At 40.5% G+C, this 72089-nt stretch overlaps 1 protein-coding gene across 1 annotated transcript; it reads right to left on the reverse strand.

The window, feature by feature from the left end:
• Positions 1-27048: 27048 nt before the first annotated feature.
• Positions 27049-59953, reverse strand: gdf6a (growth differentiation factor 6a). Its single transcript, XM_039737327.1, has 2 exons — positions 59182-59953; positions 27049-29611 (listed from the first exon to the last, which is right to left on the reverse strand). Exons 1-2 carry the CDS (start codon positions 59531-59533, stop codon positions 28728-28730), a joined length of 1236 nt encoding a protein of 411 aa, XP_039593261.1. The 5' UTR covers positions 59534-59953; the 3' UTR covers positions 27049-28727.
• Positions 59954-72089: the final 12136 nt, after the last annotated feature.

A 72089-nucleotide genomic window follows, 5' to 3' on the forward strand; every position in this document is an offset into this window, starting at 1 on the left:
GGGAAATATTCAATATTATCTTAAATAATGAAAATTCTTACCATTGTAAAGATAAAGACTAATTAATTATAGCGTGTCATATTCTACATAATTTGGAATCATCTCTTTATTTTAAAGTACCCTTTCTGAGAAGGACCTGGGTGTCATAGTGGATTCTGAAAGTGCCCTGGAGGAAGGACAGGCATCCCTGCCATTGCCCAGCCAGTAGGCCATACTGGATGGACCAAGCAGACATGGGTGCTAATAGCAGATTGTTCTTCCACATGGCAGGTGGCAGTGTTCCTCAGGGCTGAACCAGTCAAGACATCTGCAGGGCATGATGGGAATTGGAATCTGGGGTACTTGGTTGCTGCCAGGGGGCACTGTCTGGGGAAGACTGCCCTGGATTCCGTACGACCCAGAATTGCTTCAGATGACTTATGCTAGATACCAAAACAGTTCTCAGGGTGTAATTAAAAAGAAGCCCACAGCCTTACATTGGGGAGTCAGAGTCAGGAGGAATTTGGTGACACACACTTAAGAGAAAGGAAGGGGAGTGTTAATCTTGGGTGGCATAGTGGCACAGTGGTAGTGCTGCTGTCTCGTTGTAAAGAGACCGTGTTGTTCCTGTGTTTGTGTTCACCCTGCGATGGACTGGCGCCTTGTCCAGGGTTTGTGCCTGCCTTGCGCCCTTGACTCCAGCAACCCAAAGCCTTGGATTAAGCAGGTTTGAAAATGACATGTTTAAATCTAAGTTTCACTCTGAGTCTCTAACCGAGTTTAATGCCAAATTGGCCCAAGTATGTGGGGTGGTGTGCGTTTGAGCCCTAGGCCAGCAGTAATTGGCTCCATGTAAGGCAGGTCTGGATTAATCAGATTAGAAAATGACATGACAAAATATCATAATATATTGCAATATACTAAAATGTATTGTAACATATGTAAATGATTGCCATTTTTGTATGCTGGAATATATATTCCAAAATATAAAAATATATGTCTTATTATACACGGAATATTATAGTGTACGATACATATTAGAAAACTAATACACCATACTGTATTTTACATGTACTGTAAGTAAGAGTTATAATATACTTTACAATATATTTTAGAGTTAATATTTCAACATATATGTCATATTTTATATTCCATTTTGTGTAAAACTATATTCATATATGTTTATATATATATTATTTTTAGTCTTATTATTAACTAGTACAAGGAAGTAATACAGTGGTGTGAAAAACTATTTGCCCCCTTCCTGATTTCTTATTCTTTTGCATGTTTGTCACACAAAATGTTTCTGATCATCAAACACATTTAACCATTAGTCAAATATAACACAAGTAAACACAAAATGCAGTTTTAAATGATGGTTTTATTATTTAGGGAGAAAAAATCCAAACCTACATGGCCCTGTGTGAAAAAGTAATTGCCCCTTGTTAAAAAAGAACCTAACTGTGGTGTATCACACCTGAGTTCAATTTCCATAGCCACCCCCAGGCCTGATTACTGCCACACCTGTTTCAATCAAGAAATCACTTAAATAGGAGCTGCCTGACACAGAGAAGTAGACCAAAAGCACCTCAAAAGCTAGACATCATGCCAAGATCCAAAGAAATTCAGGAACAAATGAGAACAGAAGTAATTGAGATCTATCAGTCTGGTAAAGGTTATAAAGCCATTTCTAAAGCTTTGGGACTCCAGCGAACCACAGTGAGAGCCATTATCCACAAATGGCAAAAACATGGAACAGTGGTGAACCTTCCCAGGAGTGGCCGGCCGACCAAAATTACCCCAAGAGTGCAGAGACGACTCATCCGAGAGGTCACAAAAGACCCCAGGACAACGTCTAAAGAACTGCAGGCCTCACTTGCCTCAATTAAGGTCAGTGTTCACGACTCCACCATAAGAAAGAGACTGGGCAAAACGGCCTGCATGGCAGATTTCAAGACGCAAACCACTGTTAAGCAAAAGAACATTAGGGCTCATCTCAATTTTGCTAAGAAACATCTCAATGATTGCCAAGACTTTTGGGAAAATACCTTGTGGACTGATGAGACAAAAGTTGAACTTTTGGAAGGCAAATGTCCCGTTACATCTGGCGTAAAAGGAACACAGCATTTCAGAAAAGAACATCATACCAACAGTAAAATATGGTGGTGGTAGTGTGATGGTCTGGGGTTGTTTTGCTGCTTCAGGACCTGGAAGGCTTGCTGTGATAGATGGAACCATGAATTCTACTGTCTACAAAAATCCTGAAGGAGAATGTCCGGCCATCTGTTGTCAACTCAAGCTGAAGCGATCTTGGGTGCTGCAACAGGACAATGACCCAAAACACACCAGCAAATCCACCTCTGAATGGCTGAAGAAAAACAAAATGAAGACTTTGGAGTGGCCTAGTCAAAGTCCTGACCTGAATCCAATTGAGATGCTATGGCATGACCTTAAAAAGGCGGTTCATGCTAGAAAACCCTCAAATAAAGCTGAATTACAACAATTCTGCAAAGATGAGTGGGCCAAAATTTCACCAGAGCGCTGTAAAAGACTCATTGCAAGTTATCGCAAACGCTTGATTGCAGTTATTGCTGCTAAGGGTGGCCCAACCAGTTATTAGGTTCAGGGGCAATTACTTTTCACACAGGGCCATGTAGGTTTGGATTTTTTCTCCTAAATAATAAAAACCATCATTTAAAAACTGCATTTTGTGTTTACTTGTGTTATATTTGACTAATGGTTAAATGTGTTTGATGATCAGAAACATTTTGTGTGACAAACATGCAAAAGAATAAGAAATCAGGGGGCAAATAGTTTTTCACACCACTGTATATATATATATATATACATATACTGTATATAGGCTCCAGCAGACGTTAGGATATAGCAGGTTGGATAATGGGTGGATGGATAATCGATAGATATATATATATATATATATACAGTACATTGTGAAGAAAGAATTAGAGACAACACACATGTTAGCCCCGTATAGTGTAAAGTCCAAAGCAGCATTTCTTGACTGATACATTCAACACAGAATCGAACAGAGGACCACATTTCAGTAGGTGAATGGATTTTTATAGTGAAGCTAGCAGGAAATTAGAATCAGAGAGAATGCTAGGAAAAGGGTTGGTTGGAAATGACGTGGAACGTTGAAGCCGGAAGTGAAGTCATCAGGTGGGGTCGGAAGTAACAGCTTTGCTGTTGTGTGCGTGGAATCGTCTGCCAGTCTTCAAAATGGTGCGTTTATTCTTCTGTTTTTCTTTTGAATGAGAGAGAGAGAGAGATATTATTGCCCTGTACCAAACCCACTTTCTTTGTCTTATCACGCGTCGTTGACTCCATTGGCTGCTCCCCAAGTGCACATGTTTGAAACTATATATATATATTGTGGTGAGCGGCTGGGACACCCTGAATGTGGAAGAGTTTTCAGGACAGTTTCTCCCCCAGGCCGACAGAAGGCAGCCCCATTGGTTTCCAAGGGGGCCACAGGTCATGAGCATGGGAGCTCAACCCTGTTTGAGACATTTCCAGGGCCTTATTTGCCCACACTTCCGCAAAACCCAGAAATGTGGCCGGAAGAAGCTCGTTGGGCACCTGGACCCTCAAGGGCCAGAGTTGGGAGGAAGAGGAGGAGTGGAGGCAGATGGACTGGCAGCAGAGAAGTGACTGTGTTGTGTTGGTGTACCATGTACAAAACTGTAAATAAACGGGGTGTTGTGTGTTCAACCTGGGTTCTGCCTGCCTGTGTCCGGGTGGGCTTCACAATATATATTTACATATAAAATATATGTGTTCTGTTTTAGCCAAGTTTCCTCCCTTTCTTGTTTGTTTTTCATATTTTTGTTTATGTTGTTCATGTTTATTATTTGTATAATTATTAATTCTTTGTTCATATGGTTGATGTGCTGCAAGAGAAACAGACAACAATGACAAAGAGTTGGGGTACCCGCCCAGTCACCCATATAATTGTTTTTTGGAAAATAAACAAAATAAATGTAATTACTGCGGAGTCATCTTTGCAGATGCAAGTTCAGAAAAAAAAAAACTGTCAAAGATGGTGGAGCTTCCAGTTTTGGGTCATACCACCTGGAAGAGGTGGGTCCAGGTGGATGAACACCGGAAGTGACATCATAGGTGTTAAAGCTGTCAATCATCTGCCCTGTAGAGGAAATGGTATTAGGATACAGTGCCAATGTTTGTAAGGGTGGCAGAATTACAGTCACTAGAGCCCTTCACCTGTTCCTTATGTGCAGGCATCAACTGCCAGGATCATTTGTCAAGATGCCAAGAAAAACCCACAAGTCACTTCAAGTGAAATACAGCTTCTCTGCAAACAGATGGTGTGGCTGTTTTATGATGCACAATAAAGAGATACTTGAACAAAAATGGGCTGCATGGTCAAGTTGCAAGAAAAAAGTCCTTACTGTGCCAACACCACTAAACAGCCCACTAACAATATGCCAACCAGCATCTAGAGAAGCCTCAAAACTTCAGGAACAAAGTTGTGGTGTAGCAGGTCCACAGCTCAGATCATAAAGGCCAGTTTTTTTAAATAAATAATCGCGGTGGGGGCATGGTAGTGTGGCCTGAGCGGTTCCCGGTCATATCCGTGATTAAAGCTGGGAGCTGCTAATCGCCACACCTGATTCACGTCCCCATAATAAATAGGAGAAGTGCGAGGCGGAAAGGAGAAGAGACCCGTAAAAGACTGGAGAGCGAGAAAGCAGCACTGGGGTAGTACAAGAGAGTGGACAATCCAGCCGGCTAAGTAAAAGGAAGGTCAGCATGGTCGGGGGTCCCAGATAGAGCGTGCGATTGGCGCTCAACGGACGGATCGTGCCCACTGACTATGTGGAGGAGTGGGTACGATCGAGAAGGAGTCCGCCCTAGGGATCTAAGGCTCGACCACGTGTGCAAGAAGGAAGACGGGAGGACAACCGACCCCAAGTGGTCAGGCAGACGCCGGCAGAGGCAGCTAAGATGGGGGTCGGTAGAGAGAGGACCGCGGGGGCTGAAGTCTCGTTGGCTGAGCAAAGCTTGAATGAGTTCAAGAGGCTGGGAAGGAGCTGTAGCCCCAATCTCTGTTGCAGGTTTTAATTCCCATGTTTTAATCTTTTGGGATTTCACTGTTTTTATGAATTATTTATTTATAGAACTGTGGAGTAGTGCACTATTTATTTGGACACTGTGTTGATTTTGCTGATTTTAATAAAAATTTTGCACTTTTTTGCACCATCTCCTTGCTTCGTTGTGTCTTACTGATCAGCTCTTCCGGTGACATTACTGACGGTGTCGGGTTCAAGAGCTCCCAAAATGGAGAACCCACATCATCACAAAAGTCATTTGGAGTGATGAGACCAAAACTGAACTTTATGGCCACAATCATAAACACTTTGTTTGTAGAGGACGCATTAAGGCCCATGACGGAAAGTATACCATGATGTTGCGCGTGCTATGGCTTGGGCATGTAAGGCTGCCACTGGTACTGGCACACTTTTCTTCATTGATGATGGAACTTCTGACAGTAGTTGCACAATGAATTGTGAGGTGTAGAAACATTCAATCTGCTTAAGTTCCACTAAATGATTCCAAACTCATTGAATGGCACATCCTACGACAAAGATAATGGCCAACAAACATACTGCTAAGTCATCAAAGGAGTTTGTCGAAGCTAAATAAATGGAAAATTATTGAATGGCCAAGCCAGTCACCCAATTGAAAATCCAATCGAGGAGGCCTTCCATATGCTGAAGAGAACCCTGAAGGGGGACAAGACCCCCAAAAAAAGCTGGAGCTGAAGATGGCCGCATTAGAGCATCACCAGAGAAGACCCTCGCCTCCTGGTAATGTCTGTGAGTCGCAGACTTCAAGCAGTCATTGCATGCTAGAGATATGCGACGAAGAACTAAATATGACAGCTGCCATTGCTGGGTCACAAACATTATGCTAAACTGAAATGGGGGGACCGGGTAGAAAAAGTTTTGTGTGACCGAAATGTGTGCACAGAGCCTTAAAGTAAAGTCTGCAATGTGCACTTTAATTCCAATGTCTGAATTGTCTGATTTGTAAATTTAAACTGTGGCGCAGAGGGCTAATTCAAGGACAAATCAAACATCATGGAGGACACTGTACTGTATATCGAGTGAAAACCGCCAAAGAGCGTTCAGAAATTTCATATTAAAATGTGATCCAGTGGCATTTCCCAAGCAGACAAAAATACCTCGAGACCCAGACTCTCAAACCAGGGGTCAAAGTACAGAGACATAGTGATATGTTAATGGAAGGAAGAGATCTGTCTACTAAAAGCTCTGTTTGGTCTGCCTGAGGACACCAAGGAGAGGAGAAAAATAAACACCTTTCAACTGATCTTGTGTCTTATTTCAAAATCTGCCAGAAAATAGACTGGGAGCTTTCACAAGAGCCTCTGCCTAAGCAGAGTGAAAAGATCCCAATGCGGAAAAAATGTCAGAATGTGAGGAATGGGAAACAGTAGCGTCCATTGGCATTGTTCAGTGAAAGTGGACCTGGAGAATGTCGAGGACCTCCAGCATCTGCTTGCTGTCTCTGAGAGCCGCCAGCACACAGAAAAGATTTTCAGTGTCTTTGAAAGCATTTTTGTGGGAAGGGATGGGTACACAGCTGCATCGTGGGACCTCTTAACCTCCTGGACTTGTTTAAGTTCCTTGTGAAAAAAATGTAAAAAATTGGAAAGGCGGGAAAGTGAATCAAATTATGCAGGATCTTCAGAAATAAGTAGCAGCAGTCACACACTTGTGCAGGAGCTCCTTAAAGGTTGTGTGTACAATTTAAATATTGTAAGAAATGTAATAACATGATTGGCTGAACCGTACCTAATGACCCGGTCCACTGTAGATATTCTCTTCATTCAAATCCATTTCATTTCCATTCCACAGAGCCGAGGAGACAAAGCCTAACCAATCAGCACTATGATTGGTGGAATCCAACCCCGGGATGGATGCTAGCCCTTTATTGACTACACAATGTAACAAAACTGTGTTTTATAAATAATAAGGAATGTGAATTCTTCATCACTGCTGTTGGAACACTTAATAATCTAACTCTGTTACTATGTCAGGCATGCTAAGGAGGAGGACTGGAAATGAGCGAATGACTAATGGAGAAAAAAGCGAGAACTAAAATGTGTTTATCCAGTCATTGAAATGCTGAATGAAGCTGAAGATGGAGAAGATGTAGTGAAAGAGGTACTTTGAAAAGCTGTTGAATGAAGAAAATCCAAGGATTATTTTCCTTCGGGATAGAGTCCCAGATGATGGGTTGGTTCCAAGAATAAGGAGGGAGGAAATAAAGGAGGCAATGAAAAGAATGAAGAATAGAAAGTAAATAAGACCTCAGATGAGATGTATGGAAGAGGTTAGGAGAAGAGGGATTAGATGTGTTGAGGGATCTAATGAGAAGATCTATGAACAGGAGAAAACACCAGAGGAGTGGAGGAATCGTCAGACTGTACCCATTTACAAGAAGAAGGGTGATATTAAGGATTGAGAAAACTACAGAGGGACACAGATGGTGTCGATAACAATGGAAATTTGGGAAAAGGGTTATATAGAGAAGGCTTAGGGAAGCAACCAACAGAGGGGAAGATCAGTTTGGATCAATTGAATGCAGTGTTTGCATTGAGACAACTCATAGAGAAGCATCGAGAAAAACAGACAGGTTTGCAAATGGTAGTCATTGATTTGGAGAAGGCTTAGGATAGAGTGCCACGTCAAGAGGTCTGGAGATGGATGAGAGAAAATGGAGTTCCAGAGAACTATTGTGCAGTTTAAGTATAAGGGAGTGAGGACTCAGGTTAAAAGCAGTGTTGGTGTAACAGACAAGATCCCAGTTAGAGGAGGTCTGCACCAGGGACCTTCTTTTAGGCCGTACCTCTTTGATCTGGTTATAGATGTGTTGGGTCGTGGGATAAAAACAATCTTCCTGGTGCAGGCTTTCTGTATTGCGAAGAAAAGAAAAGCAGAAGTGGAGAGGAAGTTGGAAGAGTGGATAAGGGTTTTGGAAGATGGAAGGTTGAAGATAAATAGGAAGAAGAATGAATGATGATCAGAATTCATAAGTTAGCCTGCAGGGAAAGTTGTTGAAAAGAGTGGAGAAGTTTAAATATCTAGGATAAGTGGAGGACCAAGATGGAAAACTAGATGAACAGTGTGGATGGAACAATTGGAGGAAATTATCAGGGATATTGTGTGATCAAAGAATTAAGGCGACGGTTAAAAGTGAGATTTTAAAGACAGTGATGAGACCAGCAATGATGTATGGAGCTGAGACATGGCCAATAAAGGGAGCACAGCAGGAGTAGTTGGATGTTCAGAAATGAGAATGTTGAGGTTGATGTGTCGAAATACAAAAAAAGGACAGAATAAGGAATGAGACAATCAAAGGTACAACCAAAGGCAAAGAGACATCAAAGAAAGTACAAGATAGGAGGCTGAAGTGGTAAGGACATGTGATGAGGAGAGACAATGAACATGTGGGAAAAAGAAAGATGGGAATGGAAGTACAGAGAAAGACAAAATGAGGGAGGCCCAATCGCATCACCAAAGCTTAACTGAGCAATCAGATTGCTCTGAGAGACTGGACAAATATACCTTAGTGTTTTATTATATAGTTGATTACTACATTTTAGTATGAAGGAACGTTTGCGTTTATCTCCATCGATTGGCAAACTTACATATATTTTTTATATTTACAGATATTTTTACTTTCTCATATATGAAGTATAGGGAAAGTATTAGAATCCTCCAAAAATTCCATTTCAGTATTTTAAATAATCTCGATGTTTTACACCAAAAATACCATTTTTAGAAATATGTTTGTATGTCTGTCTGTGTGTGTGTGTCTGTGTGTGTATGTAAACACAAAAACTACGTTTTTACTTAGGTCAACCAAATTTTGCATACAATTATTAGGTACAAAATGTAGTTTCCTATCAACCTTTGGACTTTCCATTAACCCGAAGTGGTACTTTATCTTTTATTCTTGCAGCTGCAGAGTCTGATTTATCTAACTTTACTTTTATAATAATTGTTCAATACATTATTAATTTGATTTGATTTGTTGTTGATGGTTCTTTAATGTACATAATATAAAAAATCTAATCATAGTCTTGTGGTTTACTCCTCAAATATCCATCCCAATGTCTGAATAAATGAGAAAGTCGTTTTTTTATATTTATTATTATGGACAGATTTACTGTATACATAGCCAAGCTTAACATCAGCAAAACCAAGGAACTGGTTATTGACTTTCATTATGCCAAAGAACATTTACGTCTGGTCACTTTTTTAGGAGTGGATGTAGAGGTGATCTGTGTTAAGCAATTTAACTTTAAGCTTTCTTCTCAAGGTTGCTCACAACCAAACAACCGATAGATAGATAGATAGATAGATAGTTTTTAATTTTAATATAGTAGGCAGGATAGATAGATAGATAGATAGATAGATAGATAGATAGATAGATAGATAGATAGATAGATTTTATTTGTCCCCAGTTGGAAATTTGGCATGATACTAAAACTGGAGGCAAAGCAAACAATAAGCAGGCAGCAAAATTAATTCAAAAAGTTTTAGATATATTTCAAAAATTAGGAAGCAGCTGAAAAACTCAGTTTACCTTGGAAAATAGTAAAATGCTACACATGGGTAAAGACGTCAGTCATATATACAACACGGTAGACACCGTCCTACAAGTAGGAACCTTTTAGAAATATTTAGGGCTTTATGTTGACCAACATTTTCATCATCTAAGCTATGCACAGAAGATATTAAAAAGAGAATTAGCATTTAAGTAGTAAAACCTGTTGAACATAAATCAAGGTGCTTTATGCTCAGACTATTTAATGCACTATTGGGACATCATCTGGAGTATTGTACGCTACAAGAAAGACAGAGCAGCGCTTAAAGCTGTGCTGAGGAGAGCGACCAAGAGTTATGTTCTACTGTGCCAGACTCAGAGAGCTAAACCTGTTTAGTTTCAAGCCGAGGAGATTTCAAGGTATTTCAAATCCTCAAAGCCACTGACAAAGAAGTTCCAGCAAAATTCTTTCATTTTAATGGTGAATCACATCCTCAAAGACACCAGTGGATATGAAGGGGAAGTTCATTTAAGGCTGAAGTAGGGAAGCACTTCCTTATGCAAAGTGTTATGGGAATCTGGAGCAAACTACCTAGAGATGGAGATGAAGCAAAAACCATGACATGCTTTAAAAAGAATCAGGATGAAGTATTGGGACAGCTAAGCTATTAGCTAAACGAACAAGCCTGATGGACTGAATGGTCTCCTCTTCTTTGTCAAATTTCGAATACTATGGGCATTCGATAATTTATCTAGCACAGTGAGAAAGAAAAGAGTTTTCAAAAGAAATGTGTTTTATTTTTCAATATAGGCCCTTCACTTCATCCACTTTTCCTGCAATGACTTTAACCCCTTTGAAAAAAATCTTTTGTTTGACCTTCAAACCAGGACATCACAGCTGCATTGATGTCTTCATCACTGCTGTCCATAAAGACATTTCTTCAAAGCTCGGAAACAGGAAATAATCTGAGGGAGCCAGGTCAGGACTGTAGGGTGGATGGTTCGGCCGCTGGAATCCACATTCTCAGATGCTAGCCTGTGATTGGTGTCACATGTGAACCGGCGCCTTATGGTGAAGAAGCTTACTTGATTTGCATGAGGACTCTCCTGTCCCCTGGAAGGTTAGACTCGCACTGAGCCACAACTGTGCATGAGTAACCTTGAGACCTGTCACTACAAACACAGAGTTGTTTCATCATGCTTGCTACTTTCTTTCATACTCAGGTAGATGAATTATTGAACACCCTCATATTCTTATCTTCCACGTATGACATCGAGTCATGGAAATACTCCTGCACTGAACCAGCAAGAAGACACCCATTGTCATTCTGTGACATAGTGAGTAGCCATAGCTAGAAATTAATTTTAGGTTATGATGAGAAGGTACATAAATTATAACTCTATCTAAGACCAATCAGTTGGAAATGTCATAAAATGTATTTTGTTCAAGGGTTCCAACTGAAAATTCCCCCCACATCCTCCCAGCTAGACCTATTGATACAGAGCTTGAGCACACCTCGGACAAAAATAAAATGATCTTTTGCATTCCAACAAAGTGCCTTGTGCACTTCCACTTTGGTGACAAGACCAGAGGACAAGTAAAATAAGAAGCAAGACTGGAAGCCCCTCTTTGCTTATTACAGGGGAGATGTAAAATACAGTGGTAGAGATGGCATAGATGTTGAATGGGCTGAGTTATGAGTGCATAATGAAAGGCCAGCAGAAGGGAGGGAGATAAGTAGGGGCTGATGGATTGGATGATTAGAGAACAACAGCAAGCTGGGACAGAAGGTGGGACGGGGGAAGTGGGCTTACAGGTGTAGTCTGCTTTTGATAAAGAGCAGGAGTGAGCAGGGCCCATTGCCTCATTTGTGTGTTTAGCTTTTCTTGGTCAATTGTTATGGACAGGGCTTTTAATCAATAAAATGAATTGACGACAAAGAGAAAGAGTCTAAATTAAGGAAGAGGAAAGGTCAATTGTGCTGCCTTTTCTTTAATTACACAGACGGCAGTAAAATCATTTAGTCTAAAAACTCTTTCAAGAAACAGGCCTCTTCACTACTGAATGATGAATTCCTAAGACGTTAATGAGGATTGGGTGGCTTGGTCAGTCCAGCTCAGGGGTAAACCTCTGGAACATAAAAATGATGATGATGATGACGATAGTAAGCTAATTTGAATAAGATCAGAGATCTCCCAGCAAACTTTCAGTTAACTTGTATATTGTATGGCTTTGTGAGCAGCATCATTAAAACATTAGGCCATTCAGCCCACCAAAACTCACCAGTCCTATCCACTTAATTCCTTCAAAATAGCATCAAATCGAGTTTTGAAAGGTCCCTAAAGTCCAACTGTCTACTACACTACTTGGTAGCTTATTCCATGTGTCTGTGGTTCTCTTTGTTAGGAAAACTCCCTAACATTTGTGTGAAATTGACCCTTAACAAGTTTCCAACGGTGTCCCCGTGTTCTTGATGAACTCATTTTAAAGTCACAGCCTCGACCCACTGGACTAATTCCCTTCATGATGTTAAACATTTCAATTAGGTCACCTCTTAATCTTCTTTTGCTTAAACTGTATAGGCTCAGCTCTTTTAATTTTTCTTCACAACTTATCCCCCGTAGCCCTGGAATCAGTCTAGTCACTCTTCTCTAGACCTTTTCTAGTGCAGTTATGTCCTTTTTGAATCCTGGAGTCCCAAACTGCACACAGAACTCCAGATGAGGCCTCACCAGTGTGTTATAAATCTCGAGCAGAACCTCCTGTGACTTGTACTCCACACATCAAGGCGCTATATAACCTGACATTCTGTTAGCCTTCTGGAAGTTGATGGTGATGAGTCCACTGCAACTCCTAAGTCCTTCTCATAAGAAGGTGTACTTTGAATTTTCATACCTCACATTTTGCATTCAGAAACAGCGTTTTTGCTTTCCATGTGTAATACTTTACATTTATATACTTATTTTTATACCAGTAACGGCGCACTGCCTGATAATGTGCAGTGAATACACTTGACTTGAGCATTCCTAGTTTTCATCCTCTTTCTCTGTACGTTTACCATTACGTTTGCTCAGAGGTTGATGTTCTTGCTGCTTCCTGATGAGCTCTTCTTTTCTCCACCCTAGCAGCCCACTAATTCTCTTCTTTTGTCGGCATCTTTTCGAGTTAAAACTGATTAAGTACGTGTTTGTGTTGCAATTACTTAGTATGTTTTCCTTAATTTTTCACTTCAGGTGGCACATAAGTCTTCAATCTGCTTCAAAAATGATTTAAGATATGAAGAGGTGAAGGTGGTAGGGATGAGAATGGCGCCCGTATGCATGCACCACATGGCCGCCCTACTGACCGCTGCCGAGAGTTGATTCTGCAATACAATAAAAAGTAGGAATAACCTTGGCGGTCAATCATCATCCCGAAAGCGGACAGTAGACGTCACGTAGTATATGCGTACCAAATTTAAGGTCAATAGGTTTGTGTGCTAAAGGTGATTTAAAATCCTGGACAGACAAACGGACAGCGTATTATATATAAAGATATTGTAGCTCTTTCTGGGTCACACTTTCTCTTGTTCTTTTAGCATTTGCTAACGTGGTCAGGTCTGAAATGAGACTCCACCTTCTGGGAGCGTCTCCCTTTTATACCGAACAGACCAGAAGGGCTTCCTTGTCTTCATTGCCCTCAAAGTGGTGACTCCTTAAGTCTGTAAGGGGAAAAGGAGACAAAAGAGTGTTAATGACAGAGTCCCCTCTCTTCCTAGGGTTGTACCATATACCTTAAATGAGCCTGGAAGGTGACTCTCTGGCACTCATGTATGACAATACTGTATATATTTTATATATTATATATATATATATATATATATATATATATATATATATATATAGAAACGTCCTCTGACTTTCAACTGTTTTTACTTTCAGTAAACTTAATGTGTAAATATTTGTATGAACACTAAAAGAGTCAACACCATAAGACATAAACTAAAAATGTTTCACAATGTGTCCCTGAATGAAGGGAGGCTCAAAATCAAAAGTACCAGTCAGTATCTGGTGTGGCCACCAGCTGCTTGAAGTACTGCAGTGCATCTCCTCCTCATGGACTGGACCAGATTTGTCAGTTCTTGCTGTGAGATGTTACCCCACTCTTCCACCAAGGCACCTGCAAGTTCCTGGACATTTCTGGGGGGAATGGCCCTAGCCCTCACCCTGCGATCCAACAGGTCCCAGACGTGCTCAATTCCTTCGACGATAAACACGAATCCGTCCATCACCCCTGGTGAGACAAAACCGTGACTCATCAGTGAAGAGCACTTTTTGCCACTCCTGTCTGGTCCAGCGAAGGTGGGTTTGTGCCCATAGGCGGCGTTGTTGCTGGTGATGTCTGGTAAGGAGCTGCCTTACAACAGGCCTACAAGCCCTCAGTCCAGCCTCTCTCAGCCTATTGCGGACAGTCTGAGCACTGATGGAGGGATTGTGTGTTCCTGGTGTGACTCGGGCAGTTGTTGTGGCCATCCTGTACCTGTCACGCAGGTGTGATATTCGGATGTACCGATCCTGTGCAGGTGTTGTTACACGTGGTCTTCCACTGCGAGGATGATCAGCTGTCCTTCCTGTCTCCCTGTAGCGCTGTCTTAGGCGTCTCACAGTGCGGACATGGCAATTTATTGCCCTAGCCACATCAGCAGTCCTCATGCCTCCCTGCAGCATGCCTAATGCACGTTCACGCAGACGAGCAGGGACCCTGGGCATCTTTCACAGTCGGTAGACAAGTCTCTTTAGTGTCCTGCGTTTTTAGAACTGTGACCTTAAATGCCTACTTTCTGTAAGCTGTTAAGGTCTTAACGACCATTCCACAGGTGCATGTTAATTAATTGATTATGGTTAATTGAACATGCATGGAAAACATTGTTTAAACCCTTTACAATGAAGATCTGGAAAGTTATTTGGATTTTTAAAACATTATTGTTGAAATACACAGTCCTGAAAAAGGGACGTTTCTTTTTTTGCTGAGTATATACATATATATATATATATATACTTTTAAAAATCTAAACTGTGATTCATGTTTTACAATTACAGTTTTCATCAAACAGTTATGCAGTTGTTTTACATTGTGTAGAGTTCCTGGATGTCTACATCCTAGCAAAATGAGAACATTTCAGAACAACCATTTTGACACTCTGACCAATACACCAATGATAACATTTGAAAATGTTGACCTATCTTTTTCAAGCCAGGGGCATTGTGTTTGCCTTGTTGTAGGCTCTGGGCCTAGATTTGTGTTCTTGGAAAGGCCAGACGCTCCACAATTTCTGCGGTACATACACAGAGGGGTGCCATTTATGATTGCTGAATGGGCGTACGCTAAGGGCACCAAGGAGGACGACAGTCATGTGAGTCTAATAGTACCGTCCGCCCGATATGGACACTGAGAGGCACTGTCCACACCATTCATGACTCCAACTGGGCTTTAGCCAGCCCAGTATATATAAATATAGGTGAATGTACTTGACTGTATATTATTGTACAGTCAAATTATTGCATTGTATTGTAAAATCTTCAGTTATGTGATTTCCGTCAGTCTCACAAAAGTGTATGAAAGTGCTGTATGGAGCATTCCATGATGATTCTTCAATTTGACAAGCTCTCTGACTGGACATCGTATTGAGTTCTGTTGTGTGATTCCTGCCTAAGGTATACAAATGAATGACAGATTTGACTCACAGCTTCCACAAACAATACATTTCAACTGGGTACATCAGGTGGTCCAGTGCATCATCTTAAATAAAGATTCCTTACTTTATAATGTGACCCGACATTTGTGCGATAGACATATGCGCGCCGACAAAATAGCACTGATTAAAACTCGCCGTCAAAATCGCGCCGACAAAATCGTGAAAGTTTAATTAAATATGAATTACTAGTTAAAAGCATATATAACAATATTTATTTTAGAAGTTAATATTATGAGACGCGGCATGCCATCAGCACGGCACGCAGATAGTCCTTAAGATCACGCCCTGCATATGTAGGAAGAACTGCAGCAAGGGTGTCCCACTCTCTTCGCCTCTCTTGCAATTTTGTCGGCGCGCATTTGTTGAAAACCAGTTAGCGGGTTTGTCGGCGCTCATTTGTCAGTTGCGGTTTTGTCGGTGTGCAAATGTCTATCACGCTTTTGTCGGTGAACCCTTTATAATGTTGTAAAAATACTTGTGTTTCTGATACAGATGTGAGCAACACTGGGGCACCACAATGAAAGTCCTGTCTCCTTTTCTCTTCACTTGCACACCTCTGACCACAAATATAACACCAGGTGATGTCACTTATAGAAATACTCAGATAATTCTGCACTTATGGGGTGTATTGATAAGGGGGGAATCAGACAGAGGAGAGGAGTCAGGTGGGGAACTTTGTGAGAATTGTCTACAACGTAACATCAGCAAAACCAAGGAAATGCTTATTGACTTTCACCACACCATAGAGCCTCTATGTCTGGTCCCTACTCAGGGAGTGGATGTCGAGGTGCTCCACTCCAACAAGTACCTGGAGGTCCTCATTAATGACAGGTTGGACTGATCTCGGAAAACAGAGGAACTATAGAAGAAAGGACAGAGCAGGCTCTTCTTCCTTAGGAGATTGAGTTCCTTTAATGTGGGAAGTGACATCCTTCACATCTTCTACAGCTCTGTGATGGTCGGCGTGGTGTGCTGGGCTGGTAACATCACTTCAGGAGAGGCCCAACAAATCCACAAGTTGATTAAAAGGACAGACTCCGTTATAGGACACACTGTTGTCCCCTTGGAGTTTGTAGTGGAGGACAGAATTAAAACAGAACTGAGTGCCATTATGAACAATGCTGCACATCTTCTCTCTGACGCACTGACACTGAGGACTTTCAGCCAATGAACCGTTCAGTAGAAGTGCGTCAAGAAATGTTAAGGGGGCTCCATTATATCAATAGGAAAACACCTGCATAATGCCTTACTGGGACTCGTAAAGCCAATTTTAATTTTATTCTTTGTTTAGATCAAAGTGTGTGTGAGTATGTGTGTGAGTGCGTGTGTCTGTCTGTTTATTTATTTATTTATTTATTTTCTTTCTTACTTATTTACCTATCTATGAATTTATTTATTTAATGAGCTTCCATTAAAAGCCAAATTTCTCCTTGGGGACACACAAGTTCTACCCACCTAATCTAATCTAATCACAAAACAAGCAGTATGGTGGCACTGCAGGTGACTTTGTCTCAAATAAGCTCTCGGACCCCATGTTCCGTTTTGTCTTAACTTTGCCTTTCTTTCCTCTAAAAGTCCAAAGACCTATTGTCAGGTTGGCTTCAATATGAGCGGCCTTGCCTATGTCTGCGTTTCACATCCTAGTATCCCATCTAGGGAACCTGTAGCAGCCTGTGACTCAAAACTGGATAAACTGGATTACAAAAAAAGTGATTCATGTTTTGAAAGGAGGCCAGTTTTTAGTTAAATAAAGCCAAAAATGTAACTTTACTTTTACTTAACCAGTGACTTTTGTGAGTGTTTTGTAAGTCAGGCATCAACTTCACAAAAGTTTAGCAACTGCACTTAAGGCAGCAATTTGTCCCGCGCAGTATAAAGATTACATAGCTAAATTATGATTACCAATAAAACTATTAGTAACTGGCAAGGAGACAAGAATGTCCTAATGACAGACTGGTATCTGTCCAGGAATGTAAAACGTTTTCACTAAGTAAACAGTGCAGTTTAAAGCGTTCAACTTCTGTTTCTATGTGAAACCCAACAAAGCTGTAATGCCATTTACATTGCTGAGCTTGGTTGGTAAGGAAGGTTTTATTGATGGGTTCAAGACACGCTACCACAAGTTTTGGGCCATAACTATAAATATTCTAGGCTTATCTTGGTTTAACAAAAACAGAAGAGCAAAGCCAAATTGGAGGAGATTTAACAAAAAAAAAAAAAGAAAGAAAGAAAAACCCAAAGCAGAAAAAGCTACCTGTTGTGAAATGGCAGAGACCTCTCTATTTATGTTCATAGTTTAGTCTGAAGTTACAGTGGCATGCAGAATTATTCAGTCCACTTGAAAGACATTATAATTTTCTGCCTGACAAAAGATGTGTACCCGTATTTATCCATTCAGTATTTTAAAGTGAACTCCTATGCTGTAACAATTGCATCAGCAGTATATTTGGATTATTATCTTGTTGTAGGAATTGAACTGTCCAATGAGTTTGGAGGCATTTGCTGGAACTCGAGCAGATCAAATGTTTCTATCCATTGTGACAGCCATACATGCCCATATAAAGAGGACGACAGGGCAGATCCAAACAACTATAGGCCAGTAAGCTTAACATGCATCACAGAAACATTAATGGAAGGACTTATTAAGGGTAAGATTGAGCAACACCTGGCAAGGACAGGAGTTATTCTGAACAGTCAGCATGGGTTAGGAAGAGGGAGGTCGTGTTTTACTAACATGCTGGAATGCTATGAGAAGGCAACTAAAGGATACGATCAAAGTGGAGCTTATGATATTATTTAACATGGCCTTTTTATAACTTCACTTTAACTTAATCCTGATACTCTGTGTGTTCAATTCATCATAATAACTATTCATAGTGGCTCTAAAATCCATACTGACCCCTACTCTCTCTTCTGTTTCTTTTTCCGGTTTCTTTGTGGTGGCGGCCTGTGCCACCACCACCTACTCAAAGCATCATGATGCACCAACATTGATGGACTGAAAGCCAGAAGTCTACGTGACCATCATCATCAGGTCCTTCCATGAGAACCCTAAATACAAAGAGGACTGTTTGACTTATGTTAGGTAGATTGCCCAGAGGGGACTGGGTGGTCTCTTGGTCTGGAACCCCTACAGATTTTATTTTTTTCTCCAGCCTTTGGAGTTTTTTTTTGTTTTTTCTGTCCACCCTGGCCATCGGACCTTATTCTTATTCTATGTTAATTAATGTTGACTTATGTTTATCTTTTATTGTGTCTTCTATTTCTCTATTCATTTTGTAAAGCACTTTGAGCTACATTTTTTTGTATGAATATGTGCTATATAAATAAATGTTGATTGATTGATTGATTATCTGGACTTTCAGAAAGCATTTGATGAGGTGCCACATGAGAAGATGGGTATCAAATTAAAAGAAGTGGCAGTTCTGTGTGTGGTGTGTAGAAGGGTGCAGAATTGGCTCAGACACAGGAAGCAGAGGGTGATGGTGCGAGGAACCTCATCAGACCTGGCTGATGTTAAGAGTGGTGACCAGCAGGGGTCAGTGCTAGGGTCGCTGCTATTTTAATATATATAAATGATTTAGATAGGAATATAAGTAACAAGCTGGTTAAGTTTGCAAATAATACCAAGATAGGTGGAATCCATTAAATCAGTACAGAAGGACTTGGACAGCATACAGGTTTGGGCAGATTTGTGGCAGATGAAATTTAATGTCAGTAAATGTAAAATATTACACATAGGAAGTAAAATTGTGAGGTTTGAATGCACAATGGGCGGTCGGAAAATCGAGAGTACACCTCATGAGAAGGATTTAGGAGTCATAGTGGACTGTAAGCTATCGACTTCCCGACAGTGTTCAGAAGCCATTAAGAAACACAGAATGTCAGTGTGCGGTTACTGGTATAAATATAAATATATAAATGTGAAGTAGATAGATAGATAGATAGATAGATAGATAGATAGATAGATAGATAGATAGATAGATAGATAGATAGATAGATAGATACTTTATTAATCCCAAGGGGAAAAAAGTATTACACATGGAAAGCAAAAATGTTCTTTTTGAATACAAAATGTGAGGTATGAAAATTCAAAGTACATCATCTTATGAGAAGGACTTAGGAGTTGCAGTGGACTCATCACCATCAACTTCCAGAAGGCTAATAGAATGTCAGGTCATATAGCGCCTTGATGTGTGGAGTACAAGTCACAGGAGGTTCTGCTCGAGATTTATAACACACTGGTGAGGCCTCATCTGGAGTACTGGGTGCAGTTTGGGACTCCAGGATTCAAAAAGGACAAAGCAGCACTAGAGAAGGTCCAGAGAAGAGCAACTAGGCTGATTCAAGGGCTACAGGGGTTGAATTATGAGGAAAGATTAAAAGTTTAAGAAAAAGAAGATTAAGAGGTGACCTAATTGAAGTGTTTAAAATAATGAAGGGATTTAGTCCAGTGGATCAAGACTGTTATTTTAAAATGAGTTCATCAAGAACACAGGGACACAGTTGGAAACTTGTTAAGGGGAAATTTTGCACAAACATTAGGAAGTTTTTCTTTACACAAAGAACGATAGACACTTGGAATAAGCGACCAAGTAGTGAGGTAGACAGTAAGACTTTAGGGACTTTCAAAACTCGACTTGATGTTTTTTTGGAACAAATAAGTGGATAGGACTGGCGAGCTTGGCTGGGCTGAATGGCCTGTTCTCGTCTAGAGTGTTCTAAAGTCATAACACCCCACCACCATGTGTAACAGATGAGGTGGTCTGCTTTAGATCTTGGGCAGTTCCTTTTCTTCTCCATGCTTTGCTCTCGCCATCACTCTGTCGAGGTTCATCAAGTCCTTTTCAACAAACTATAATCTGGCCATCCTCTTTTTGTGGCTATCATTTTGCAATGTGGCCTCTGTATTTCTGTTTGTGAAGTGTCATGAAGTCACATCCTCATCGGCCCCCAGAAGACTGTGTCTGATCTGTCAGACAGGCATTTGGGGGCTTTTCTTTACTATACTGAAGATTCTTCTGTCTTTAGCAGTGAGGTCTTCCTTGGCGTACCAGTCCCTTTGTGATTACTGAGTGCGTTCTTTCTTCTTCATGATATTCCTGGCAGTTGATGGAGGTCATCTCCTAAGGCTTTACTGATGTCCTGGTGTGCTAGATCTGTAATTTTCTGAAATAATAAATGCTGATATTTTCATTATACTTTGCTTCTACAAACTAGTTTGAACCTAAATGACAGTACCAGTAATGTATCATATTCTTTTTTTGCCTCTTAATAGAATTCCAGCATGTTCATGGCAATAACACCTGGGAAAATTGGAAATTAAGGTCAAAGCTGTCTTATTTTCAGTTAAAAAATGACAACAAAAGTTCTGGACTGGACAGTTAACTTCGTGAGCAGGAATGTTAAAGGCCTGAATCATGAATTAAAGAGAAAGAAAGTATTCTCTCACTTAACAGGTCTAAACGCTAAAATAGTATTTTTACAGGAGACCCGCTTATTAAGCAAGGATTAGTTTCGGTTGCACAAAAACTGGACTGGCCAAAAGCTCCATTCCAGCTATACAAATTAAACAAGAGGTGTGGGAATTCTTATACATGGAACAGTCTCATGTGTAGTATCAGATGTAGTTTCTGACCCTGAAGAGAGATATGTGATTATCATAGGTAATTTATTTAACTGTAAAGTGATTTTGATCAATATTTATGCACCCAATGCCGATGATAGGGAATTCATGCAAAATGTGGTGTGCTGGGGTGGCAGCATAAAGATGAAAGACGCCTCACGCCTGGACAAACTTGTTAAGAAGGCAGGCTCTATTGTAGGATTAAAGTTGGACAGTTTAACATCTGTGGCAGAGCGACGGGCATTAAGCAAACTCCTGTCAATCATGAAGAATCCACTGCATCCACTGAACAGTGTCATCTCCAGACAGAGGAGTAGCTTCAGTGACAGACTTTTGTCACCGTCCTGCTCCACTGACAGACTGAGGAGATCGTTCCTCCCCCACACTATGTGACTCTTCAATTCCACCCGGGGGAGTAAATGCTAACATTAATTTTATTTTAATTCTTTTCATTTTTATTACTATTTAATTTAATATTGTTTCTTTGTATCAGTATACTGCTGCTGGTTTATGTGAATTTCCCCTTGGGATTAATAAAGTATCTATCTATCTATCTATCTATCTATCTATCTATCTATCTATCTATCTATCTATCTATCTATCTATCTATCTATGTGAACACTCATAAAATTATTATGGCTAGGGACTTTAATTGTGTTTTAAATCCAGACTTAGATAGGTCTCCTGCCACAGGGGCGATGACATCTAACGCTGCAAAGACAATTACACAGTTTGTAACTGATCACAACTTATCAGACCCCTGGAGATTTCTAAACCCAGACTCAAGAGCGTATTCCTTCTATTCACCAGTGCATCATTGCTACTCAAGAATTGATCATTTCTTTGTAGATAACAACTTCTTGCCTATGATTAAATCTTGTAAGTACAATGCTATTGTTATTTCTGACTATGCCCCCTTGATTTTAGAACTAAAATCACTATGCCCCACATACTCATCTCACAGATGGCATCTTAATTCACTTTTATTAGCAGACAAGAACTGTACAGAATTTATATCTAAGCAAATCAATGCTTTTTTAGAGACAAATGCATCCTCAGAGGTTTCTGCAGGAATACTCTGGGAAACCCCGACGGCCTTCTTAATAGGACAGATTATCTCATATTCTTTCCCACAGGAATAAATTGGAAACCAAGAAGGTATCAGAGCTAATCAACAAAATTACTAGAATAGATCAAGAACATGCGAGGTGTCCAAGTGAGACACTTCATAGGTAAAGGCAGGCTCTGCACTCAGAACTCAACCTCTTAACAACTAAAGAAACTGAACAACTCATACTTAAATCAAGACATCATTATTATGAACATGGAGAGAAAGCTAATAAGATTTTAGCTCAACAAATCCACAAGCAAGAACTTCACAAAAGAATTCCAGCACGTTAGTAAAACATGACCTCCCTCTTCTGAATATTGGAGCATTACTTCTTATTTCTCCAAGTGAATGCCTATCAAACCCTATCTATATCTATATATATATAATTCACTAAGGGCACGCAAGACACTGAGCGCAAGCAAGACAGAGCCCTCTGCCCACCAACTCTAAGACCATGGGATACGCTCAACAGTGCTCCGCCCGCCAACTCTAACCCTCCTACCGTGTCATGGGATAAGCATGACAGAGCCATGCACGCCAACTGTAACCGTCCTCCCGAGTCCAGCGTCACTCTTGAGGCACGCAACAACTCACCAAACCCAGACTCAGTGCAAAAGTCCAAATGCAACCTCTGAGCCACGTTGACTTTACACCGCACGCAAGACAGAGAGCCACGATAGCCAACTCACAGAGCACTGCCCACCAACTCTAACTAAGGGCAAGCAAGACAGAGAGCACACGCAAGACAGAGAGCCACGCCCACCAACTCACAGAGCCCCGCCCACCAACTCTAACTAAGGGCAAGCAAAAACAGAGAGCAAGCAGACAAGAGCCACGAGCCAACTCACAGAGCCCACCAACTCTAACTAAGGGCAAGCAAGACAGAGAGCACACGCAAGACAGAGAGCCACGCCCACCAACTCACCAACTCACAGAGCCCCGCCCACCAACTCTAACTAAGGGCAAGCAAGACAGAGAGTACACGCAAGACAGAGAGCCACGCCCACCAACTCTAAGACCATGGGATACGCACGCAGGTATAAATGGATATAAATAATTGCATGTAAACAATTCACCAAAATCTGTTGTATGTAAGCGATACTGTTTAAAACGTTATTGTTTTTTCATCAGAAAGCCCGGTTTCCACGTCTACCTGTATCAGTTTAAATGGCACTTTTACCACTCGCAATGGGGCGGATGCGCTGACTTATCGTGTCGACTGGGCAACACAGTGAATGCGGCGTCTATCTATATATGTCTATGTTTTCCGTAGCCTGCTACAAGAAGGTACTCTCTCGACCACTGGCATTGGTTTCGCTCCTTGCTATTTTCGTTATACTGTGACGGTGGTTTCCTAAGCCTTTGTTATACTGAATTCCTTTCTCACCGTTTTCCATTCCTATTCTTACACCGCCGTATGCTACGGCGGGCTTTGGCTAGTATTGTATGAAAAGGAATTTAAATGGACAAATAACATACATTTGTCACACTTTATTTATTTATTTATTTTCCAAAAAGGCTAAGCAATGTCTAATGCGTTGTATGAAAAAGACTGTGCCACTGCAGAAGCAAAATGTGGGCATGTCAGCAATACACACAACCAGACATTTCCTGCAGTCATTTGTCAGTTTCTCACAGCGGTTTGAATGAAATTTGACCCTCTCCTCCATACAGGACTGTAGCGGCTCAGTGAGCCTGGATGGATTTTGTAGCAGTTCAGGTCCTGCCACTTCTAAATGAGGTCTCATTATGGATTGGTTTATGAACCATAATGAGGTACACTGACTCATGGGTTTCAGGTCATTGGCTTGCATGGCTCAGGTGGGCTTTCTCTTCTTCTTCAGCCTATGGATGGATGATAAGACTGAGCTGGTCAAGGGTGCTCATATTTACAGTGTGTATAGAAAAGAATCACCCCAACCTCAAAATACTCACATTTTGTTGCTTTGCCGTCTCAAACGAAGACACACTCTCCAGCTGTTTGTACTCAATGCAACTTATAATGTCCAAGTGAAAAATATAATAGCAACAGTACAGAAGAAAAATAAAAATCAGAATCACTAAGATGGTTAAAGGACCACCCCACACACTCACTAAAATTCCTTGTAAACTCAATCAGGTGTAACTAATCACCTTCTCCGTTGCATACCAAGCTAATTGGCTTCCACCTGTGATCAGCTGTCATCATTCTGATTGGTTCAGCTATTCCTGAAAAACATTCCAGGGCTTGGAAGTACAACTGAAAGCAAACAGTCAACTATGGGTGGCAAGGCATTGTGAAAAGATCTCAGGGAGAAAGTTCTGGACAGGCACAAGTCAAGAGATGGATACAAAAAATCTTTATCAGTCTCTAGGAGCACACAGTAAAGTCCATAATCAAGATGTGGAAAGTGTTTCATACCATTAGGACCCTACCCGGATCAGGACGTCACTCCAAACTGGACGGAAGAGTGATGAGGAAACTTGTCAGAGAAGCCACCAAGAGGCCTGTTCAGGAAGAGTGGCTGTCGTGTGCATGTGACAACAATATCGCAAATGCTCCACCAAATGTGACTTGTATGGGGAGGGTTGCAAGAAAAAAAGCCACTACTCAAAAAGGCCACATCAAGTGTCGACTGAGCTTTGCCAAAACGCACCTCCAGGATTCTGAGGCCAAATGGAAAAAGGTATTATGGTCAGATGAGACCAGAATTAAACTATTTGACCTCAACGCCAAACAGTATATCTGGTGGAAAGTCAATACAGCTTATCATCCAAAGAACACACCAGACCTACAGTAAAGCATGAAGGTGGTAGCGTCCTGATCTGGGGGTGTTTCTCTGCAGCAGGGACTGGGGCACTTGTCGAGATGAAAGGAAAATCGGATGGGTCAAAATATTGTCAAATACTTGAGGAAAACCTGCTGCCCCTCTGCCAGAAAGTTGTCAGCATGACAGGGACTCAAAGCACACAGCTAAGTTGACCACACAGTGGCTGAAGGAGAACAAGGTGAACGTCCTTGTGTGGTCTCGTCAGAGCCCAGAGTTAAACCTTATTAAAAATCTGTGGAATGATTTGAAGATTGCAGTCCACCAACAGTTGGATGAGTCCAGATGTGCAAAGCTGGTAGAAAAGAATCCTAACAGACTCATGGCAGTAATCAAAGTAAGCGGTGGTTCCACAAAGCTCTGACACAGTGTAGGGATCCTTTAACCATCTTAGTGATTCTGTTTTCTTATTTTTTATTTGCTTTCCTGAACTGTTGCTATTATATCTTTCACTGTGCTGTTATAAGTTGCACTGAGTAAATTAAGCAGGAGGAAATATTTTTTGTGTGTGTCTTCATTTCTACTGTAGATAGATAATTTATTAATCCCAAGGGGAAATTACCCTAACCCTAATCCTAATCCTAATTTCTGGCTACAGAGCAACAAAATGTAAATATTTTGAAGGGGGCTGACTCTTTTCTATACACACTGCAAACTGATCAGTGTCCTAAATTCATACTGATCGCACGTCACAATCACAATTTTGCTTCCTGAGCACTTTTGAGTGTTTCTTATGAATTGCGACCTGCTGATCACAAAAAAATTCTTATCACATACCATTTTCTTGCTGTCGCCTATTTTGGTGATTTCTTCTCATATTATAGTATCTATTGTCAAAAAACGAGAACTTAGGGTGACAAAAAGGGTAATACCACCAAACAAAAGGGGGTGCTATCAGTAACAACCGCCCCTGTTTTACCTCCAGGACTGATCCCACCCAAGAGCACTGAGGTCACTTCCTTCCCATGCCTCTTAGAAGTCCCGCCTCTTCCTCCCAGGACAAAATATAAAGAATCTCATCATCGGACGTCGGCATTCAGTAGCGGAACCTGAATCTGATGTCGTATTTATGTGCTTTCTGATTATTCAGAGCATCGACTTGTGATGTTTCACCTTCTTTTCCCAGTGCGTTTATGTGGGTTTCCTGTCAGACTTTTCAGCAAGATGTGAGGTCATTGTTGATTTGTTACTTGCCAAGAAAAAGTTGAAGCTGCATATTTATTTAAATGGTTTCTGTAAAAAGCCAAACAAAATTCTATCTATCTATCTATCTATCTGTCTATCTATCTATCTATCTATTATATTGTGCCTTCATTATCTATCTATCTATCTATCTATCACTATTTTATAGTGCCTTTCATATCTGTCTATACCAACTATCTATCATTATGTAATAGTGCCTTTCATATCTACTATCTATCTATTTTTATAAAGAGATTTGCCATTTTTTGGCAAAATAAAGAGTAAAATCAACATATTAAATCTGTGTCACTTCACTCCAAATATAATTTGACTGAAAATGGCATTTTGGGCTGTCTAGGTTTTATGTTTTATTTTAAACAATTGACTAAGGTGAAAGGTCAGTAGTATGTCATAACTCGGGCGACTCCGGTAGCTTTGTTTTAGCTTTTTTGATCGATTCTGTACACTCACTGGTTGTAGATCGTGATTCATTGTATTCCGCTCTAACAGTTCACCTTCCTATATGTAATAGCGTACATGTTCATACTGTAAAACTCTGTAAATCTGCCCAAGCTGCATGCTGTCCATGTCGCTCTGCTACAGTTTACCTGATTCTACATCCTCCACCTTTCCTCCAAGTTTGGTATCATCTGCAGAAGTCATCACCTTATTGATGATATTCTTGCACACTGATCCCAGCACCCCATTAACCACCTTGATCGCTTTCTGTACACTGTCTAGACGTCCATCCAGGTTTAGGTCCTGCTTTGCACCACACTCTATTTGGCCAGGTCATGGCTCCCTGCATCTGTGTGACAGAATGAATCTATGAATGAGACTTTGCTCGGGGATGAAGCCTGCAAGTCACGTCAGTGATCAGAGCAGGTTTCGGTTTTATTCCAATGCTCACCCATTGATTGATTTGCCTTTGTTCCAACAAAGTGGTTATAATTTAAACAATATATTTTATTTGAATTAGTCAACAGGTGAATCATTTTGTGTGTTTTATTAATACAGAAATAATGTGAAAAATATATGCTGTAGAATAACATTGCCATCTACATGACTGTACCTCAAAGTTCTATAGAAACTAAACAGGGATATGAGGTAGACAATGAAAACATGTTTCACCCTCAGTACATAAATGAATGCATATCATCAACAATTTAAAATATCTTACTGAAGTATGAAATATAGGATTGACGTTAAACCCTGTACAACTCAAATAAAGTTTTAAAATAGAAATACCATTCTGAGTGCATATAAAGATCTATACATTACAAAGAAAGACATGCAGTTGCTCGTCTCTCCATTTTCTTGCAAGTCTGTTTAAATATACAAATATTTACAGCTTAAATTATTAACAACAGTGCATTTAAGGCTAATGTGCATTTTAAAGTATCTGCCCAGAGGCTCTTTATCATTTTTTTTATTTTTTATACTTTACAGGTCCTTTTTCATCTTTGTTGCTTTCTTCTTCTCCATAACTTTCATTATTGCCGAGGGTTGGCCGCTATACACAAGTGCACTTCTCGCTTTGGGCAGATTGTGGGACGTGAACACTTTGACTTCTTCAGTTCTTGGACTGGGTAAAATCCGCAGATCGGGTGAATATATTATTTTAAAAATAAAGAAAATGATGGGAAAATGGGAGCATGGGAGATGGTTAAAATAATGTCATGCCGATTCTTATAAAGCTCGACATACATTCGTGACTGTGATAGACTTAAAGGCTTTTGATTTAAATTTAAAAAAAATTTAACACAAAAAAGCTATTATTATTATTATTAATTATTATTATTATTCTTATTATTATTATTATTATATCAAATAGGCTTGGCCTGTTATTTTCCAAAAACGTCACAGTGGAGAGCTTATTCTCCCGCTCCTGTTCTCCTCTCAGTCTGGAGCTCCTTTTCATGTTTGCTAAATTAACTTCATCTTGGAAAAGCAGTTAAGATCAGCAGATACGTTTATTGGGTGGGGGGGTGAGGGGTTTGCCTCCCACTCATCCAAGTCCATTACTCTACGCATGCCAGCCCATGAAAAGGATTGTGGACTATTAGCTTCCACCTCGGCCAATGCCACACACTTAATTTTTCAATAGTCTGCAGTCTGAACAGGTTCCTCTCATTGCATCCTGTGTGCCGTCTCGAAAAATCAGCGGAGAATGGAGCAACCTAATCCTCTTCTATCCAGACAGATCTGTTTCAGGCCACCATTGCATTGAAGCACAAAAAAAAAAAAAAAGTTAGAAAAGTCCATATCTTTAAAAAAAATAAAAATAAAAATAACATGAAGGTGTAAGGCTTCTGGTCATTTGATCTCAATGGGAGCTGAACTCCCACTTGTTTCTCCGTCCGATTTTTTGGTTACTTTCCAATTCACCCCATAGTCAAAAGCTCAGCCTGAGCTTACGCTTATCACAAATAAATATCGACTTTTTTTTTTTACTTTCTGTTAATCGGCGAGTTAAATTAATAATATTAAAGACGTTCCCTTTTGGCTCTTTCGCTGGCGCCCGTGGTGTCACTATTCAGAAGGTTGTAAGCTTAGGACTGAACGCCGTCCCATTGCTGGTGTTGACCGACCCCCACTTTTATTTTTTTTCGCTTTGCTTTCCTCCATTGTACATTCTTTCTTTCTTTTTTTTGTGGGGGTGAAAGGTGCTACCTGCAGCCACAGGATTCCACCACCATATCCTCGTACTGCTTGTAAACGACATTATTCCCTGAGTCAATGTAAAGTATACTGATTGGGCTCAGCTTAGTGGGTACACAACAGCTGGGTGGCGTGGAGTTGGGGTCCATGGAGTTCATGAGTGTTTGTATGATTGCGTGGTTTGTGGGCTCCAGGTGGGATCGCAAAGGAAAGTCACACACACCCTCGCAATGATACGCTTCATAATCTAGGGGGGCTATGATCCAGTCATCCCAGCCCAGCTCTTTGAAGTTGACGTGCAAGGGTTTTTTGCTGCACCTCGACTTGCCCTTTTTCCCGTGCCGCTTTCCGTGCCTGCTGTTAAACGCTGTCCGTCTCTTGCGCCTGGTTTTGAACTGAAATCCCATCTCTTCCTCCAGGTTTTGAGAAGCTTTGATTTTGTCGCGCATTTCACTAAAGAGGTTCTCTCGCTTTTTGGACTTGGTGAAGGCCACCAGTATGGCTTTCTCCTGCTGCCGGCGGTCCTTCCTGTTGAAGCCAAGAGTCCTCAAGTCGATTTCCCGGCCTACTTGGTCCGAAGTAGCCCTCAGCTCCAAACATATTTGGCTCTGACTTTTGGATTTATGCTGCTTCTGAACTATCGACCACACGTCTAGCACATTCCATGCGGACGAGAGGATATCTTGTGGATCCAGAGCTTTTGAATCCAGCAGCTGTTCAGAATGACAGGGGAGTAAGTGAATGCTGTACAGGCCTGTTGCACTTGCCGGGATATCTCCAGGTGTTTTCCGGAATATCCTCAGTTCGGCTCCCACTAACTCTTCTTTGTTTGAGAGAGTCGAGATGTCAAAGAGATACCTTTGTCTTCGCAGCACAGTCTGTGAGATGTCATCTGAAAAACAAAGAAGTTGCCAATCAGAAGCTTATAATGACGCATATGAAAATCAAGAATAGTCCATTCGGTAAACAGTGCATTGGATTTGTCTGGGTGTTCCATCAGGCTACTCCCGACATGAAGCATTTAGTTAAGAGGAAACACACATGAAAATATTTCATCACACATACCTTATTACCATCAGAGAAGGGTGGACACTCATTTTGGGGTTATAGATACACAGGTTGGCTGGTCCACCACTGACTCAGCTATGAAATGGCCAGTAGTGGGGAGGCAGCTTAATGGTCTCCAGGACTCTGAGCAAATAGGACTTGTATTACGTGATATCATCTACTCTTGCATTTTGCTCTGTACTTGTACTATTGTATTGTATTGAGGATTACTTGTGTTCTGTTCTGTGTATTGTATTGTATTGTATTTACCCCTTTATTTTGACACCAACTGCATGCCTAACCTACCTGGAAAGGGGTCTCACTTCCAAAAGCCTTTCCTGAGATTTCATCCATTTTTATCTTCTCTTCTTAGAGAGTCAAAACTGGGGGGCTGTCAAAAGGCAGGGTCTGCTAAATCCCATTGAGGCCCTCTTTGTGTGATTTCAGGCTGTACAAAAATTAATTGTATTTTATTGTAATTGTATGTTTACTGGAATGTTTGAGTACCCGGGAAGCTTAGGTTAATTGCTTGATGATTTGATGATTGATACACTTAAGGTTAACGGACTTGCTCAAGGGCCCTACGCAGTAGGATGCTTCTGGAAGAACTGTTGGTCAGGCCAAAAGGGGGGCACATACCCTGTGGTCTGAATGTGGATGCCAATGCCCCAGTGCAGTGACGGGGACACTGTACTGTAAAAATGGCACCGTTCTTCGGCTAAGATATAAAATCGAGGTCCTTACTCTCTGTGGTCATAAAAGAACCCTGAGCATCCTTTGTAAAGAGTTGGATGGATCCCAGTGTCCAGGCTAAATTGCCCACCATTGGCCTAATCATTCTGGACCCCTAATCGCCATCTGTCTCTAATTGTCTGATTTTCTCTCACCCATTTCCCATCTAGGAGTTAATGTTAGGCAAGCATACTAGTGCAAACATGGCTGCCGTTACTTCATTATATTAGAGTTGGTTGAAGTGGCTCCCCATTCACTATAAAAAAGTGGCTTAAGTAGTGAGAAAAGCACTAAATAAATAAATATAAACAATTATTATTATTATTATGAATGGCCTAAAATTAAGTAATCAATCCATCTACCTGTGTTCTAACATGATCATCTACTTTGGGGTCATGGAGAGCCAGTCGTTATTTAGGAAGCATTGGGTGCAAGATGATAATCGATCCAGAATGTGGCACTAGTCTGTCGCAGGACACACTCATATTCATCCCATCAGGCAGTGTTGCCAAGTTCATGATTTTCCTACCCAATTGGGCTATTTTTGATTGAGTTCCATAGGAAAAAAATGGACTTTTGTGAGTTACAAAACAAAAACAGCGTGCTCTACCTTATAAGTCCAGAGGGTCTCCCACAGTACCTGGCGGTTCATTGTGAATGCGCTCTGGAGTTGGTGAGTCAACTGTGTTTTTGCTGTGCTGGTGTATTTAAATTTCTTTGGAATTTTCACCTTCATGCTCTGTGTTTGACTACATTTCTGGATTATTGTGTTGGGACGTTGTTTGCTTTGGACTGCGTTAGTGGTTTTTGGGCAGTTCCTTTGCTTCTTGTGCTACACGGAGCTTTATTGATATTAAAGAGCAATTTGTGAGAATAAAATTTGATTTTATAAAGATTCAGTGCTTGTCCATATTACTAGTTGGGGTTTGACAGTCATACCCCTCTCTGGTGGGTATTTTTTGGGACTCCAAGATCACGACAACAGTCCATTACAATTAGACTACTTTTGGGCTATTTTTAAGGGTATTTTAGGTAATCATTCCAACAGATATCTGGCAACCCTGCCACCAGGACACATTTAAGCTACCAAATAAAATATCACTCCTGTCTTCAGGATGTGGACATGAGCAGAATGTGCACAGGCAATCCCTCAGGCCAGGAATTTGAACCCATAGGTCCAGGTTTGTGAGGAAGCAGTACTAAACACAGCAGCTAATTTCTAACTTATTGAGATGTTTCCCATGCTGTATTCGTACAAACAGATGCTGCTGTGTTTTATCAGAACACGATGTTTATTTGGATTCGCCCTTTATATCCCTTTATCAACCTCTGGTTATAAAAACTTGGTACAAATTGCCAATTTGTGTGACGTTAATGCTGTAAGCGATTTTGTAATCCACTACTTAACAGATTATAATACCAATAAAATTAACACTGAGAAAGCAACCGCTACCAACGTATGCACTTTACCAGCGTTTCTCAACCTTTAAGTATTTGCGACCCGAGTTTTAATCGCGCCCCCCCTAAGGTTTTTTTGAAAGGAGCCCACTAATACCAATTTGTTCTTTTTTAATTAATGATATATCATAGATGCATATTTTATTATACCTACTTAATTTTTATCGACATTTATCTAACTCTATATTTACTTTTCTAGTATCAGAATGTAGTTTAAGTTCATTTGTTTTGGTTTCAAAAGATGTATTTTTCATATTTTCGATTCTTGTTTTCTTCTTGTTTTTCATCTTCGTGCCCCCCTTTTTGTTACTTTGTGCCCCCTAGGGGGGCCCGCCCCACAGATTGAGAACCACTGCATTTTACAATGTTTTGGGTGCATATGTCCATCGAGAATTTCGACACAGACATACCGTGCTTGCTGGGCACATCTATTCACCACGTGTGAATCCTTAACACCAGTCAGTGTAAATCCAAGGGTTTTGCTGTATTAAGGTACGTTTTTAAAAATATTTTCAAAATTTAGCTTTAGCTTTCCATGCATCTTACAATTAAAGCTGTTAAACACAATACATTTTTGTGAACTGCAGCAAGATAAAATCTTATTTACTGACTCAAACACCACACTCTATTTACATGGCGAGTCTTTATTTCTTTCAGATTAACATTGCCGCGCCATCGATTTGAATGCAGTGTTTAATTTTTGATGAAGCCTTTATTTGCGCAAATGTGTTTATGTGCTCGGTGATATTAAGGTCTAGGTTCTGAAATGATGTCATTACTAATGTATCTGCCATTAATAAAAAGTGAAACCCTTTAAAATAAGCTTCCATTACAAGAAATAAAAGTTTGGCGAGCTTTGACAAATACTATAAAATGTCTGATATCCTCTTCTTTTACCGTGCCAGCACATTTGGAACCCAAACACACACACACAGCGCCCCCTTGATGTCCATAGCCGGCAATCTGTAATAATAGACTAAGATGACCGGGTGTGTTTTTCCCCTTTACTTTCATTAATGGCAACCCTCAGGTGATGGTGCAGATAGTAGTATAAGACATTGATGACTATGGGGGGGGGTCCCCTCAGTGTCCAGAGTACACACCCCTTCAGTTACATAATCGGCACCCCTCTGTGTAAATACCGCACACTTTACACAGCACCCACCCATTAACCTTACTAATTTCTTTTGTTGGTGCGGGTGCAAGAGATGCCACTCTGGGTTGCTGCCCATGCCATGTCATACCTAAATCCTCCACTATCCCCATGGACATCATTACAGCTTTTAGTTTAAGGACAGATATGAATATAATTTCTTAATGAATTTTAGAAAGTGAATATAACTATTTGTCAGCATCAGTAAAGTCAACTTTACTTCCTAAAAAATCAAGTAAACATGGCAGTGTTAAGGAAAAGCAAACATGCTGTCACACACAATCACCTCATATGATTATGACATATTCAGTGGCACAAATGCACACTTAGGGACACCTCCATAGATCCTATAAAGTAAGTAATCCCACCCCAAGACAGGAGAGAGCAAGGTTTGAAACCATCTCTTCTTTGTCATCCACAGCTTCAAAAGCCCTGAAGATACCTGACCTCACATCCGTGGTAGTTCCTGTGTCCATACTAGTGCTGGCGCTCAATATACAGGTCTCACTCTAAGACAGGGGCATCAAACTCCAGGCCTGGAGGGCCACAGTGGCTGCAGGTTTTCATTCTAACACTTTCCCTAATCAGCGAGCAGTTTTCGCTTCTAATTAACTCCTTTTATCTTCATTCTAAAAGCCCTGTTTTTAAGGATTCAGTCCTCTGAATTGATCCATTTCTTCATTAAATAGTAGCCAAACAGAAATGAGATGTGAAACAAGCCAACAGACGACCAGCTAAATTGGGTCTTCAGACTCCAATCAATTTCAATCCAACGTTTCTTAATGAGAAGCCAATTCTCGCTGTTAATTAAGTCCTTCATTTTGTTCCATTGCTTGTTGCTGCTCTCATTCTGCCACAGCAGACATTTCCAATATTGTTGATCTTCTGTTTTTCCTAAGAACACCATCAAAATGTTTTGGTGACCTGAGAGATCAACCTTCACTTTTCTTTATTTTTAGATATTGTGTGATGGGCACAGGTGAGCCAGTCATGTTTTGTGTCTCATTATTGTTTGGCTGCTAATTAAGGAAAAAGAAACAACTATGGGGCCTGAGTCAAGTTAATTCAAATTAAGGCAAAAGAAGTTAATTAGCAGCAAAAACTGGTCACTAATGAAGAAGATGGTTAGAATGAAAACCTGCAGCCACTGTGGCCCTCCAGGACTGGAGTTTGACATCCCTGCTCTAAGATATACGGGGCTCATTCTGAGATGTTCCAGAAATAAACGGGGTTTACCTGGTGGTACCCCAACCCTTGAATCCTGGTGTGTGCAGTTACTCACAATGCTTACAAATTTCAGTTTTAAAAGAAAACTCCACTCATATACAGTACATGGGTTCAATGACAAAAGCGCGATAGACATATGTGCCCCGACAAAACCGTGACGGACAAATGAGCGCCGGCAAACCTGCTAACTGGTTTTCGATAAATGCGCGCTGACAAAATCGAGAGTGGGACGCGTACATGCGCATTATGTACACATTATGTGCTAGGATATAACTGTTATACAGTGGTGTGAAAAACTATTTGCCCCCTTCCTGATTTCTTATTCTTTTGCATGTTTGTCACACAAAATGTTTCTGATCATCAAACACATTTAACCATTAGTCAAATATAACACAAGTAAACACAAAATGCAGTTTTTAAATGATAGTTTTATTATTTAGGGAGAAAAAAAATCCAAACCTACATGGCCCTGTGTGAAAAAGTAATTGCCCCCTTGTTAAAAAATAACCTAACTGTGGTGTATCACACCTGAGTTCAATTTCCGTAGCCACCCCCAGGCCTGATTACTGCCACACCTGTTTCAATCAAGACATCACTTCAATAGGAGCTGCCTGACACAGAGAAGTAGACCAAAAGCATCTCAAAAGCTAGACATCATGCCAAGATCCAAAGAAATTCAGGAACAAATGAGAACAGAAGTAATTGAGATCTATCAGTCTGGTAAAGGTTATAAAGCCATTTCTAAAGCTTTGGGACTCCAGCGAACCACAGTGAGAGCCATTATCCACAAATGGCAAAAACATGGAACAGTGGTGAACCTTCCCAGGAGTGGCCAGCCGACCAAAATTACCCCAAGAGCGCAGAGACGACTCATCCGAGAGGTCACAAAAGACCCTTCAGGACCTGGAAGGCTTGCTGTGATAGATGGAACCATGAATTCTACTGTCTACCAAAAAATCCTGAAGGAGAATGTCCGGCCATCTGTTCGTCATCTCAAGCTGAAGCGATCTTGGGTGCTGCAACAGGACAATGACCCAAAACACACCAACAAATCCACCTCTGAATGGCTGAAGAAAAACAAAATGAAGACTTTGGAGTGGCCTAGTCAAAGTCCTGACCTGAATCCAATTGAGATGCTATGGCATGACCTTAAAAAGGCGGTTCATGCTAGAAAACCCTCAAATAAAGCTGAATTACAACAATTCTGCAAAGATGAGTGGGCCAAAATTCCTCCAGAGCGCTGTGAAAGACTCATTGCAAGTTATCATAACGCTTGATTGCAGTTATTGCTGCTAAGGGTGGCCCAACCAGTTATTAGGTTCAGGGGGCAATTACTTTTTCACACAGGGCCATGTAGGTTTGGATTTTTTTTTCTCCCTAAATAATAAAAACCATCATTTAAAAACTGCATTTTGTGTTTACTTGTGTTATATTTGACTAATGGTTAAATGTGTTTGATGATCAGAAACATTTTGTGTGACAAACATGCAAAAGAATAAGAAATCAGGAAGGGGGCAAATAGTTTTTCACACCACTGTAACTGCTGATGGCATGCCGTGAACAAATAACTCAGTCGAGGGTTGGCATAACGCGTCGTATACAAAGCGGAATTACCAGCAGTCAGGCAGCCAGCAAGTCTAAATACGCTCATCTATCAAGACGTCTTCCTGCAATTCTTCCTGCAGGGCGTAATCTTAAGGACTATCTGCGTGCCGTGCTGATGGCATGCCGCGTCTCATAATATTGACTTCTAAGCTAGTAATTCATATTTAATGAAACTTTTGCGATTTTGTCTGTGCGATTTTGACACAGCGTTTTAATCGGCGCTATTTTGCCGGCTCATATGTCTATCGCGCAAATGTCGGGTCACACAGTACATGTTACTTCCTGCCACGAGTTCAGTAGGAATTACATTTTTCCAAATAAAAGTACATTTTTCCAAGTGAAACATTATTCTATAAAGTATGTTTTTAACAGGTAGAACTTAATGGGATGTTTTGTATTTGTCAAGGAAGCAGTGTTAAAAAATGTATCATGTAACATTATTTTTATTTTATGATGATACCTGTTTGTGGCTGCATGGCTCCAATGCAACATTCCCCCGTAAGTCTCTCTTTCTCTGTGCACCTTACGGGGTCATAACACTTACACCATGTGGTTTGTAGTGATGGCCAAGACAAAGTTTTAATTTCATGTATTTATGCAGAATGGAGATAACCAATCTTCTGATAGAATTGGAGCCTTTGATGACCAACACAATGCAACAGCAAACAATATGAAAAAGTCCAAGAAAAACTCTCACAGTCTTCATATTGCATATTCAAGGTGTCAGGTCATCCAGTTGTATTCTCACAATGTGCAAAACACGTGTACTTTTTTGCTAAATTATGAGGGTAAATCAAAAGGTAAAGGCAATTTGAAAATGACACGGTAACCGCAATTGGATAGAAGTGGGCACAATACAACACATTTGCAGTAGCTTATGGGTAGTTCAAACACGCACAGTGCAGAACTCTGCCATTAGTCTAGTTGAGGCTAAGTTCAAATGAACATGGACGCCCTGCTATCAATTGCACCATTGTTGAACGACACACCATACTGAGATTTCTTTGGACAGAGGGAGTGAAACCTGCTAACATTCACCAAAGGATGTCGGCTTGTGCAGATCAGTAAGCTGTTTGGGTAGCCATCTTGCACAAACTTTACGATACTCCAAAATATCGAGCACTGTGACACACTCAGATCCATAGCCTACTGTATATCCAAATATGCATCAACAGCGGACAATGTAATCCGTTGGTCTTCTCTGATGAAGCCATCCGCCATGTCGATGTGAGTGTGATGTTGATGGTCGACCAGACAGAGCTTCGTCGGTTACAAATCGTATTATGTGATATCATCTACTGTTAAATTCTGCTCCGTACTTGTAATATTTCTATTGCACTATTATATTGTATCGAGGATTACTTGTGTTCTGTTCTGTGTATTGTATTGTATTGACCCCCTTCTTTTTGACACCCACTGCACGCCCAACCTACCTGGAAAGGGGTCTGTTTTTGAACTGCCTTTCCCAAGGGTTCTTCCATTTTTTTCCCTAAAAGGGTATTTTTTGGGAGATCTTCCTTGTCTTCTTAGAGAGTCAAGGCTGGGGTGCTGTCCAAGGGCAGGGCCTGTTAAAGCCCATTGCGGCATTTTGTGATTTTCGGCTTTACAAAAATAAATTGTACTAGCCAACGCCCGCTGTAGAATACAGCGGTGTAAGAATAGGAATGGAAAATGGTGAGAAAGGAATTCAGAAATCAAGAAGAAAGAAATAGTTCTTGAAATACGCAGTTGTGAATAGGTGTTTTGGTGGAGACGACAGGTAATGAGTCGAAAGATCTAATCTCAGAAAGAGCTTGAATTTCAGCTTCACCACCATAAACTCCAGATGTTGCCATGTATTGAAAGTACTCCTGACTTGTTGTGATAACTCGACTTGCGTTGGAAAAAACAACAGGAAGAACGTCTCCAAATCTGTCCCAACGTGATGCAACGAAATCTACTGCCCTATGTCATAGTGAGAGTGCATCGCCTTCGTCAACCATTTGTGTCAAGAAATAACCCACTGATAGGAACAAGCAGTTGCTGGATCCCGGAATACAGAAGACGTTGTACAAAAACCCGCCGACAAAGAAGATATTGTCGTTCATTTTATAACAAAGACTTAGGAAACAACTGTCGCAGTATAATGAAAATAGCAAGGAGCGAAACCAATGCCAATGGTTGTGAGAGTAACTTCCTGTAGCAGGATACGAAAAAGACTCCCAGGCACACACATGGCCGAAGTGAAAGGTCACACAGTCAGGCTAGATATTGGGCGGTGACGTGACACCAATGGGGTCATAAGAGAGGAGCAGGGAATGCGGTAATCTGAAGGAGGAATAGGAATCAAGAAAAGCAGTGTGGGGCTGCTGATTAACTGTACATACTGCATCTCTGTTGTTAGTCATTAGCACTAAAACATAAGTAACATGATAATTATATTTGAATACTAACCCTCACCTATTCTGTTTCTTTCTCGGTACCCAAATGTGGCAATTGGTGCCACGGCCCACCTGCCAAGTTGTTTGCCTGCCTATGGTAAAGTCATCCCTGATGGAGGATCACAGGAATCATGGGAAAGAGGGGTCCTTTCATCGGAGCAACGTTTCAGCCGTGGCATGGCCAAATGGGGAGGCAGCTAGATGGATGAGGTCTCCAGGACTCTAAAAATATCCAAACCTAATTATGTCATATCATCTACTGTTAGACCGTACTTCTAAAATTTTTATTATTATACTGTCTTAAGGAATTGTTCTGTTCTGTATATTGTATTGTATTGACCCCCTACTTTTTGACACCCACTGCACGCCCAACCTACCTGGAAAGGGGTCTCTTTTTGAACTGCCTTTCCCAAGGTTTCTCCCATTTTCCCTACAAGGTTTTTATTGGGAGTTTTTCCTTGTCTTCTCAGAGAGTCAAGGCTGGGGGGCTGTCAAAAGGCAGGGCCTGTTAAAGCCCATTGCGGCACTTCCTGTGTGATTTTGGGCTATACAAAAATAAACTGTATTGTATTATTGTATTGTGTATGGGAGGCCACGGGCAGCATGGGGAAGGGTTTGGAAGAGCAAGAATAGGAATCAAGAAATGCTATGTGGGCTGCATGTGGGGGGGACTGGGTTTGAAGAGGAAGCTGGACGAACCAGAAGAGAAATATTTATATAAGAGATTGTATTGTATTGTACTTGTTCTTCCCACTTTAAGCTTTTCTACTCCTTCATCAACTTTTCGTCGAGTCCTGCTGCTTTCACTCCCATACAGAGCTAACATCCATCAGTGAAGTTTGGTACATTTCACTCATTCTGGTCAAAGACATCCATTCTCAGACCTGTAACTCAGGTAATGTAATTCAGGGCACAAGGCAGGAAACACCCCTTGACAGTGCGTTAGTCCACTGCAGTGCCCACTCATCCTTAGATTCGGCTAATCTGAAATCACCGCTTAACCAACCGGGCCCATCTTTGAGAATGTGACATGAAAATGGTCGCACGCAGGAAAAAAACCCACGCATACAAGTGGAGAACGTGCACATTCCACAAGGACAATGACCAGTTATGGAAATTTAATATAAAGTGTAACCCTACACAGGCTGTGCTTCCCAACGAGTGGCGAACACGAATGAAGGAGTTCAAATTACTGTATCTTTGCTAAAATATTCATTTTGTGAATGCACTTATTCCAAAAGAGGGTCGTAGAAAGGTAGACTCCATCCCAGAAACAAAGGAAAGAAGAGCAAGGTGCCAGTCTATTGCAGGAAATAGGCATGAACTGTATGTAAGTGAACTGAGCCATTTTATGACCTATTAATTAAATGCACTCATCTCCAGAATTAAACTGAGGCACTGGAAGAAAACACAAATCAACACACAGAGAAAATGAAAGCTAGAAACAGCCAACCTAGGCCAAGATTTAAATTGAGTTAACTGAATGGAAGCACCATCCATTTAACAGATACCCTTATATAAAAATATTACTTATAAAGACAGGTGTAAATAAAAGGCTAAGCGTAACTATTCAGCTTAACTGCATTCCATGATATATTACAGCAATCTAACTCAATGAATATTCTTACAATACAGACAGTGAGGGTCTCTCAGTCTACCTGTCCTGACTTGTTAGGGACAGCCCGGTGCTGTCAGAATGGCTTTCAAGACCCCTGGGACCCCGAATTGGCTTAGGCGGGCCTCAGAATGTAGACTTGTTATAGAAGGCGACACATAATAACGGCACACCTTATGTATTTTCACTTGCTTCTGAGAACTGCAGAAGTCTTTTCATCTTAAGATTGTTGAAGGGGGCTAAGAGAAAGAAGTAAGGATTAGTCAGTCTCAACTAGATATCTGTGAACCGTTCGAGTGAATCTGTCACTCCAGTTTTACACAATGCCTTTCATCATCTGATATAGCGCCTTCCACGTCTATCCTCTAATATTATCAATAGATGTGCACTGCCTTTCATTATCTGTCTATCTAAAACAGTACTTTTAACCTCTAAATGTCTAATACTGGACCTTTCAATAGAACTCAAAACTTCTGTCCTCCTTAACTGAAAACTTCAGAATATATTTGTCATTATCTATCTATCTAATACAGCGCCTTAAAACACTAAATTTATAATATTGTGCCTTTCAAATCTATCTGTACTTATTATGTATAGTGACTTTCATATCTACCTACCTACCTACCTACCTACCTACCTGTCTGATGCAGTACATTAAACCTCTAAATTTCTAATATTGTGTCTTTCACATCTAATATTGTGTCTATGTTTAATTTCTATTTTATATACTATCTTTCATTACGTCTGTTTATCTAAAACAGTACCTTTAATTTCAATATTTCTAATATAAGACCTTACAGTAGAAGTCAGATGTCTTCCTTACTTGAAAACCTCAGAATACATTTGTCATAATCTACCTAATACAGTAAATTAAATCTCTAAATTTCTAATATAGTGCCTATCACATCTATATATCTATTATATAGTGCCTTTCCTATCTATCTATCTATCTAATCTATTATATAGTGCCTTTCCTATCTATTATATAGTGCCTTTCCTATCTATCTATCCTATCACATCTATATATCTATTATATAGTGCCTTTCCTATCTATCTATCTATCTATCTATCTATCTATCTATCTATCTATCTATCTATCTATCCATCTATCTAATACAGAAGATTAAACCTCTAAATGTCTAATATAGCATCCTTCATGTCTGTCTCAAACCCACACAACAGACAAGGGGAGAACGTGCACATTCCACAAGGACAATGACCAGTTATGGGATTTAATAAAGTGTAACCCTAAACAGGCTGTGCTACCCAATGAATCGCCCTAGGGGAGAACATGAATGAAGAAATTTAAATTACTGTATCTTTGCCTAAATATTCATTTTGTGAATGCATTTATTCCAAAATAGAGTCATGGAAAGATCTGTCTATCTATGTATAACTTCTATTTTATATACTTTCTTTCATAATCTATCTAAAACAGTGCCTTTAATCTCAGTATTTCTAATATAAGACCTTACAATAGAACTCAAAACTTCCGTATTCCTTACCTCAAAAAATTCCAGAATACATTTGTCATTATCTATCAATTATCCATCCATCCATTTTCCAACCCGCTGAATCCAAACACAAGGTCATGGGGGTCTGCTGGAGCCAATCCCAGGGCACAAGGCAGGAACCAATCCTGGGCAGGGTCGGCAGTTTAGAATCGCCAATCCACCTAACCTGCATGTCTTTGGATTGTGGGAGGAAACCCACGCAGACACGGGAGAACAGAACTCCACTAGGGAGGACCCAGGAAACGAACCCAGGTCTCCTTTGTACCACTGCGCCACCATGCCGCCTATCTATCAATCAATCAATAAATCTAATATACAGTAGTACCTAAAAACACTACATTTCTAATACAGTGCCCAATCTATCTATCTATCTATCTATCTATCTATCTATCTATCTACACTTATTCTGTATTGTGACTTTCATATCTATTTTTGTATCTAATGCAGTACATTAAACCTCTAAATTTATAATATAGTGACTTTCACATCTATTTATGTATCTATCTATACTTATTCTGTATAGTGACTTTCATATCTATCTATCTATCTAAAACAGTATCTTTAATGTTAATATTTCTAATATCAGACCTTTCAGTAGAACTCAAAATTTCTGCCTTCCTTCCCCAAAAATCCTCAGAATGTCTTTTGTGTAATCAATCTATTTATCTATCTAGCATACAGTGACTTTTATATTGATGCATTTAATTATAATATAATGTTTTTCATATTTATTATGTATTTAATTGAAATGTCGTTCCTATGTATACAATGACATGAATCTATCTGTCTGTCTTTCTATCTGCATGACATTATTAGTGGCAGTTAATGAAACTGACGCATCTGCTTCAAAGTATACTTTATTTGTCCAATGAGTCTTTATTCTAAATAATAATTCGCTTTCACTCCATCCAGATTTGCAGGTTGACGTTTGGACGTCTCTGCTCTCTCTGCCAGTCCACTGAACTCCTTTCAATAACCGTCAACTAACATAACAGCAGCAGTGACCTCGAACTGCGAAGGCAGACCCTCAACGGCTCCTAATTTAGAAGCTGCCTGACGTACTGAAAAGGTTTTGCAACTGTAAAGTTTAAACCTTCATTAATTCTAATAAGAAATATGAGTATGTTTAAACAACGTGGATTTTTTTTTTCCTTTTCTGAATTCCCCTTTGGATTTCATGGCACTTACAGAATCATTAAAATAATGAAGTAGAAATTTAAAATTTGAGTTTATAAACATTTGGATAGCAACCTGTCCGAAAGGGAAGAAATGGCAGAGGCGAGAAAGGTAAAGACACGAAACAAATCATTTGCATTTTTAAGTGTTTTGTTTGGAGGAAAGGCCTGCGAGGCGGCTTTAAAGGATCCATGTTTGGCTTTATGCCTCTGAGCAACAGACACCATTTTTAATGGCTGGATCAACATATTTAACTTGGTTTCTTTTAACATAATTAAAGGTCTCGCTCAAGCTGCTCTTTCGGCCGTCCTGGACGCGCCAGTTTCGATGGATAAGTCATCGCTTTCTTTAAAAAAAAAAAAAGACACTAATGATAGCGCGGATGAGCTTCCAGTAAAAGAGATTTAAAGAGCAGAAAATGTGATCTACAAAGGAGAGAAGGGGGGCGTCTTTGGGATCTTTCTAGAGTTTTTTTTTTTTAAACAAATCGTTCCCGGTTTTGTACTGTAAACTGAAATACCAAATTAATTAATTCATTATGCATACATTTTAGTGATCATTACAGAAATAATGATTTTCCACTTTCTTTAAAAATTCAGTACCCCATTAATGAAGCGGTAAAATGTATTTATCTATTTCAATGCAACTGTGCATTTTATTATGTGGAAGGACTTGTGGAGTTATATAATCATCAAAGGAAATAAAATGATACATTTACGAAGGAAGGAAGGATCATCAAGAGGAGCGGAGAAGCTAAAATCCTTAATTCGCGGCTTCGAAACAACATTTTCAACGAAGTGAAAGGACTCGCGCCAACAACGATAATACTAATAATACTACTACTACTACTACTACTACTACTACTAATAATAATAATAATAATAATAATAATAATAATAATAATACATGTATTTTATATTTGAATCCCAGGGTTCAATTCCTGCCGCTGCCTCATTGTCTGGCCGCGATCAGTTACCTGTTTTCCGTCTTTAATTTTTAAATAATTGAGTGTAAAGATTTGCAGCATATCCTAACTTTATTAATTTCCTTGGATAAAGGTATCAGCTAAAAATGTAATTCCCATCTAGTGTCTATTATTTTTAAAAAAGGTAAAATATTGGCATTTTTGTAATGAATTAATGAGAAACGAAAAGAGTTCATCGGCTCCATTCTTTAAAGTAAAAGTGCCGAAGCGGTTCTCCAGAGCGGTGCCATGCACTTGGGTATGGGGTTGACGTTTATGGTTCCCAAAACTTCCATCCACATGAAGGCTCCAGAACGACCCCCAGTTTTTTTTAGATCCGAAAGAGATTCCATAAGTAACCATCCAGAAATACGGGTAGGCCTACTGCAGTGGCATTTTGGAGGATGGTGTGGTTGCTGTTGCGACATCTTGACAATTAACCCTTTCATCCTGGGAAGGATTCTTTGCATATGAAGGGAGCTTTGGTGTTTGAAATGGCTTCCAATACAAGGAGAACAACGGAACCTCTTTAATGTCTAGTAGACTACCCAACAGGACACCACAGATCAATAAAAGCTGCACATGTATAGCCTGTATGATTGTGTCATGCGAATCTTTTAAAACCAGTAATCCATTCGAATTTTACAAACTTGTTGTCATCCATTTACGATTATTTTTGTAGCCTGTTGTTGATCTAAATAATCAAAATTCTCCCTTTAACCTTCATGTGCATATTATATTTTTTTTTTGGTTCTCCTGCCAGTCTGAAGATCCCACCTTTATTTTTTAAGAGTGTAGGTGCTAAGAGATTTGTGAAACACCAGCGGGTTCCTGCGCACAGTAACTCGGGCTAAGGTCAGGCTTTACTGGTCCGCGAGTATCCTGCCGAAATTCAAAAATTGCCCCCTTTAAACGTTATCGAAAGATGCAAGAGTGGTTCAGAGCGATGCCATAGAGGACTGGTTTTTGGGTTCCCAAAAGACCCAGCATTCATAAGAAGGTTTCCAGAAGGAGCCATTTGTTTCTTTAGATCCATCGCAGGCTCCACAGAGCGAAAAATCATGAATAGATGGGAACAGATTTGAGAAATATCAATGGCTCCTGATTTTAAAGGGACAACCACTGCATACAATAACAGGTTTTTTAAATCTATAGTGTCCAGCAGCCCACCATATTTTAAAGATTTCATTTTATTTTTTTACCCAAAATATTAGGTTTTGTTTTCAAAGCACAAAGAACCAACTTCATATATGCCGCGAACCCTTAAAGGAAAAAAAAATTGTTCTTTTTCAAGAAATGAGAGGAACAACACAACCCAGTAAAGAACCATAACGTGCCAATTAAAGAACCAGTATTATATATATTACATACACACACACATATATATATATATATATATATATATATATATATATATATATATATATATATATATATATATATATATATATATATATAATTAAAAATGTATGTTTCCTCCATATATTACGAACCATTTTACACCCAAATAACTAAATTTAATTCACAAGGCACCCTTCCCTGAATGAAAAAAATGTTTATCAAGAAAAGGTTTAAGTATGTATGAATAGGCTTCAAATATGAGCCACTATTAAAGAGGTGTACTGTATATAGGAACCTTTTTTATCTGTCCAATATCTAAACATGGATATTATATTGCTTAGACATGCAGAGATTTCCAAAATAAAAACGATATTACTATTATCCATACCTATAGAATAGAAATAGAAACGTGTTTAAAATGCACTTGAACAGAACATTGTCGAAAGCGCTTCATCTGCTCCAGGGTCCCATTATTGTTTTTCAGAAAGTGTTAAGCCCAAACATTTTGCGGGCACATTCTTCGAGATACTGGGTCTTTAATGGCACTTTCTGATCTTTTACTGGGTTGTGTGGTTTCTTGTAGAACCTTTGCTTGACCAAGCACCGTTTCATTCTGAGCTGCGGCTTCCATGCATACGAAGTTGGTCCTTTGCGCTTTGGAAAACGTCGTAATATGTAAAATAAAAGTGAAACCTTGAAGGTTTAGTGAAGGGCTGCAGGACACTAAGAGATTAAGAAAACTTGAATTGACAGCCTGTGATACTGTATGCAGGAAGAGTCCTTTTAAAACGAGGAGCCTTTAGTATTTCACAAATTTGCTCCCATCTATTTATTTGCTGTATATGGAGCCTACTACGAATCTAAAAACAGAAAAGCTCTTCATGTGGATGGGACATTTGTGACCCCAAAATGGTTCACCTATGGCATCTCTCTGAAAAACCTCTCTGGCACCTTTATTTTTAAGTTGTTAAATAAATGCTGCGTATTTCAGAACTAAACGGAACTGGAGAAGAGATTGGAGGTAATTATAGCAGCCCCAAATCCCATTTGAATTCGTTCTGTTTGAAACAATTCTGCGGCGGAAGGGCTTTTATTTTTATTTCTACTGTGTCTCCTCAGAACACAGACATTCTCCCTTATAATAAAACCACGATGTTTCTGCAGAACAACAAATGCATTATTCAAATAAGTAAATAAACGACAGACGCGTCGGAAACATTCTGAAGATTAAAGTGACATAAAACAGGATGATTTAAGCATCTCTTGAGTGCTTTTATACAAATCCACTCTACGAGATCTTTTTTTTTTTTCTAAACTGTTTTCTTTAAATGAAACCCAAACGTGCCATATAATGTTACACGAATCGGCAAAGAAAACGAAACAAACGCATGCTTGTCTAATTGTTAACAGTTGCGATCGTAATTTCGCATGGACGTTGTAAGAAAGCGGATAAGCGCACTTCGCGTCCTCGGCATTTCTATTAACTGCCGCTGCATTAAACGAAAATGTAACTGACGTGTCGTGTGTGTTATTATTAGAGCATCACGATCTTTACGCTTTTAATCTGATTGTTTTGTAACGTACGTTCACTTTGAATTCGAGGATTTGAAGAGTCAGTTTCCGTTGAATAAGAATAAGAATGAATTGAATTGAATGTACAATCTGCCAGCAAACAATATTTGACAATAATTGAATTACATATTAAGCCGACTGTGTGGTGCCTCGGAATATCTCAATCGACGTGGCTTAAAAAATTAATAATCTTGATCTAACACCGGAGCTCAGGTCTTGCCTTTCCCCATTATCGGATTTAAAAACCGATGTTCGATAATCCATCTCTTTGATTTATAATATACATAATGCGCTAGTGTTGCCTCCCTACCTGTTCATTTTTACTCTCTCTTTTTTTTCCACAATAAATCTGGTTAAGATGTTAAAGCACAGATTCAAAGATTACTTTATAAACGTTACCGACCCCAGCCGCGCACTCTTAAAAATGGAAGCGCCTTAGCAGTTCTTCAGAGCGATGACACAGGTGAACCCTTTGTTTGTCCCCAAAACAACCATCGCCGTGAAGGTTTCAGAAAGAACCTTTACTTATTTAGAACAACAACAGGCTCCGTACAGTAAATAACCATGACGAGATGGCAAGAGGTTTGTGAAATAGCAATGGCTCCTGATTTTTAAAAAGGACTCCTGCTGCATAAAATCCCATGGCTAACTTCAGGTTTTTGTTAAGATGTTAGTGTCCTGCTAGTCTAAACATATTAAGACGTTTTTCAATGCACAAAGAACCAACTTCATATGCAAAGAACACGTCCAATATGAAATGACGCCTTGTCAAGCAATCAGTAAAGAACCATAAAGTACCATTGAAGAGCTAGCATTTAAGAGTGTATACAGACTATCATTTTTTATTTATTAAATAGTATGATATTTGAAGAAAGAAACAAAGAGTGTCGCACGTTTACGTTATTGTTGTGAAATTTTGATTTCTACTAATAAAACCACTGCGATGGACAGGCGTCCCTTCCCGGGCTGGCTATTTGCTTCCACTTAAAACCGACCAGAAGATGACAATTGCGGACAATGGACGGATAACACGCATCTCCTTTGATTTTATTAAATGACCTCTGGTCGCCCAGGGCATCAATTCTTTAAATCACCGCCCGCTCCTTAGCAGTTAAAAGAGGAGGATGGGCTCGGCCGCCTGCCAGCTTTTAATTCCCCTATCAGTGGTTTTAATCCGTTGAACAAATTTCGAACAGTGACAATGCAGACGAGATATGCACTCTGCCGTTCAAGATCCCGTTTAGGTCCTCTGTCATCCTCTTATCTCTTGTTCTGAATTTCAACTCCTCCTTGGCCCTCCCGCCTGTGTCCAAGTCTAGTCATCTCAATCCCGATTTAACTCTTGCAGTTGCAATTAGAGGGACTTTAAAAAATTTTAAAAAGAGCGGCATGCATTCTAGTGTTGAGGCTTTGCGGGTGAGCTGGCTTTGGCATGAATTTCAAGCAAATGGATATGCTCCAATTTCCTCCCGCAATCCAAAAATACGCATGTTAACCGGATTGGCGTTGCTGAATTGCCCCTTGATACGCGTGTGTGTGTGTGCGTGTGTGTGTGTGTGTGTTCCCTCAGCGATAACTGACGTCCTGTCCACGGTTTGTTCCAGCCGTGCGCGCGGTGCATGTTGGGATAGGCTCCAGCTTCACTGCGACTGTGATCCGAAACAAGCGGGTTTGGGACATGGATGGATGTCCACCGGTGCAGGTAACCACGCTTCTTTAAGAAACGGCATGAGGATAAATTCGAATAATTCCAGCATAAAATATATCACATTATATTTATATTGGAGTTTTCAGAGACAGCAACTAAATTGATAATGCGTGCATTCGAATCAGATCGAGGAGCAAACTGGAGGAAACATCTAAACATCAGAAAAACCTGAAACGGTTATGCTGTGGTGAAGTTCCTACCTTTTAGAGATGTCTTTTTTTAATTTAGTATACTTTGTTAATCAGCTACTAAATTAACTTTACTCAGGGATTTTATATATATGTATACACACACACACACATATATATATATATATATATATATATATATATATATATATATATATATATATATATATATATATATATATATATATATATATATATATATATATATATATATATATATAATGGTTATTTCCATTTTCTGGTTCTTTACTGGGTTCTGATGTTCTTCATATAGCCTTGGCTTGACAAAGAAAGTTTTCATTCAGAGAAAAGATCTCACAATTTCGTTCTTTGCGCTTCGAAAACTTCCTACTATGTAGAAAGAATCTTTGAATGTATGGTAAGCTAGCAGGACACTACAGGTTAAGAAAACCTGAACTAAGTCTGTGTTACTATACGTATGCAGCAAGAATCTTTTTAAAATCAGGACCCATTGGTGTTTTCATAAATCTGTTCATGGTTATTTATGGAGCCTGTTATTAAATATATTAAAGGTTCTTTCTGGGACCTTCCAGTGGATGGGCCTTATGGGAACTAAAATTGATTCTCCTATGACATTGCTCTTAAGAACCACTCTGGCACCTTTATTTTTAAGTCAGAGTGTTGTAAAGAAATGCTAAATCTCGCAAAGCACATGCCCATCAATTCATGGCCAAACCCACTATGCTCCAGGGGAAGACCACCAACCCTGGACAAGGCGCATGTCTTATGCAGCGCACACTCACCCACATACCCTACCTTCTTTCATATTTTTGGGCCATAAAGGAGTGGCCATCAATACACGAATAATGCCAGGCACTCTTAAAAAAAAAAAACGATTCTGTAATGGCGCTTCAATGGGTTGTGTGGTTCGTTACAGAACAATTGCTTGACAAAGAAGCGTTCCGAGAAGAGTTCTTTGCGCATGAAAATGGCTTTTTGGTCTTTGGAAAGATTTCTAATAAACGGACAAAACAGAAATAATTCTGATCGAGAGATCAAGAAAACCTGAACTGCGGTGTTATTGAATGAAGCAAAGCTCCTTTTGAAATTACGAACCCCCTGGTATTTCACAAATCGGTTACAATCTATTTATTCATAGTGATTTATGGAACCCGTTACAGATCTAAATAAATGAAGATTCTTTCGTGAACCTTCATCCTCGGATTGTCCTTGGATTTTAAAGAGCGCCTTTTTATTTCGGACGGACCGGACGTTTGCCTGGCGTTCGGCCCTTTTGTCTGTCGCATCTTCTGCTCTTACTCTGTGCAGGTTGTCTTGTTCTCCGTGTGTTGCAGTCGGCGTTCTCCGAGCACTCCCGTGTCCTCTCACACCGTATACCACAGTGCCAAGTTAAAAACATTTGAGATTCTGCTGGTTAGCGTCACCTCCCAGCTTTATTTCGTACCTCGGTCCTGCGCTGCCGGACAGGCTTTGGATTCCTTAAAAAAATCAGAAAAATGTGGGCTTTGCGGAACAAGCCCCCTCAAAAATGGTTTCTTAAAACGTTTTTCTGAACACTAATGCATTTTATTATCTTCTTTTATTTAAGAGGTTTTAGTGCATTATTGCAATAAATTGAAATGCTTTATTACTTTAATTTCACTGGAATTTACGCCAAACAAACGCGCTGCTAAGAAACACAAACACATTTACAATTTTACAGCCTATAAAAGTGTGTAACACGATTAATGCTGCTCCGTTCAACTGCTGGGATTTTCTGCAATAAACTGAGAAATATTATCGTCGAACCGTTTCGCGGCATTGATTTTTTAATGATGCTTTATTGATTGCTGATTGATTGAAATCAATCAGTCCTTATCAATTAACCTTTTCAGTTTTAACAATAGGGAGACTCGGATTTTAGAGGGTGCAATTTCAATTGTTGTGTTGGCTGGTAAAATGATTTCTGATGTTGCTGTGCCTTTTTTCCTTAGTTTGAACCCAGCGGAGTTATATAATAAAAGTGAATTGGAACCTTCTGGGTTGTTTTTTTTTTTTTTTCAATTGCCGTGGGCGTCTGGTCTGCATTAGGAGTTTTTATAAGGACTCAAACAAATCGAATACAAGGTCACCAGATAATTAACAGTTGTGAATTCCCTCCTTGGCCATTAAAATACTTCCCTGGTTGTATTTGCCAACGTCAACATTCCCAGCGCTGAAGCGCTCGTACTGATTTGAATCTCCGACCATTAGCTTCATTCCATTGTGATTCGCGAGCGTATTTAACGCGTTTCGAAATATTAATTAAAGTATTACGTGTCTCCAATAAAATACAGTAAATTTGGAATTATTATTCCCGAATAAAACCGCTAAATTAAATAAGACTCTAGAGGCTATAGGAAGCAGATTTTTATTTTTAAATACTTTTTTTTTTCTTTTTAGGTGAATGTTTCTGATTAAGGAGTAGTGAGGTAAACGGTAAAGATTAAACGCATTAGATTCTGTTGTCGAACTTCGCATGGACGCACTGTATAGACTGCATGCTATTCCAACTACAGAAGTATTATTTCAATAAAAAATAAACCACATTTTTATTATTCCACGTAAAGCAATTACATCAAAATTAGGAAATTGCAAACTATTGATATCACAAACAGTGTTAGCTGATCAACCCCGCCATAGGTGCTGCTCTAAATCGTACTGAACCCTGCGCTTTACAGAGCCAACGTCATTGACTTGCTTTAAGATCGCTGGTCACGGATCTCCCAACCATATCGATTTAAAATGTGCGCAACGATCTGAGGATAGTATTCATTTTAATAATTATATTATGAAATATTATCATTATGAAAAATATATTAAAATGAAATGAGTTATAATAATAAATATTAAGCATTTGTATATAAATGCACAGATATTTTCTCTCTTTATATATATATATATATATATATATATATATATATATATATATATATATATATATATATATATATATATATCAGGTTTTCTTAATCATACACACACAAGCTTATATAGTTATATAAACAGTATAACAGTACATAAATCTATATGCTGTATACACAGAATTTCGAGAAATAGATCGATATACTGTATACGTTTATAAAATACATTCACAAGTATATATATACTTTATTCACTTAAAATTAAATTATAATTAAAATGATATTTCATGCAGAACATATTCACATACTGCGGTGGTCTAGCGCCGTGCCCGGGGTTTGTTCCTGCCTTGCGCCCTATGCTGGCTGGGTTTGGCTCCAGCAGGCCACCGTGACCCTTTGTTAGGGAATAGCGGGTTGGATAATGACTGCCTGACATATTCACATATAAATACACACAGACTTTGATAAGTTAGATTAGATAATTGATAAAAAGATGGAATAGTCCGAGAAATAGATGGATATACTGTGTACATTTATACAAATTTAATACATGATGTTTGAATGTAACACAGAATTTCGGGGCCTGAGCTGCCTTGAAAGCTTGCATGTTGTGATCTTTCTAGCTAGCCTATAAAATGTGTCATTTTGTTTGACTTCTCATTGCAACACCCTACGATTGATTAGCCGGGTTAGATAATGGATGAAGAGATAGATGAGTCAGTGTAATAGACAGATCAATCTATCTATCTATCTATCTATCTATCTATCTATTTTGATGCAGAATTAACACACACATAGAATTTAATATGCATCAAATTATTTGTGGATGAAGAGATTAATTAGTTTGAGAAAGAGATGGATATGTACATATATATACAAATGTACGAGGTATATACACACACAGAATTTGATTAGGTAATGGATGAAGAGATAGATGAGTCCGTGGAATAGACGGATATAGATATCTGTCTACATATATATATATTATTTTCATGCAGATTTAATACAAACATAAAATTTAGTATGCATCAAATTATTTGTGGATGAAAAGATTAATTAGTTTGACAAAGAGATGGATATGTACATATATATATACGAGGTACACATATACACACACACAGAATTTGACCAGTCGGGTTAGATAATGGATGAACAGGTGAATGAGTTGGAGAAATAAACGGATGCACTGTCAGTCCCGCCATTATCCAACCCGACTAATCACATTCCGTGTCACTGGGGGCGGAGCCTATTGCCTCAGCCAGCTAGCGGGCTCGGAGCGGGAAGCCGGTTCATCGCAGGGCAGGCGCACACTTTGTCAACAAGCCAGTTTCAGCAATCTGCCTAATCCTAAACTATCGACTTTGGGATACTTCGTGGAGTATCCGGAAAACAAACAAAGCTCATGTGACCGTCGGGCAGAGATCGGAACCACGATGGATATTTAAAGCAGGTTATTAGATCCACGTAGATGGATATGTATGCAACGTGTGTGCACATGCGTGTTTTCATATAGAGTTTACAAACACAAGCGCAATGACAATCTCCTTGTTAAATCCGCGTTATTTGACTTGCCTGTTAAGACAATTTATGGATGTCCGAAATAAAACGAGTACTCCTATGAAATGAACGCGCATGTTTTGATTCAACCAAAAAAAAAAAAGAATGCTACGGCTTTTCTTTTACAGTGTAGCACATCTTTCGAACTTCAAAATGATTTGGTTGTTCTAGCGGTAAAATCTAACTCTAGCAATAAAGCCTGCGATCACAAAGAGACCTGAGCAGAAAAGGTAACCGCTTGAGAGGAGAGGATTTTTTTTTTCCTATATGTTATTGGCCAGAGCAGTTCATTATAGAAGAGCAGACAATATTTGGTATGTTATGACATGTACACTCAATTAGATCACTGAGTTCAAATTCTCCAGTTAGTGACTCGATGCTAAGCAACTCTCAGAAGGTCCAGCGGAAGGTCACAGCCTATGACACATCAAATCAAAATCAAAGGGGAAAGTGAGTTTCTCTCTCTCTCTCTCTCTCTCTCTCTCTCTCTCTCTCTCTCTCTCTCTCAGTTGACGAAGCGCACTGCTGGGCGCGGAGGTTTTCGTTTGTTAGGTGGAAGGAATGTCCGAGTTGTCCACTGATAGCGGTTACTCTCTCACCAAGATAAGCTATCGTGTGCATGTGCACATTCCGCGGATGCGTTTTTTTATTCTGTTTAGTTTTCTTTGTTTGCGCACCTTTTACTATCAGATCAATTAGACAGGATTCACTACGACTCCCATCTTATCCCTAAACACGTACGACCCGGTATGTTCTTTTGGGGGAGGGTGCAATAAGCTGCTTTTTGGTTTCTATCAGTCTCCACTCTCATTTATGCATGAGAATAACAAACATAAGTACCCGCGTGTTTTAGGCACACATTTTCAGTTATTCAGTTACAGAGCCCCGGTGGTAGAAACCACGGGGGAAAGGACGAAACACCTGGAAAAACCGAGTTAGGTCGAAATACCTAATAAACCAAATATACACACGTTTGGGAAGTATGGAACACACGGAGGAGACCCAAATGAAGATTAGAACAATTAGGACGAGAAGAGGTCGTTGAGTCCAACACGCTCATCCACCCTGTTCACTGTAATTGTCCAAAATAAAATTATGTCGCGGTTTGAAGGCCCCAAGAGTCATATTTTCCATCACACAAGACCTTTAGAGGCCCTAAACACTTTAATAGATTTTAGTACCCTCATATACACGAGCTGCACTCACTCTCAAGGGACGACTGACCAACGTGATTGAGGCAAGAACGATCACGTGAGTCTCTGTGGACAGCGCGCGGCAGTTACCAGATTCTGATTTTGTTGTATTCCCGAGATTAATATAGAAATAAAATGAATCTCCATTATTACTACTATTATTTTTTATCATTGTACATAGCCAAAGACATGCAGGTTAGGTGCACTGACGATCCTAAATTGTCCCTAGTGTGTGCTTGGTGTGTGTGTGTTTGTGTGCGCCCTGCGGTGGGCTTGCACCCTGCCCGGGGTTGATTTCCTGCCTTGCGCCCTGTGTTGGCTGGGATTGGCTCCAGCAGACCCCCGTGACCCTGTAGTTAGGATATAGCGGGTTGAATAATGGATGGATGGATGGACATATTTATATACTTTTTTCATTAATGTGGGAGCCCCCTTTTTGTGGAGCCTACACCATTACAAGTTTTGCACCATACGGTCCATGTTTAATCCAGCCCTGCCACCACAGTACTTGGTGATATAATATTTATTAAAAATCTGCCCCTAACAAATGTCCCCGTGTTCTTCTTTCGCGAGGAGAAAGTGCACACTTCACACAATGATTCGACTGGGAATCAAGATTAAAGGTGAAAGGCAGTGGAAACTGAAGATTCCGCTAAAGCACCAAGGTAATTTCATTATTACAATAACTAGATATTTCAATTGAATTTAAGGTCGCTGGTGGCCGCAGCTCATTACGACAAGCCTGCGGGCGCAAAGGCAGGAAAGCATCCCGGAGCTGGGTGCCAGTCCATCGCAGAACCCAGTCAGTCATACTGGGCTAATTTCAACCGACACCGCACGTATCTGGAGATGTGCGAACAAAAAACACACACACAAAGACACGGGAAGAACGTGCAAGCTTAAGAGAGACAACGTCCGGACGCGGGATTCGAACCCAAGCGGGCTGCGTTCGTTCAGCGCTAACAGGAAGCACTGTGTATATCAGCACTGCGAAACGGACTACACATGGAAGATTAACCAGATTGTGCTTGACGCAAAATATGGATAATACACTCTTAAAAATAATGGGTCCCTGCTCGCACTGGGTTGTGTGGTTCCTTATAGATCCACTGCTTGATAGACAGAGGGCCATTTTGTTCTGGGAAGGCTTCTTTGCATTTGAAAAGGATACTAAGATGTAGATCAAACAGAAATCTTTAATAATTAGTACTGATCTAACAGATGAAAAAACCTAAACTTAGCCTTAAGTCCTTTTAAAATCAAGAAACCCAATGCTATTTCACAGATGTGTTATCATCTATCTATTCATGGGCCCTGTTACAGATTTATACAAAATTACCTTCATATTAATGGTTCTTTAGGGAACCAAAACTGGCTCCTCTATATGGGAATGCTTACTTTGGCACCTTTATTTAGTGTGGCTTAGTGTTGGGTGCTCCTTGTGTGGAGTTTGCATGTTCTCCCTGGGTCCACAATGGTCTCGCCTACATGTGCTCCAGTTTCCTCTCACAGCCCAAAAGACATGCACGTTAGGTGGATTGGCAATGCTAAACTGACCAGGTTGTCTGTGCACGAGTGTGTGTGTGTTCACCCGGTGATGGACTGGCATCCTGTCCAGGGATTGTTCTTGCCTTGCACCTGATGTTTGCTAGGATTGGCTCCACAGCGCCGTGACACTACTGTGGATATGCAGGTTTGGAAGATGAATGAATGGAAATGGAATTAGTACTAGTCATCAGCATTGTTAATATCAGTTTGATATTTTCCTGAAGATCTACATTGAAGTCATACCTGTAGATTTCCAAAAACAATTCCTTCATCACTGTTAAATATAATGGATCATTAATGGCAGAGTGCGCCACGGTGGTGCAGTGAGTAGCACTGCTGCTGTCTTGAAGTTAGGAGACCCAGGTTCGCTTCCCGGGTCCTCCCTGCGTGGAGTTTGCATGTTCTCCCTGTGTCTTTGTGGGTTTCCTCCCACAGTCCAAAGAGATGCAGGTTAGGTGGATTGGTGATTATAAATTGACCTTGGTGTGTGTGCACGCGCCCTGCAGTGGACTGGCGCCCTGCCCAGGGTTAGTTTCCTGCCTTGCTCCCTGTGTTGGCTGGGATTGGCTCCAGCAGAACCCCGTGACCCTGTAGTTAGGATGTAGTGGGTTGGGTAATGGATGGATGGATTAATGGCAGCTGTGCTTCCTTGTAGAACCAATGCTGGATTAAGAACCGTTTATATCTGGGAAGGGCTTTTTTTGCATAGGAAGGTAGTTCATTGGCCTTTAAAAAGGCTGTGGACAAAACAGAAATAGCTGATGTATTGTAGATGACCTAGCAGGATAGAACATATCAAGAAAACCTGAGCTCAGCCTGTGTCATTGTGTGCAGCAAGAGTCCTTTTAAGATCAGAAGCCCGTGGTCTTTCACAAACCTGTTATCAGATCCATTATGAAGCTGAATAAATAAAGATTCTTAGAAACTTCATGTGGATGGTTCTTTTGGGAACTAAAAAATGATTCTTCTATAGCATCGGTCAAAAGAACTACTTTGACATCTTTATTGTAGGTGATTGTGTGATTCATAATTTCAGATATGAATTCGGTGTAGTGGATTTGAGAAATGATATGCTATGTTATGTTATATACACCTGGCCTAAGGAGCAAAACCAAACACTTGGTTGTCCTGAAGCTCTTAAAATCCTGATTCTTTAATGGCACTTTATTGTTATTTACTGGGCTGTGTGGTTTCTTGTAGGATCTTTTCTTGAGTCCTAATATGTAGAAAAAAATGAAATCTTTAATGTATAGTAGGCTGCCTAGCGGGACATTAACAGATTAAGAAACCCCTAATTTAGCCACTAGAATTATATGAAGCAAGAGTCCTTTGAAAGTCGTGACCTACTGGTATTTCACAAATATGTTACCATAATGGTTAGTTACTGTGTGGAGCCTGTTATGGATCTAAATAAATAAAGGTTCTTTCTGGAAAATTCATGTGGATAGATCGTTTGGGAACCAAAAACGATTCTCCCTTCCCATGGCATCATTCTGGCACCTTCATTTTAGTAGTATAGCAGAACACGTATATGGCGTTTAGCGAGCTCCTTGTGTGCATTTGCTTCGTTTGTTTCATCGTTCTAGGGGCGCGAGACCGCTCATGTGAAGTGACAGACGCACTTGCATCGATGAAATGGACAGACAGTTGCAAGGAAAGCCGCGACTGAGAAAGAAAAAAAAAAGGACTTGACGGGACAGATGGAAAGAATTTACAGCCCTCATTAGCGTCTGCATCAATTAGCGTGCAATAAGAGACGCACAATCAGAACTCACAGATGTGCATAAACCCTGCACATCTAATGGATCATAAAGTCTCACTGGCAGCTTGGTCGAACGCATCAGAAATGGAAACCCGGAGTAAACAGAAGAGCGTCGTTGTCACTCTGCATGTGTGTGTGCGTGTGTGTGTGTGTGTGAGAGAGAGAGTGAGAGAGAGAGAGAGAGAGAATTCGGAGCTTATCGGGAATTGCAGAATGTAGACAATGTTTGATTTGGAAAGGACTCAAGAAATGGCCTGTTCTGATAACAGTACTCATTACTGGCGTTTTACAGTAGTGTTGTCGCAACCGGAATCTATAAAAAGTGCCTCTACAGCAAATTACTAAGCTGCCGGATATAATCGACTAAGTGCGGATGGCAGTACATCTGTGTGAATTTTTCTGGAGTGCCAAGCCTTATCTGCTTATATTCCAATGACCCAACTTGTTGCATTCAAGGGTTCGCTAGAATCTGATTATTTTTAATTGACGCTCTATAATAACTCAGCTTGCCAAATGACATCCAAAGGATTTAAAGAAAATCAATAGCTGAAGCGAAGACCAACGTGACATAGGCTGTTATCGTGCTCTGGGGCTATCATTCTGAACCTTAATATCTCACCTTCAGTAATGCGCAAACATGCAGGAAAAAAAAAATAAATCAAAGTATCAACAAAACCACTTTTAAATAAAATGAGACAAAATGGGGGTATGTTTTCAATAACTGAAGCATTTAAAGGGAATCGGCATTACACTTTGTTTACTGAAGTAAATAGTTATGCCTAAACAATGAGCAATAATAACTTTGGACAGTTCTTGATATCTAGCGACATCTTTGATTTAACTCATACATAGATAGATAGATAGATAGATAGATAGATAGATAGATAGATAGATAGATAGATAGATAGATAGATAGATAGATAGATAGATAGATAGATAGATCACAAATGTTAAATTAACACTGTAAGTATATATGGGTATACTCTTTTCATATATACACATGTAAGGATTATTTTAACACTAAGAGTTCATTTAGCACTTGTGATTTTGCTGTATAGGGAAATGCATAATAAAATCGGTAGTGTTAAATGAACACTTTAAGTTGGGTCTACTCCTTTCAAACACATTTAAGTACTTTTAATAGTTTAATACTGTCGAATTATATATATATATATATATATATATATATATATATATATATATATATGTGTGTGTGTGTGTGTGTGTGTGTGTGTGTGTGTGTGTGTGTGTAAAATGGATAGATAGATAGATTGATTGATTAAGGTATATATAGTAAGATCACTACTATTAAATGAACACCTTATGTATAAATGTGTACATTCTTTCCATTTACACACTTACAAAGATTCTTTAAGTGTATTGGTCCGCTCGTTCCGTATATACACATGTGAGGATTACTTTAACAATGTAAGAGTTCATTTAACGCTGGCCATTTTGCTTTATAGATGCATACGTAGATAGACAGTAAAGTCACTATTGTTAAATGAACCCGTTAAGGGGATCCACTCGCCCCTATATACACACACGTGAAGATTACTTTAACACTGGCCATTTCTGCTACATAGGCAGATAGTAAAGGCACTAGTGTTAAATGAACACGTTAAGGGGCTCCACTCTTGTGAGGGTTACTTTAACACTATATTGCCATAGACATATGGGTCCTCACTTTCCAGTACTATAAGAGTTCATTTAACACTGGCGATCTTGCTCCGTATAGAGAAAGACGGACAGACAGATAAATACGAAAGATGACGTATAAAATACATAGACGGATCACAGTTTATTTTTTTTACTGACCTTCTCCTTTATCCACAAAACTGGTGATGGTGTTTGCAGATTTTGAAGACCGAAAAAAAGTTGCGTTTATCCCAAGCTTTTCGGCAGCGGAGTAAGTCCTATAAATCGACAACATGTAATCGTGGGGCACCACTCCGTGCTTTGCAGTATTCTGAGGATGGCTTGAGCTGGAGGAAGACTCGAGCATCTCTTTAAGAAATCTGGGGATCCTCCCCCCGTCATTAGAGATCCTCATTCTCTTGCTGCGTTTCGGGAGGGCAGATGGAACGATGGCGGCGGGCTGGGTGCAAGGTAAATCCCATAGGCAGGTAACACACAGGAGGATAAAAACAGCGACCCTGAGAGCATCCATGATGAGCGTCCCGACTGAGTGGGATGAGTTCACTTCTGTCAGATTGATCGCCCGAGCGAACGAAGAGACACTAGAAAGATTCCGAGCAGGGGAAAGAACGCTCCTCCAAGGAACAGGGTGCTCCCCATCCCGGAGGCACGCCCACCCGCGCCCGGCCCCGCACTCCTGTATTTATTGGAGAGCCGCTAAGCCAGTCCCCGCCAGGGAGCATTCCCACAACGAAATGGCAAGGTGTGTGCTTTGAACGAGAGATTTTCAAAATGCCATTCGCACTGGCCGATTGAACGTTGCTCGCTATGAAGTCGAATTTCTTGGGCAGCCCCGACCGACGGCGCTCGCCTTGTCGTCCCAAGTGATTCCGCGGTACAGCTATCTCGGAGCGGCCTGCCACCGGGACACCGGACTATGGCAGCACGTATGTTCTGGATCACTGTCTGCTGCTGTAACGTGCTTTTGAGGTGTGATAATTGAACCAAACCACTCCCACCCTTTAATTAGTTCCCGTGATGTCAAAACAAAAAATCCAAAAGCAGTCAATTACGCCGAGAGTGCGTTATGTAACTTGAATTGTGCTTTTTTATTACTATTTTTAGCGTTGCTTTAAAGCAAAGTAGACGACATAACGCATTATTATATTATACAGTATAATCAAGTACAGGACAGTTTTTTCCTAATGATTGCATAGCTCATCTTACTATGTCTAATAAAGATAACACGTGCAACATCTATTTTGTCATCTTTGATTCATTACGTGTAATCCATCCATCCATTTTTTCATAGCGCTGATCGTAAGCAGAGTCGCAGGGAAGCTGGAGCCTATCCAGGAAGCATCGGGAGCATGGCAGGAACAATCCCTGGACAGAAAGCCTGCCCATCACAGAGTGAACACACACAAGCATACGCTGTGTTGTGCCAAGGCTGGATTAACTAAATGGGCAACTGGGCAGTCACCCGGGAACTGAAGTCGGGACAAAATTTTATAGGGTGTGCCAGTAATATAATATATTGAACGGAGCTACACGTTTACTAAGAAAGAAAAAAAAAAGAATGAAGAGATTTAAGGGCGACACGGTGGCGCAGTGGTAGGGCTGCTGCCTCGCAGGAGACCCGGGGTCCGCTTCCCCGCGTCTGAGTCTCCGGTTTCCTCCCACAGTCCAAAGACATGCAGGTTTGGTGCACTGGCGATCCTAAAATTGTGTTTGGTGTGTGTGTGCCCTGCGGTGGGATTTGTTCTTGCCTTGCACCCTCCATCAGACCCCTGTGTTAGGATATAGCGAGTTGGATAATGGATGGATTTTGTGTAATGTGCCTACATTATATTTATGGGAAAGTCACCTAGCAACTTTACCGTGCACCTTCAACGATTTTCTTGGTCCAAAGTATAGTTTAGTATATTATTTTGCATTTCATCCATTGCTTTGGGTGTATTTGAGTTTGGGGGTATGTGGGGGCACAGGTGTTTTAATCCAGCCTTGGTGGAACACTCTTAAAAATAAAGGTGCCACAGAGGCTCTTCAGAGTGATGCCATGGGGGAACTTTTTTTTTTTTGGTTCACAAAAGAACCTTAAAGGTTAAAGAAGGTACCTGTATTCATTTAGTTTCATGAGAACAGATTATCACAGGTTTGTTAGATAACACTGGTCTCCTGATTTTAGAGGGACCTTCACTTTAAATAAATAAGTTCAGGCCTTCTTGATCTGTTATCCTGCCTACTACACCTTCAATAATTCTTTTTTGTCTACATTTTAGAAACCTGAAGAACCAATTTCATGTGTAAAAAAAACATCACAGAACTGAATGGTTCTTTGTCAAGAAATGGAGCTATGAGGAACCACACAATCCAATAAAGTGCCAGTGCAGAACCAGTTTTTTTAAGAGTGTACTGTATCCTGAACAATGCCCATGCCTCGCCCAGGATTGATGCCCACCTTTGTGGTAAAATTTCACAAGATACGCCACTTCCGTTGGCAATTCTGCATTTGAATTAAAAGGATCAGAAAATGGATGACAACTGGATACCCAGCCTGCTCACTCATTGTCTTTGTGGAGCCTACATGTTGTCGTTTTTTCCCCTCATCTAGAAGCCAATTAGTCAGTAATGGTTGTGTCTGTGCCTTGTTATAGACTGGTTTGTGGTTTGTGGTTTGTGTCCAGTGCTGCTGGTATAGATTTCTGCAATACACAGCCTGATTATTTAAAAAAGGCTTTGGAAAAGGACTAATAGAAAACTAAAATATATAGGCAGAATCTTAATGCCCATTCATAGGGATATGCAGACGTTTTTAATCCATCTATCCAGGGCTTGAAGAGCCTGGGACAAGCCTTATTTCTCTTTAGTGGCCGAGTACTGGCAGTAAATGGCCACCTTCCTCAGGTTTTCCACAAAGAGCCTTCCTAACATCAATGTAATATAACAATGTGTGTTCAAAAGCGGGACCCCACAAATTGATTAGGAAACTGTGTAAGATTTGAAAAGTGTCACAAGAAGGACAGAGAAGCCGACAAAAAATAGGCGATCATTCCATCCACCTCCAAACCCATTTATCACAAGCAGTGTCGTGGTCCCATCGAGCATTGGGCGCAAGAACAGGAGGCAAGTTCATTTCAAGAAGAACACACAAACAGAGTTTTCATACTTGGATATTTCACAAGACAGTGCCGTGAATCCCATTGGATTGTAGAGTTGGCTGTGGAACACCTGATTGGCTAATCTGAACTGGGAAGTTGGAATTTTTGAGTTTAAAGTTGGAATTGACAACTAGAATGCCATCTCCACAAGTCAGATTTCCTACGTGGAAACTCGGGTCTGGTCTGTCAAGTTTGAATTCTTCCGACCGCAGATCATGATGTCAATCCAAAGTAGTGATGTTCATTATGGACTTTAGTGAAAGCTGTTGTATCATACGGTTAGTACTTCTGTCATTTGTGTCTCGTTAAATCAGTCGTACACACAGTCATTATCCAACCCGCTATATCCTAACACAGGGTCACGGGGGTCTACTGGAGCCAATCCCAGCCAACCTAGGGTGTAAGTTGTTCAAACAGTTCTGTCCAATTCTATCTCTGGACATGGTGGTTGGATTCACAAAATACTACACAATGCATTGTTCGCTAGTTGTCTGAATTCCGAAAGGGCAAACACAACAAAGATATTCCTGGAGGCGTCTGTATTATTTTCTGAATTATTTACTGACCAGGGCTATCTTACCAGCATCATAGGCCCCCAGGCAAATTACCGTATATACTCACGTATAAGTCGGGTCTTGAAACCTGAAAAATCGATCATAAAATCAGACCCCGACTTATACGCCCATTCGAAAATATGACACTAATTTTTTTTTTACATATTCTTGCCTCCTCTAATCTCGTATCAGTTTCTCAGATACATTAAATTTTGTTGCAGCAGCACAGTTACCAATTTCTTTCGCTAATCAATGATGTTTAATTTAAAAGCAGCTTCATATTTTCTTCTGATGTAACACTCCATCGTGAATAAGGGATGCTGTTACGATAAAGGTATATGAGGGTGCGAGATACCAAAAAACACAAATCAGTGCAAACGTCACTTCAGAATAGTTCAGGTATCACCGTGTGGTCACGTAGGCACAATAGCAAGAGAAGGAGACAGAGAGGTTAGGAGCACCCGCTGATACAGCGCATTGCCGCACCCACATAGTAACAAAAAGGCCGTGTGCTCCGCGGTTACTCTCTCAGGTGGGTGTTAGCATATCGTAATCTCTTGGACCAATAGCGTGAGTTTTCCGTATTTGACTTATATACATTATAAAATACCGGAAATTATACAATAAAATCAAGTCCTGACTTATCCGCGAGAGAACTTATCCTCAAGTATATACAGTAGTGTACAGGGCCCCTGTTTTTGATAGCAAAACAGGAACATATATAAGCATCAGAAATATCATGGGCTCCTATAATCCTGAGGCCCCCCGGCTAGTGCCCATACTTTAAGATGGCTCTGACTGGTGTGACGTCATTCCCAACTCTGACTTCCAACGTCAGAGGTAAATAAAATGCTGCATTTGACTAAAACTCAGAACTCATAATTATTGATCTGGAAAGAAAACACGGCCCAGACTCGGAATTCCTACTCGCAAACTCAGAGCTGGTCACTCAAGTTCCAAGTTTGTGATTTCAGATTATGACACCAATCCAAAATGGTGACATACACTGCGATCAGGAAGTAGAGTAATTCTTCATGTGTTTAATTTGTTTATTAGAACAATTGACTTTAAATGAATCGTCTCAATCCAATGATACTGAATATTGGTAAGGTATTCATTACCAGTAACCGATGTTAGCTTGATGCGTCCTAATGTTCGTACATTGCATTCAGTAGTTGCTTTGAGCAGTTTTTGTTATTTGCAGCTTCCAAGTAGAAATAGTAATTTTTGTCATGGCCAACGGCATAAAAATCCTTTTTAGACATGACAACAAAGTTCTGCGCCTTTCTTGATCACCAGTTACTTTTCTGGTCCGGACTACAGACCTATTCATAATTATAATTCATAATATTGTTTTTTATCAGTATGCTGCTGCTGGAGTATGTGAATTTCCCCTTGGGATTAATAAAGTATCTATCTGTCTATCTATCTATTTATCTATCTATCTATTCATTGGCGTTTATCACTGAAACAACGGCATTCAAGGTGGCATCCATGGTTACTTTTGCATTTGAGTAGCTTGAATGCGCAAAGGTCGCAAATGACGCAGTTGTGACTTCCGCCTTCCCAGCTCAGCCATATGACGAATTCTGCACTCCATTTACTTCAGAAGTTGGATGTCCGAGCTGGAAATGACATCATGCTCAAGTTGAGCGAATTTCCTGTAAAACATTCAAACCCAATATGGACACATTCAGGAACACGTTTTGTTGCGCTTGCTTCATCAGAATAAATAGCGGTTGATAACGGTGCATTACGCTGTATGTTGCATATCCAGACACCACAGCAACATGTCCACAGATAGAAGATGGGCAGTACTGTGGGTACGTGCGACACAAATAGACGGAAGTGCTAATAATCGGTCTAATACTACAGCTAACGTTCGGGGTGTACGTGCCAATTTCAGTTAACACCATCAAGAGCAGCATTTGGGGGTGGCAAGTGGGGCGACCACCCCAGGCCCCGCGCCTAAGGGGGTGCGCTTTTGATGTCCGCGTGTCTGTTCGAGCGGATTTGTCAAGTTATATTCTCCAGTTATATTTTGATAAAGTCCGTGTGTTATTTTGAAAACATGTAGCTAAATACTGGAATGAGAAAATCCGGTGTATGTTAACATTATTTTTATTAAATTCGCGCTTAGGTTTATACCGTCCACACATACCGATAACAGCGTTTGACATAGGCCCCCCGCACACACCTGTGGCCGCCTCTGGACACCATGATAGACACGGACTTGACAGGCCAGCCCCGAGTGTTCGTTTTTGAAATCCGACTTAAGGGAGCGTTCCAGCTGAAAACTCCGACCTCCCACTTCAAGATCGCAACATTGGATCTCCCGTTTTGATTGGGTGAGTGTGGCGTGCGGTGTCCGTCCAGAACGCATTACTCCATCAAGTACTGAAAAGAATTAGAACAAGCAAAAAAACTAAATTCCGCATTGAGTACATTCATATTTTTGACAGAGAACTTCTAACGTTTCTACAGGAAAATCAAATGACAATGAAACTGTCGTTGGTTTCACCAGGGACACGACGAACGTTTGACTCCTTTTGAAATCTCCAGAAACGTTTTCTAAAATACTGTCCATACAAAAATAGTATAGAGATGAAAAGGACGGGTTCTTATTATGGATTACAAACCTCGATCGTTTTCAAGTTTGACGTTTTATAAAGTATGTTTAATGTGTGTTTGGAATAAACATGACAATTTTTAAAAAATGAGAAGCCGTTGGTGTTTCGGATGCTGGAGTGTGGCGTTGAGTGCCAGGGTACCGGACTGTCCACAAGATGGCCACTGTGTGACCCTCCGTAGATCACCTCACCTGCCTGTGCTCCAACTGTTAAAATACATGAAAACAGTTGAATTACGTACCTGTGCTTGATAAGTGCATTTGGTATGGTGTTTGTTCCCTCTTTTAAGACGCTGCATAAATTTAAGTCTACTTTGTATATTTAAAATCTTTCCTTTCATTATGGGTAAAGGCAATGTATACTATTTCTGCATTTTGTTTGGTTTGTTAAGTATAGTTTTAAAATGTTAATGTCTGCAAAAACATCCGTCTGTTAATGGGGCACAAAGGGCCCAGGAGAACAGGGGCCCAACTATTTGTCTGATGCCTATGTTTCTATTTGCTATCAAAACAGGGACCCCGGTGCACTACTTTGACGGGGGGCCTATGATGCTGCTAAGACGGCCCTGACTTTAGTATTGGACATCAAGCAAAGGGTACTCCAGCACCGGGCACGCGCAATGCCAGTTTAGCGCAGTCACTCAGTCAGGTGGAGACGGTAGAAATTCACACATCGTGATCAGTGCTTAAACTGAACGGAGCTGGTCCACCGTGCGGCCAGCGTGTGCTATGTGGACATCCCAAAGCACGTATTTGAACTTTTAAATCCATCAAAGACAACGCAAGGTAGCGCACACTCTGACAAACATTTAACCTACCAAACATGTTGGCAGTTCCGGTACTGCACAGAGTGCAAAGGCGTTCGACTCCTGTCTCTAGCCGTGCTTGAAGCGCACCCTACTGGTCACTTCACGAATGAGCCACATCGCTTAGCCCGTAAAGAAATATCCACAAATTCTTTACAGTATTAGCACTACTTAGCATTTTTATTTTTCACATTCTTAGATCGTTTGCTTTGTTCCGAATCACATAATAATTCGTTACTTTGTTTCAATTTCCCGTTAGTTTGGTTGCGCTTCACACTGCAAACTTGTAAGCCACCTAAACATTCCGTGGAGTGTCGTCGAATTACTTCATCAGGCATAAACATGATTATTATTTTTTTTTTCCCTGGAAAAATGTCACGATTATTTGGTTTATTTACCAAACACAACTCAAAACTTGAAAAACTACTACTTTGAAAATTGTGCGGCACTACGAAAAGACAGGTGAGTGTATAAAAGAAGGCGAACTCTGCTGAGCGCGTACACTAATGCGCTTCAATTTTAGGACAGTAGGCGCTTCGTTTGAGTTTCCTTTCACGGGATGATGTTGCGTTTTTACTCTCCAGATGCCAATATACGAGCGTAACCTGAACCCCAAATGGCATGTCTCCTTAACTGTTTGTTGTTCAGTTCGTAATGTTAAACATTTTCTACACATGTCAAACTTTGCTACTGTGCCTCACATTGCGATCACATTGAGAAGACGCCCAACCTACGCGCATCGGTGTAAAGTTGGGGGGTCGGGGGAGAAACCTGCATTTTTATCACTCTTTAATTTAATATTGTTTTTATCAGTATGCTGCTGCTGCTGGAGTATGTGAATATCCCCTTTAATAAAGTATCTATCTATCTATCTATCTATCTATCTATCTATCTTCGGTCTCACAGGGCACTCCTATTCGCTTCTCGCCACTGCTTTATGTGTTTCGATCGACCCGATCACACGTGATTTTACGCGAGGGGAGTCAGGTGCTGATCAGATGCCAGCTTCGTTTTGATTGACTGGCGTTGTAAAAGTTGTGTTACATTTGTATCTGTGGGTGTATTTATTTTACCTTTTTATTGTTTGTAATGTTCCACGTTAACCCCCCCACAAAGCATAATATTTTATGTTAGATCGGTCCCGTGTTGGATCACATTCATACTTCGGCACCGCGACCACCATTTCAAAGCGTCTAAGTCTGGTTATTTTGGTTTCAGATCAGATAACTATTGGCGTTTTCACATCAACCTAAACGAACAGACTTTCAGGGAAATCGCACCAAAGTTGGAAAAAAAAACACGAAGTGAACTATGAGCGAAAACGGCTTTAGAGCGCGACGCAGGACCCAGCCTTCAATAAAAGCATCAGTACGTTACGCGGACCACTTGCTTACATTGGAACACCCACATACATTGATAGATAGGTGTCACTATATATATATATATATATATATAACGTGTGAATTGTCTATCTATCTATACAGCAGATATAGATAGACATGAAAAGTGTCACCATATATATAACAGATGGATAAAACATAAAATCACAAGTGTTCAATTAACATCTTTAGTATATATGGGTCTATTATTTCCATACTTGTAAGGGTGATAATAATATTAGATTTTATTTATGTAGTTAAAGTAAAGCACATTGAGCATGGGAAAGGCACTATAATATCTACGTTTGTAACAACAATAATAATAATAGATTTTATTTATATAGTTAAAGTAAAGCACATTGAGCATGCAGGCGCTGTATATATATATATATATATATATATATATATATATATATATATATATATATATATATATATATTGTCACAGATGTCTGGGGTTCTTACCTGGCCGGGATGCCTGGAGAGACATTAAAAGCTTCCAAGTCAGGAGGCCACAACCGCCCTGGAGCAGGAGAGGACCACGGGAGAGGAGGAGAGACATTCCAACTCATTGGGACCCGTGGCCACCACCAGGGGGTGCCTTAAGCTTCCTAGAACCCGGGAGAACTTTACTTCCATCACACTTGGCAAGATGGCAGAGGAACCTGCCAGGGACACCCGGAGTGCTTCCGGGGCAAAGGGCAACACTTCCGCCACACTAGGAAGTGCTACTGGAAGATTGTCACCAGCCACCTGGAGCACATCCGGGCGGGAATAAAAGGCGACACCTCCTAACAGTTGGGGAGCTAGAGTTGGGAGTGGGAGCAGGACAAAGCTCCCAGGAGGAGATTAGCGGCTAAGGACTGAGTTCATTGTGGGAGATTGTTGCTGTGTGCTTTGTGTTGTGTTTGGGATTGTGTTTATTTATGTTAAATAAACGTGTGAATTTTATAAAGATGTGGTTTCCGACTGGTGGTGTCCAGGCAAGTCTCACTATATATATATATATATATATATATATATATATATATATATATATATATATATATATATATATATAGTGACAGATTTAGGTTATGCTCGCACCCTTGCACCCTCAGACACCACGTCAGCCACCAGGTAAAAGTCCAATTATTATTTATTATTTATAATAAAGTGCACAAAGCACGCTCCTCTCCACAATTCTTAACTAAACACAATAATACAATAACTAATCCTCCACTCCCAGACGCTTAGCCACCCTGCCTCCCAACTCAGCTCGCCGTCTGGGAGCTCCCACAGCCCTTTTATATCCCCCGACCCAGAAGTGTTCCCAATCCAACAGTCCACAAGTCCTTATTCCTTCCGGGTCAGGGTAAACAATGCTTTTCTCACCCCGGAAGCCCATCGCTCTTCCTATGACGAACTTCCGGGTCATAGGGCACAAAGAACTCTTCGGTCCTCCCTGCAGCTCCCTCTCGTTGCCCCCATGGCATCCAGCAGGGCGGTGCATAAAAACTCCATTGTCCATGATGCCCTGCTGGTCTTCTGGCGATCTCCATGCTGCAAGGAGGGCTCCACCTGGCGGCTTGGGGGTATTGGCCGGGATAAACAGCCGGCCATCCTCCACAATATATATATATAGTGGCAGTAGGGGGCGCTAGTGCACCCTTGAACCCTCAGGTACAACTCCAGACACCAGGTAAAAGTCCAAGACTTTCTATTTTTTTCCGCAGTGCACCAAGCACCTTCCACACTACTCATAAATCACTAAATCAAAAAGCTCTTCTACAACACTCTCCTCCTCGCCCAGACACTTCGCTCCTCTCCCACCCAGCACAGCTCAGTGTCTGGATTGGCCCATAGTCCTTTTATAGCCCCTGACCCGGAGGCGTTCCTGTCCAATCAGACCACAGTTCCTTTTTCCTTCCGGGTCAGGGCAAACAGTCCTGTTCTTCACCCCGGGAGCACGTCGTTCCTTCCTGTCACGTGACCGTGACGTACTCCCGGGTTATAGGGCACATAAGAGCCCATGAGCCCCCCTACAGCGACTCCCGGTGGTCCCCAAGGTATCCAGCAGGGCTGTGTAAAACACTACATAGTCCATAAGGCCCTGCTGGAACTCGGGGCACGATCCTGCTGTCGGGAGAGCTCCTCCTGGCGGCCTGGGGGTGAGGGTCGGAACACAAAGCCGGCAGTCCTCCACATATATATATATATATATATATATATATATATATATATATATATATATATATATATATATATATATATATATATATATATAGGTATACTTAAGGTGTTAATGGAACACTTCTGAGTTTATGCTCTGTTGTAGATATTGTGACACTTTCATGTCTATCTATGTTTGTGGGTGTGTAACACTTGTTATTTTTGCTGTATATAATCCTATCATATATACTGTACGTATATATTAGGGGGCTTACCACCTGCTGTCTTCTTTCGCCAACCCACCTGGCCTGCGCTATGGGCTCCTTCCACTCCTCCGAAACCCCCTCTTAAACGGTGATACAATGGGAAACAAATACAGCTTTTTTACCTCCTCTTTGGATCAGCTGCTGGCTTGCTGCTGCTGCTATGCCATGTGATCTGCATCTCATACAGCAAGCACACACACACATATACACTCACCTAAAGGAATATTAGGAACACCTGTTCAATTTCTCATTAATGCAATTATCTAATCAACCAATCACATGGCAGTTGCTTCAATGCATTTAGGGGTGTGGTCCTGGTCAAGACAATCTCCTAAACTCCAAACTGAATGTCAGAATGGGAAAGAAAGGTGATTTAAGCAATTTTGAGCGTGGCATGGTTGTTGGTGCCAGACGGGTCGGTCTGAGTATTTCACAATCTGCTCAGTTACTGGGATTTTCACGCACAACCATTTCTAGGGTTTACAAAGAATGGTGTGAAAAGGGAAAAACATCCAGTATGCGGCAGTCCTGTGGGCGAAAATGCCTTGTTGATGCTAGAGGTCAGAGGAGAATGGGCCGACTGATTCAAGCTGATAGAAGAGCAACTTTGACTGAAATAACCACTCGTTACAACCGAGGTATGCAGCAAAGCATTTGTGAAGCCACAACACGCACAACCTTGAGGCGGATGGGCTACAACAGCAGAAGACCCCACCGGGTACCACTCATCTCCACTACAAATAGGAAAAAGAGGCTACAATTTGCACGAGCTCACCAAAATTGGACAGTTGACGACTGGAAAAATGTTGCCTGGTCTGATGAGTCTCGATTTCTGTTGAGAATTCAAATGGTAGAGTCAGAATTTGGCGTAAACAGAATGAGAACATGGATCCATCATGCCTTGTTACCACTGTGCAGGCTGGTGGTGGTGGTGTAATGGTGTGGGGATGTTTTTGGCACACTTTAGGCCCCTTAGTGCCAATTGGGCATCGTTTAAATGCCACGGGCTACCTGAGCATTGTTTCTGACCATGTCCATCCCTTCATGACCACCATGTACCCATCCTCTGATGGCTACTTCCAGCAGGATAATGCACCATGTCACAAAGCTCGAATCATTTCAAATTGGTTTCTTGAACATGACAATGAGTTCACTGTACTAAAATGGCCCCCACAGTCACCAGATCTCAACCCAATAGAGCATCTTTGGGATGTGGTGGAACGGGAGCTTCGTGCCCTGGATGTGCATCCCACAAATCTCCATCAACTGCAAGATGCTATCCTATCAATATGGGCCAATATTTCTAAAGACTGCTTTCAGCACCTTGTTGAATCAATGCCACGTAGAATTAAGGCAGTTCTGAAGGCGAAAGGGGGTCAAACACAGTATTAGTATGGTGTTCCTAATAATCCTTTAGGTGAGTGTATATATATATATATATATATATGGTGGCACGGTGGTACAGTGGGTAGCGCTGCGCCTCGCAGTTAGGAGACCCGGGTTCATTTCCTGGGTCCTCCCTGCGTGGAGTTTGCATGTTCTCCCCGTGTCTGCATGGGTCTCATCCGGGTGTTCTGGTTTCCTCCCACAGTCCAAAGACATTCAGTTTAGGAGCATTGGCAATTTTATATTGTCCCTAGTGTGTGTGTGTGTGTGTGTGTGTGTGTGTGTATGTGTGTGTTCTGTGGTGGGCTTGCTCCCTGTCTGGGGTTTGTTTCCTGCCTTGCGCCCTGTGTTGGCTGGGATTGGCTCCAGCAGACCCCTGTGGCCCTGTAGTTAGGATATAGTTGGTTGGATAATGGAGATGGTGTAAGACTAATACAAAGTGGTGTACATGTGAGAAGTGGAACGAAAATCATACATGATTCCAAACATTTTTTACAAATAAATAACTGAAAAGTGGGGTGTGCGTAATTATTCAGCCCCCTGAGTCAATACTTTGTAGAACCACCTTTTGCTGCAATTACAGCTGCCAGTCTTTTAGGGTATGTCTCTACCAGCTTTGCACATCTAGAGACTGAAATCCTTGCCCATTCTTCTTTGCAAAACAGCTCCAGCTCAGTCAGATTAGATGGACAGCATTTGTGAACAGCAGTTTTCAGATCTTGCCACAGATTCTCGATTGGATTTAGATCTGGACTT

Source organism: Polypterus senegalus, chromosome 15 (genome assembly GCF_016835505.1).
Source record: "Polypterus senegalus isolate Bchr_013 chromosome 15, ASM1683550v1, whole genome shotgun sequence".
NCBI lineage: Eukaryota > Metazoa > Chordata > Cladistia > Polypteriformes > Polypteridae > Polypterus > Polypterus senegalus.

Coding starts and splice junctions, on each gene's coding strand:
- gdf6a (XM_039737327.1), bottom strand. CDS start 59,533: ATGGATGCTCTCAGGGTCGCTGTTTTTATCCTCCTGTGTGTTACCTGC. Junction 29,612..59,181: donor TTTTGTGGATAAAGGAGAAG/GTCAGTAAAAAA, acceptor TTTGTTTTTCAG/ATGACATCTCACAGACTGTG.